The following is a 70,993-nucleotide window of genomic DNA, read 5'->3' on the forward strand; positions in this document are numbered from 1 at the left end:
CTGCTGAAGGTCCAGTCTCTCCTCCCCCAATCCCCATCTTTCATCTTATTTAGTTTAGGCAGATTTACCTTAAAAAGCTGGTTAGCCCCACAAGCTTCCTCATATTTTTTTATTATTATATTTTTAGCATGTTTTCTTGCACATCATACATGATCCAAATTCTTTGTACAGTTAACGACCTAGTATCCGGTAGGCCAAACGAAGTAAAAAAGAATAAATAGATGAGATGGGTTACCTGAAAGCGACGACGCGGAGACAAAAAAAGTGGTTGAGGTCTTAAGGAAGAAGAATGGAGGGATGTTCTGAGGTTTCTTTTTTTTTAAAAGACAAAAAATTTCAGACAGACGGACAAGTGTTTTTTGGCGTGCCTGGCCCAAAAGCTCACTTCGTTTAGGATGAAAGAAACTTTGGCAAAAGTTTGTAATGAAACATAACCAACTTTCAAATGTGTTTCCAGATATGAATGTTGCCAAATTAAATGAACGACGTGTACACTAGATTGTTAAATCCTCCCCTAGTATTTTTTTTTTTCTGCCAACGTGAACGTATGACAAATTGTCGTTTGCTGAGGTGGACAAATCTAATCAAGTGAGCGGAGCTTAACGCTCGGGCCGGGGGCAAAATGTGATTTGGATCTGTATTTCCTCATTTTTCTTCTCTTCCTCTCCCTCTCTCTCTCTACGCCCTCCTCCCTCTCCACTCTCCACTCTCCACGCCCTCCTTCCTCTCCCTCTCCAACCCTTCGTCTCCAGTTCTCCAATTCTCCGCTCACACCCCTACTGCTATGCAGTATACTAGTCAAATAAGCAGAGCAAACTTTCTGGACCGAGGGGGAGGAGAGGAGGGTTTGTGGCCCAAAATGCCATTTGGTTGGCTTCTATCTGACTATCCTCAATCTCTCCACACTCCTCAAAATTTTCCTCTCGCTCCCCTCCATCTCTCTCGCTCGTGTCTCTATTATGCTTTCATCTTCTCTCTCCAAACTCTCATCTATGCTCAAAATTTCTCTCATCTCTACAATTGATTGGTACCAGATTACTATTATTTACAATTGATCTTGATTTGTCTATTCTCTTCATTTTACACCACCGTTCGGTGATTGCTCGTACTATCCACAAGTTATCCATCGAATATAAATATATAATGATTGGTGGTTGGTCTCGAATTATTCATGCATGGTAAGTGGGTTTTTGTTTTCTTAAATAATGAGATATTGAACTTGGTTATAAACTCTATTTTCCTATTTGGGGTTGTTGGGTTTCAACTGTTTTTTTCATTGTTTTTTAACTAATTAGTATAAACACAGTATTTAGGAAGTTAAGAAGAGGTTTTAAATTAAGGAGGTATTGTCAAAAAGAGCGGAACGCTTTTCTGAGTTAGTGAAATGTTTCACAGTTTTGATTATGGTTTTGGTAATATTATGGGGTTTAGAAAGGTATAATGATATTTCCACCCGATTTTGGGGGCTATTGAAACGTGGGGTGGGAAGATCGAAGAGGGGAAAGTGATCCTTTTTATTTTGTTTTGAGGCGTTCATACTCTAGTATATTAGATGGAGGGGTGGGGATAATGTTGCTTTAAGAAAATAGGAATGGATGGTTTAAGAGGGGTGACTCTGTTATGTTAAGTGACTCATATATACAATCACTTTGAGAGGTAATATAAGTTTCTTCCGACGATGTATACCGGAGTATTGGTCAGTTCAGAATCTGACACTTGAGCATTTAGAATTAATAAGGTAACAAATGTCTATATGAAATTAATATAGGAATAAGAAACTCGGAACTACAAAGATACTTCTCCAGTAGCATTGGGAGCTACAATTTCTCAAAGGAAATTCGATGAAAAACTTCTTATGTCAAACCGAGCATGTAATTGTTTCTTAAGAAGTAATTCTTTCCCCAGTTTCTCTCTTGTTAATAATGTCTTATGTCCTTCATATTTTACCCATGTTTAATTGATGCTTTATTAAGTGATTTATGTATGTAGCCTTAATCTTATGTATTTTTTTCAAATTTAACAATTTTTTTATGGTAATGGCATATGTATATATATCAGACCACTCTCTCATATTTTGCTTATGCCTTTTTCATGTCTATGTTTTATTTAGTTGGGGCATCTTCTGAATGACATAGTAACACTCGGCCCTCCTTACTCCCCATCCCCGCAGTTATTCTAGCCCTCACTTGAATATGCCGAAATATGAAATCCTACGTATTTCACATGGGTTATTGGTTTTGGGTCTAAAAGAGAACACGTGTTGAAGCAGAAGCAAGTATTTGACAGTATAAAAAAAAAGTCAAAGTTTTGATTTTCTCCGCATCTGATGAATCAAAAACAGCAATGGCAAACTCACTTTCACTTCTTCTAATCTCACTCTGCTTTATAATCTCCGTTAATTCCAAATACATAGCTTACAACACTTCTCAAAACATCGTACCCGACAAAATCAATGTCCATTTAGTCCCTCACACTCACGATGACGTCGGATGGTTAAAAACTGTCGATCAATACTACGTTGGTTCCAACAACTCCATCCAGGTAATCTTTTTTTTTTCCTTATCCTCAACTTTCTATTTTCTTCATTAAGTTGAATATTTTTCTTGTGTTTGTAGGGAGCTTGTGTTCAGAATGTGTTGGATTCTGTGGTTCAAGCTTTGTTGGCTGATGAGAATCGCAAGTTTATTTACGTCGAGATAGTAAGCTTTGTTCGTTTAAGTGTGGTTGTAGAGAATTGAATTTACTATTAATTGGTTTGAACAATGTAGGCGTTTTTCCAAAGGTGGTGGAGAAACCAGAGTCCAGCTGTACGAGATATAGTCAAGAAGCTTGTTAGCTCTGCTCAACTTGAATTCATGTATACTAGTTTTTTGATAATTTTCGTAATAATAGAGTTTTGATTATCTATTTGTTTGTATGGTTAGGTTTTGATTGGTTGAGGGGTTTTGTAGAAATGGGGGAATGTGCATGCATGATGAAGCATCACCGCATTATATTGATATGATTGATCAGACAACTTTAGGACACCGTTTTATTAAGAAAGAGTTTGGGCAGACACCAAGGATTGGTTGGCAAATTGATCCATTTGGGCATTCTGCTGTACAAGCTTACTTGTTGGGAGCAGAGGTACATGTCATTTATAGATGGTGTAATATAATTACGATTGCACCAAGAATTAACCGCATTTCTTCATGTTTCTTGGAAAAACGACTTGCATGATTAATGAGTTTTATTATGATTTGATGTAAAAGAAATTTAGATTCTTTTGTTTCTGTAGGTTGGCTTCGACTCTCTTTTCTTTGGTCGGATCGACTACCAAGATAGAGAAAAACGCAAAAATGAAAACAGTCTTGAGGTTGTATGGCGTGGTTCTCGGACTTTTGGTTCATCTGCGCAGGTGAGCTTAGATAATTAAATTAAGAAAGGAAATTATTGGTGGCATTATGGTGGACTTCCAAACAAGTACTTATCATATACATTTTCTTCCATTATTTAGATTTTTGCTGGTGCATTTCCTGAGAATTATGAACCTCCAAGTGGTTTCTACTTTGAAGTTAATGATGCCTCTCCTGTTGTTCAGGTAAATCCTTGGATTATATGATTTGAAGTTCCGTAAGTTTTCTGTAAAAGGGTATTGTTTTGAACCCTTACTTGTTTTCTTGATTGAAGGATGACATCAATTTGTTTGATTATAATGTTGAAGAGCGCGTTAATGACTTTGTAGCAGCTGCAGTATCACAGGTAAGCATAAACGTCGATACGATTTCATGCATATTGATTTCTGCTTGGGTTCACTTCGGACTTTGTATGGCTAGGAGAGACACAAACACAACTGTCATGTTCAACATCACACAGACTTGGAGAAATGCCAAATCTTGAAAGTTAGGAGATGGGTACAATGAGGACACAACAATAAAATGATGTCCTAGATTATCAACTGATAATACACAATAAAGCAGTCATATTGTGATCAATTTTTACTGTAAAGAAAATGTAATTCAAGTTGTATAGGAATGGTTCACGTAAAAAAAAACTTAGGAAGCGTATTTAGATGTGGTATACCGTATACGCATCTCCAAGGAATGTCTGGCATGAGACGACATTAATGCAGGAGTGTCTAACTTTCTAGTTGGCCGCCCTTGCAGTTGGAATCTTAGCTGTAGTGTATTCATTATGTTTCTAATATAGAAAACGTCGCTGACAGTAATGTTCTCAGAAATTTGCAAATTGTCTATATATGTAGTGTGGTTGTGTGGTATTGGGTTAGGTACTATGGCACATTTGGTCACGTATATATGATCTTGCCAACAAAGATCGCCAATTAAAATCAGAATCATTTGGAATAATCCTTAGCAATGCTACGGTTTTTGAAGGATACAAGTGCATACTCTTAAATGTAAGCAATGGATAATCTGGAGACTCAGTCTTTTGTAGGAAGACCCTCTTGGTTGACTACATGGGGAGTACCTGATATCCCTTATATTAGATTTGCAATAGAGGGAACTGGTTTAGTCTTGTTCTCTATGGGCTTGAGTTGTAATTTTCTTATTTCTTCAAAATTGTCTTCTTTGACCTCTATATTAGCTATAGTACAATTTATGCTTACTTAGCAGAAAAAAGGAAGAGAGGATAAAAAGTGCATTACTCTTAAATTGAAAATCATGCTTTCATATCTTTTGTAATCAAGATGCCATGAGTAATACATTTGTATTGCAGGATGAATTTCAGTAAGGAACTTCTAGCTTGAGACACCTTTAAGATGTTATACTATTAGGCTCTTAGCTGGAATGACTTAATGAGTAATGGAGCAAGAGACTCTGTAATGGCATTTACTAATTTATATCTTGTGGTTTTTCACATCCCAGATGCTTGAGGCTTATTATGCAATATCTTTCCATTTTTCAGGCTACTATAACCCGCACAAATCATGTTATGTGGACCATGGGCACAGATTTTAAGTATCAATATGCGGACACCTGGTTCCGCAATATGGACAAGCTCATACACTATGTCAATATGGTAAGCATTTTTTTTTTGCAAAAATCATTTGTGAGGATGTTTGGTCTACCCGAACACTGACACGATGACCCAAGGAGTACTCATTTGTGTCTTTTTATTTAGTTTGGGCTTCAAAAATCCCTTTGCCACACTTGCCTTAAGATAAGCAACTATGGCATGCTCTGGCTACCTAAACAACTCTATTAGGGGGAGAACGTTCATGCTATCTAATTCCAAAATACTCACTCGACAAGACCCCAGTTTGGTAAAGGTTTGAATAGATCATGAATTGTCTACATAGCCAATGCTAATTACTAAGAGTAGGTATAGGTCATGGACTCCACTTCATTGTATCAAGGAAGGCTTAGGGAATTGTATTATCCACCCAATTTGGGATATGGCCAAGTGTTTAGTTGAAGGTGTTCAAAAGGCCACCATATTGTCCGTCTAATGATGGATAGAGAGGAATAGAGGACTTTTGAGCATGAAGACAAGGACATACAAATATGATGTGAAGGACATATTTGATTAAGTTCATCAGATCCTAAGTTTTTTCAATACATAGTATATTCAAATATGCTAAGTATTGAAAAAAGAAGAAGAAGATAAGAAAGTTTCCATATTTTGTATAGTGGAATTTAGGCTATACATTGTTTGATACACCTTAAATGGTAAGTTACATTACACGGATTGCTGTGTCTGTATCCGACACCGATATGAAGTGTCTGACATGGCGGGAACCTATGAAGCATGTACTCTGACACATGACACGGATGCAACTCGGCACGGACACGTGGATACGACAATTTTCAGAAATAAGGATACAGATACGCCAAGGACATGGTTAAAAAAAAATTGTAAATACATTTATATAATTGCAATAAATTTCTGAAAATAGGGATGTGAAAGAAGTTTGGGAAAATGAGAATGAGAGAGAAAGGAGATAGATTGAAGACTTACTAAGATGGGAGATGGAGACGTGCTGTTGGTGTTTGGTGATGGGGGACAGGAAGTCGGGACTCAGGAGATGAAGGATTGGAAGAGAGTGGAGACGAACAGGAGAGCTGTTTTGTGTTATAAAACACTTTGTTTTCACAAGTGAATAAAACCCTATATGGGTCCTGTTTTGTTTTAATTTTTTATCGGCACAAAAGATTAAAAAAACAAACATACGCATGTCACGGGCGTATCCCAAACGTGTCCCCAGTGGCCCAAAATAATAAAATGTATTAAATAAATCGGAGTACGGTGGAGTATCCGACATGTTTCCAAGGCGCATCCGCGCGTATCGGTGTCTGATGTGTCCAATACGGATTCTTTGCCTCTGTTGAAGTATTTGTGATTCATTGAAAATAACAAAAATTGAGGTATATCACATACAATATGTGTCCGACATGACACGTGGATATGTATCCGACACTAATTATTTTTAAAATATGGCGTATCCAGCAATACGCCCCAGCTTGGTAAAAATATAACTGAATGTGGTGTTGGGTAGCTCCATAGTCAAGATATCTGCCAATGGATTTTGGAAAAATATATTAAGTAGCAAGTTCCATCCTAAATTATAACAACTTTCTCGTGGACAAAGTGACAATTGACCTCAGGCTTTTTAATTCGCTACTGGGAGGCTATATTACTGGCAATGTGAATGGTGGTTTGTTTGTCACTGTAGAGGTTATAGGTTCTTGAGGTTTAAGCAAAATGTTTACCAAGCTAATAGGCCTTAATTCACCAATATTAGAGGTCCCCATTACTTACTGGACTAGTATACGTAGGAAGTAGAAGTTGATCCTAACATCTCATTGATCATCTGGACTTTATATTATCATTGTTGTAGTGTGAAAGTGAGCAGATTAGGACTAAATCCTTTTCTTCCTGGTTCAGCAACCCGTTCTTTCTATAATAATAAATGCTCACTTTCCTGTTTGGGATAAATGTGATTCCCAAATGTGGTACTTAGGGGGTTAGGGCAGATATTCATTTCCATTTTGTTTGTATTGTTTTTGCTTAGGTGGCAAGACTACTTTATACTGTAATTTGGTGAAATAGTTCATCTTGATCACATACATTCTCACAATTAAAATTTTCTAGTCTTATCATTCTAGAGTTTTCCATTGCCGTTAAATAGCTTTCTGATTCTTATAGGATGGGCGTGTTAATGCCCTTTATTCAACCCCATCCATTTACACTGATGTTAAATATGCAACAAAAGAATCCTGGCCTATCAAGACTGACGATTTCTTCCCGTAAGTAAATATTTTGGCATCTTGAACCAACTAACCTAGTTATATCAGCTTATCTATTATCTACAATTAAAGTATGTGAACGAAATTGTCAGATATGCAGATAAAGCAAATGCGTACTGGACAGGATACTTTTCAAGTAGGCCAGCTCTTAAACGATATGTTAGAATGATGAGTGGTTACTACTTGGTAAGATTGCTAATTGCCGGGGTTAGTCTAGTTTACAGGGAGAATTAAATCCCTTTTACCTTTTGAGGTTTACTCCACTTAGGTGTATTCATTATAATCAGGCAGCAAGGCAATTGGAATTTTTTAAAGGGAGAAGCAACTCAGGGCCCAACACAGACGTTTTAGCTGATGCATTAGCAATAGCTCAACATCATGACGCAGTTAGTGGAACAGAACAGCAACATGTGGCTAATGATTACACAAAGCGACTATCAATGGGCTATGTTGAGGTAATATATCTAGATGTACCTTCACTTTAGCTTTTGAAAGTTTTCATGATTCCCTTATGCTTCAAAACATTCACCGCCTCTCCACTATATCTCAACAGGCTGAGGAGTTAGTTGCATCTTCTCTTGGTTTCTTGGCAAAATCTACATCAGATAAAGACTACAAGAAACCAGTGACTAAGTTTGAACAGGTGAAATACTAGAACCCTTTATGGTTACTCCTAAATTTACCTCTTTTACATTTTCCAAAAAAGAGTTGAAACTATTATCTCCAAGATAAAGTTGACTGTGTTACTACACCTTGCGGCAAGGCATCATCAAAGAACTCCATTCTGTGACATAATGTCCTATTTGTTCCATTTGTCTGTCAGAACTGTGACGAATCAAGTCATTTCATTCTAATATCGTGTTTGATGCAAATGAATGTTGGTCTATAGATTAACCCTGATAAAGTGATAAGTGATATCCTGAAACCCAAAAAGGATTAGCACTCGCTTCTCCATTGTTGGCTATTAGACTATTCAACTTTATCTTCTCTCTTAATGGATTCAGGTCGGGATTGGACATCATTGATTGCTAATGAGCAATCTGTACCTATGTTACATTGACACAGATAGGTGTGTCCATATCCGACACGGATACTAAGTGTGACATGGCGAAATATAAAAAATGGAGTCATGGAGATATATCACATACAATATGTGTCTGACACGGACACGTGGATACGTATCTGACACCGATTTTTTTAAAAAAAATGGTGTGTCCATGTAACATAGGCCTGAACTTATGCCGGTCCATACCTATATGTGCAACACATGCTTAAACTCTACTTTGAAATGCAACCTTTTATTTTCAATTTTGAATTTTTTTAACAAGAAGTATATTTTAGAGGAAATTGGTTCGTCTTTTGTCATTAACTTATAATGTAAATGCGGAGATATGCATATTGTTTTGTCCTCTTAGAAGTCTAATAGCCTTTATGTTTTTAATCCTACACCAAAATAGCAATGCTTGACACTGGTGTCTATCTTTTACCTTAACTAATCTCTCTAACTATTCACATCTGTGATGAATAAATACATCTGTGACAGATGATATGATAATCTCACTTGCTCCATATATATAATAAAAGATCCTTGCAGTTGATTAAGAGTGACCACGGAGTGTAATCTGGTTTTCTTAGTTTTGGTCTTTTCCGATCTATGGTTTTTGGGTAAAACATAGTGAGATAAGAGTGACTACGGAGTTCAGTTCAGCAACAGATCTAAAAAGAAATGTTGTTATTATTTGAAGTTGTATTTTGGTGGAAAAGGTTAGAAGGTTCTTTCAACTGTGTTGGTATGGCTTGTTGGTAGTGAACTGACTACCTCGGGTAGAAGGTCACCTTCACTATCCACAACTTAACAAGTAGCTAGTAGTACTTTACTAAAAGAAGGATTATATCTCAGTTGTTTTAGGTACCATAAAGTTTATGGTGGAAATGTTATTTTGTTTAATTTTGATCTGAAAACACGGATTAATTTTGAAAAGTGTTGTCTTTTCAGTGCCCTCTTCTGAATATAAGTTACTGTCCTCCATCAGAAGGCTTTTTGTCTCGTGGGAAAAGCTTGGTAAAGTTAATACTTGGTCCATTTATATATTTTTATGTTTTTTTTCATGCCTAATTATTTGGAAAAGGCGTGTTTTTAAATGGAGAATTACACATTTCTGTTCTGAATGTTGCTGAAAAACTTTTTGTTCTTTCTCATTTTATAATAGGTTGTTGTTATCTACAACTCTCTTGGCTGGAAGAGGGAGGATGTAGTTAGAATACCTGTAAGTACTTATCTAAACCAGCACTAGTACAGTGCAGAGTTTACTTCAAAAAATTACTTTAGTTTATCAATCCTTGAATGTTTGACTGTGTACACAATACTTGTGGAGTTGTGGCATATATTAATAAAAAAAAGTTTATACTGAATAACTGATCAAAGCAAAGGAAGTCTCAGTGATAGTTTTTGTTTGATATACTCAAAGTCAGCGTCAATTTGGTAAGTGCAAGTTTGCAGCTGCAGACCCGGCAGTGCTCTGTGACACACTTGTATTCCCATTACTCTTTAAGAAAGACCACTTTTTAAGAAGTGACAGTTTGGACACCTTGTGCAGACATTAGGTGAAATGGTTTAATACGGTCCAAGGTAAAACGCTTTACAGTGGTTAGTGTATCTCTCTCTCTGACCCTTTGTATCCAAGCCAGTAGTTAAAACACGTGTGTGTATTTGTGTTGCTTCATTAGGTTTGAAATGACATTACTATTCGACGCCTGGAAGTACTTGTGTGTCGTAATAATAAAGGTTAAGTGTATCATATCATATCTTGTCTACTTTCCTTATTAGTATTATGTCATGAGTTGTAAACAGTATTATGAATACAAAGGTGAAGGGAGAATGAACATTCAAGTTCTCTCCCTCTTTCTCCATTTAATTTCTTCTTGTCTTTATTCTTTGTTACTAGTTTCAAGTTAAATCACATCATGGTATTAGAGCGGGCTATTGTGTTTGGCCCAAAGGGTCTGTTATTTACTCCACATAACCCAAATATACTTGTCCACGTATTAGGCTCAAGTAATGCCACACGTGAGGGGGCATGTTGAGATGTTTAGTCCCACATGGGATATGTTTAGCCATGCATTGGAATATATAAGTTCTTGGGCCTCTCCACTTATCACCAATTGGTTTTAAGTTGAATTGGTGATAAGTAGAGAGGCCCAGGAACTTATATATTTCAATACGTGGCTAAACATATCCCATGTGGGACTAAACATCTCAACAAATATAATATGTATAACAAAGGGATTACAGGCCCACTGTCCCGGTGAAGTGTTGAGACCACTTCATCTGGAAGGTCGAGCTTTTGGATCTGTTTTGTAGTTAATGTCGTATCAGATCGGTAAGGTTCAACAGAATGTTGGTTCCAGTTTCTAGTGTTTGGGAGAACAGTGTTGGGGTTCAGGAATTTTCTTTGAGCATATGCTTGATCTGAATGTTGTCCACAATGCTCTACCCAAGGGGAAGAGGCTAGAAGCGATCAACTCTACTCAGCTTAATGTTTTGTTGCCTGCTGAACAGTGTTTAATCTGAGTCTTTTAGTACGAAACTTTGAACTCCAAATGCATTACTGAAGTTGTTTAAAGCTCTCGTCCTTCTTCATTCTACATTGACCCCTCCTTTCATTATAAAACATCATATAAGTCCCTCTTCGCAATTTTCCATCTCATTGACATTTTTATTTAGTAAATTCGTGTATGTCAATTTTTAAACTTTTTTTTTTCTTTTCTTGGTTTGATTCATTGATTACCTTTTCTTTTACGGCCTCATAAGTACAATGTTTATGGATTCATATCTATAGAGTGTATTACTGTAGTAGGTATTATTTTATATGCTGTCTTTAGTGGTCCAATGGTTTGTAGTGTATGCCTCAATACTCAATGGACATACATGTCAAAAACATGGTTGCCACGGACTTTCCTTTCCTTTTCCCATTGAAGGCTACTGGTGCCCAAAATGAATAGTTTACTTTATTTTCCGTTATAGAATATATCTTATTGTAAACTAAGAAGGATACCTACTTCTGGATAGATTAGTAATTTTGCTCGATTAAGATTTTGAAGTTGGCTTTTAATGGGATTTTTTGTGAGTGTAGATAGGAGGTTGTACAAAACTGTAAGTTGGTCCTGATACGAGTAAATAAATAGGGTGAAGAGAAATATGTACTTCCTGTGAATCGTAAAATGGGTGTCAGCCCCTATACTATAATGTAATTTGGTTAATTGCTGTAATCTCATGGTAGTTTAGAGCAAAAGGTCATAGTGGGAATACTTCATATCACCATCAGTCAGAGGATGTGGTTTGAAAAGGATTCATACTTTGTTTTTAGTTGATGCAATACCACTTGGAAAGCCATGATTTATTTCTTTTCTGGTTTAGCCTTGTTAGAGTTCTAAAGGGACATTTACTGAAGTGATACAAGGCCGAAATTAATAAAGCCGTATCCTCTTTTTCTCTTTTCTCTCCAAACTTCCTCTCCATTAATAACAATACAATTTTGAGTTTTACTAGCTACTTACTTTCAGTTTTTTTCTCCTTCTACAATCAAACTTGCCACAGGTTATTGGTGAATTAGTTACAGTGAGGGATTCTGCAGGGAGTGAAATTGAGTCACAGCTTGTACATATATCTAATAACTCTCTTGGCATTAGAGACTACTATGTTAATGCGTATTTAGGAAAATCACCAGATGAGATTCCTAAATATTGGCTTGCATTTTTTGCATCTGTACCACCTCTTGGGTTCAGCACTTACACTGTCTCAATCGCAAAAGGAGGTAAAACCATCTATTTTCTACGTCCAGTGCTCATGTTCCTGTTGGAAAAATTGAGGAAAACATGGTTGTCATGCCAATAGCGTTGAACTACATTTCTAATGTTTTTTATTCCATCACAGGTGCTAGTTCCATTATATCAAGATTGCATACGACAGAAGGAACTAAAACGGGCACCATCCAAATTGGGCAGGGAGACATAAAACTTATTTATGCTGTCGATGAAGGAAAACTTACTCATTATATCAACAGCAGAAGCTCGGTGATATGACTAAGCTTTCTTCATATATATTTGATTTATATATACTTTTGGTTTGTCCTTTAAAATTTAATCTGTTGCATTTCTGTAGTCACGTTAAAATTAAACAAAAATAGAGTTAGTATCTCATGTTTGATTGTTTTCACTTTTGTGTCTTGTAGGTTGAAGCATCTGTAGAACAATCATACATTTACTATTCTGGATACGATAAAAGTGATAAGGATCCTCAGGTGATGAACTTTTCTAAGCTTAGTCAATGGCATTTTTTGTTTGTCTTGCGTTATGTCTCAAATAGACTGCATCAACTTTTTTCCTTTTATTTTTGAATGTTGCAATATAACTTTTAATTGGTCATGAAGGCTTCAGGAGCATACATCTTTCGTCCAAATAATACCTTTCCCATAAAATCAGGACAGGTAGGTCACCGATTCTTATGGACTATGGATTATAGTACAATGAATTTTAATTTTTTTTTTATATTTTATTTTTGAAATCTGATAAAATTGCGGTTCTTACTTAGAGTTTTGAGATGGATTCTTTGTTTTGAAAAGGGGATGCAGTGTTCATTCCAATCATGAAGAAGTGTTTTCTTGTACCAGGTTCCTCTGACGATACTGCAGGGACCAGTATTGGATGAAGTGCATCAACAAATAAATCCATGGATATCTCAGGTATTTGATCGGCACAGAAGTTCTATGTAGTCTTTCAGGCCTTCTTTGTTCCTTGTATCAGCACTTTTTCAGTTTGAAAATAAATTTATCATGCTTACAAATGAATTACATTCTATTTTGACAACAATAGAAAACAAATTAAGAACGAGCATGAATATAAAGTTTGGGAACGGGATCGAAAATATTGCTTGGTCAAGTAATGTTTTGTATCCATAAAAAGAGACTATAGATGTAAGTTGTGTTAAATCAAAATTTCTTAGCTATGTAATTCAGCTGGGGAACACTTTAATCTTTGTTCCGTGTGAGCTGTGTGGAGGTTTCAATGTTGCAGAAAGAAACATGGTGTTAGTTCTGGAAATTGTTTGAGAGAGCAAGGATGGATGACTTGGCCTGGACCTTTGAAGCTTCAGAGTGGGTGAGGATATTTTAGCCAACATCTGAATTCCTTCCTAACAAGAACGCTAGGCATGGGACCTTTATGATTTATTTGCATGTGTATGGTGCTCGTATCCCAAGGAATTCATGAATATATAGATACCTCCAAAGAGAGAAGAATACATTGATTTTATTCTCTTATGTGGTATCATTTAAAGTTCGATCTTTTACAATCCCTAATTGCCTTTTCTTCTGGCAACATCTCTTTCCTCTCGTTACCTGCAGAGCGGATACTGTGCTTTGATCCAATCTGCTTGTTGCTTAATTTCTAAAGTAATTCGAAGAAAAGGCATCATTTTCTCTTTCTCTGACTTATCTCGCAAAGACGTTTGCAATCATGTATATATCGTGTGGAACTGTGAGCATAAGTTCACATAGCATCAGGACAAGAAGTTGTTTGTATGAGGTCATTGATTGCTGGCACAAGCAGTTCTTACGTTTTAGTTTTGTAAAGAACCTGTCAACACTGTGCCATCAAGTATGACATTTGATTTGTCATCTTCTGCAACATATTAGTTTATTTCATGGTGTTCACTTGGTACTCCAATTGCAAGCGCCTAAACTTGGTTGTATCCATCATTCGCACACCTTAGTGGTAGCAAACTCTAGGTGCCACCCATCATCTTCAGTGGGGGAAGGGGTTCTTATGGGTTTTAGGGGTATAGAGCTGTAACTAGCAAAAAATGTAAAAAACAAATACTGAGTTAGGATAGAAACGTGTCATGTATTATGTAAGATTTGTCCGGATTTACGTTTTCACTTTTCTGCCCAACATATGTTTGTCTCTTGTTATTGAAATTGTGAAAGTAGCCTCTATTGGATAATCAAATAGTCCTAATGGGAAATATATATATATATATAGTTAGCACCGTATTTCCTATGAGTATTGTTGCGAGTAAGATAATACTGTAACCACGTGCAGATCACCAGAGTCTACAAGCAAAAGGAGCATGTTGAAGTAGAGTTTACTGTAAGTGTCAATATGCATCTTGGCGTGTACAGTCATTCGCTACTGAAACTGTTATATTTTGTTTTTGGTAATTTATTCTGGAGCTACCAGTTGACAGTATTCTCAAACATAGGTTGGACCTATACCTGTTGATGATGGAATTGGTAAAGAAATTGCGACACTATTTTCGACTACCATGGATACCAATAAAACATTCTATACAGACTCCAATGGACGAGATTTTATCAAAAGGGTATGTTTTGTTGTAGTGTACTTTCATCTTATATGTTTAGCAGCACTATGTTCAGAGGTTAAAAAGTAAGTGTAAATTTAAATATTAAGAAATTAGAGGAGTCACGAGTTGGGCAGTCATATCAATCTGTTTGTTGTTCTCTAATGACAATGAATACTTTTTCAAATGATGAGAACAAATAATTATATCTATTTTTTAAACTCTTTCTGTTTGATTTAATATCCATCTGTTAATAGTTTGTCAAAAAGCATTGTGATTGCAGATTCGTGATTATAGAACAGACTGGGACTTGCAAGTGAAACAACCCATTGCCGGAAATTACTACCCAGTATGTTTCTTTTAATCATTGACACTATTCTAAATCTTTTTATATTTTACGTGCAAACATGCAAACTGACTTGCATCCAATGGTATTTGTCTGCCCTCCTGCTACTTCTCTTCCACGACATTTTCCACTCAAGTGGTGGTCCACTGTATATAGTCATTCAAATCCCAATCCAGTCGTGTACTCTCTTTCAGTTGCTAACCCAGATTTTGATTTCAGATTAATCTTGGAATGTACATTGAAGATAATAGGACAGAGCTATCAGTTATGGTAGACAGGTCAATGGGTGGATCCAGCATAGTGGATGGGCAAGTAGAGCTAATGCTCCACAGGTTTGGTTCTTTCATTCATTCAAGCCCAAGCTTTTCTTTATTCTATTAACAGTAGAGAATTCAAAATGTGAAATTTCTACAAGCTAAATATAGGGACACTGATGATTCGATGTTAGTTGCTAACTTGAACATATTTTTGTTTCCTACTCGACTCTCATGTAGGAGGTTGCTTTACGATGATGGTAAAGGTGTTGCAGAGCCATTGAATGAAACAGTCTGTGCCCTTGACAAATGTACAGGCCTAACAGTAAGCACATCCTACTCAGCTGTTCCCCAGAAACTGACGAGTTGCATACATATGCATGGCGAAAAACTTTTTTTTTGTATTGGTAACACAGCGAAAATTTTCTTGATAAGTGGATATAATAATTAGTGTTTGCCGCTAAATTGGATAGTTGTTAGCGGTGAGATTGGGAACAGTTCAGCTTTGATATCATTACACATTGAAATGAGAAATTAACTACATTATCCGTGGGAATAGCCTGTAGATTTATAAATAGCCTTTGGCACCAAGCCACTAACAATATGTTTGTTCCTAAGTTACATTGACACAGATAGGTGTGTCCGTTTCTGAGATGGATATGAAGAGTTGGACATGTCGAATTTTCAAAAATTGAAATCACATACAATATGATTATTTTCGAAACTGACACGTGGATACGTATCCGACACAGATTATTTTCAATATGGTGTGTCCATGTAACTTACTTTGTTCAGACATCTTTCCTCTCTCAATTTCTACATATTCCAAGTTGCACATCCCCTAATGTTAATTTTGAATTCTCACTTCTCAAGTGTCCTAGACTTCTCGTTCTTGTCACTCTATAAAAGCTCAACTTGAATTGATTAATTGCTAGGCATATTTTTATACAATTACTGACATCTCGTTGTTTGACCAATTAGTTTAGGTATTGCAGATCCTTTATCAAATTTATTATGATTAATGTCAAATTGCCTTAATGTTTTTTACCTTAGCGGTCTCTTGACTTGTGAGGTTTTACAGAATCCACTTCTTATTGGTTTAGTATCATTAATTCAGATCCAAGGAAATATCTATCTCCGCATCGATACTGTAGGAGAAGGTGCCAAGTGGCGTCGTTCATTTGGCCAGGAGATATACTCTCCATTTCTTTTAGCCTTCACTGAACAGGTTAGAGAAAAAGTTCTTGTAGTTGAATTGTGTCTAGTATTACAGTGATTTTAGATGATCGGTTTTCACTTGCAGGAGGAAGATAGCTGGCTAAATTCTCATGTACCCACATTTTCTTGGCTGGCTCCATCCTATAGTTTACCTGATAATGTTGCGTTAATAAGTCTCCAGGTAAGGCATAAGTGTCTTGCTTATCCCCGAGTCTTTTAAAAAAAGAAAGAGAATTCATTAATTAGGACTTGAACCACTAAAACTGTCAACATTGTAGCTCAAAACGGTGCTCTCCCTACTTGAGTCGGAACTTCAAAAGTGTTATCAAAAGTTCTACTCTTCTCATCCTAAAGGAGCAGTTGTGAAGTTTGTATTACAAATGAAAATAGAAGTCATTTTTCTTTAAGAGGAACCACATCAAGTGTCTAGCTTGCAACACCACGTTTCATGCTGAGCAGAAATTTTCATTTCTGTGCTTCTCCATGACATTTTTTTTTGGTTGGTAAAAGATGATATATTGATGTATCCATTATAAGAATAATATAAGTATATCAATTACGTTAAAGATTGGCCAGAAACTAGTCTCCATGAACCATGCATCCCAGCTTGAGACAACCATAGCCTTGCCAAACCTAATACAATATTACCATGCTATTATAAATCATACAAACTGAAAAGGAACCAAAAAAGGCGAAAAAACAAAGGCAAAAGCAAAAAAAAAAGCGGTATCGCTACCAGGCCATTACCGCAGTACCCCAGTCCACCACCAAGACGAAGGAGGCACACTAACTGTCTGTCTATCGTTCCACATCAATCATCTTTAGACTCACCCTCCTCAAAGTCAACAAACTAATAGACCATGATGGAGTTTCGTGAAATTCTTTTGGTGTTATCCTTTTCTTTCTAATACAATTTCTTATTTTGCAGGAACTTGAAGATGGAAAAGTGCTCCTTCGGTTGGCACACCTGTATGAGGTCCTAAACTTCTCACCTTGGATACTAGAAACTGTGACATCCTTTTTATGCAGTGCCTACTTAAAATGTCAAAACAGTTTTCCTTTACTTAGTGTTTATAATGGTAACTGGGATGGAGCTGTTCTTTCAGTGTCCTGAGTCTGACGTGTTATATATGCAAGTCAGACCCAAGAAGTAAGAAGTAGTTCCATCTCAAATGGAATTTTTTTTGGCACTTTACTTGAACTCAAATGTTAGGAGTTTTGCAATTTGACGTTGTTTTCTTTTTCTTGCCCTTTTCTTCCATGAAAAGAAAGCAAAAATGAAATAAAATAAAAGAAAATAGTTCGGTCTTCTGGATTATATTCCTGTTTGTAACTCATGAAGTTTACACAACTTTTGAACTTATATAGTTATTTATATCTGTTTCCATATATCTTTACTACTTTAAAAAAATCCGGGCTGACCTACAGTACTATAATATTTTTTTATTCTGTGATTTGTGACTCTTGGTCACACTTTTTAGGACGGTTTTACCCATGTTATTTCCCTATATTTGCGATCTTACCCTTGCTGTCTTAATCATTTAGCTTGGGCATGAAAACAACATGTGCGTCTGCGCATGCATCATGCTAGTAGGATAAATAGTTGCAGCTTTATTTACTTGGCTCTGAATATTGAAATAGTGGTTTTCGATAAAGGTTTAAAAGTAAAAGAAACAGGGATTTCTAATTATGAAAATATCTGTCCAACCTAAGCTTTAAGATCCAAAATCTTTTGGTGAGCTGCTAATTCCAGTTCGACGTTGAAACCATTAAATGCTTATCAGTTTACATCCTAATGCTCCATGTACAAATAAAAGCCTGTCGTCTTGATATGTTCTTTGTTGTGACTTGTGGCAACTGATCTTCTGCAAGGTGGGAGAGGATAAAGACCTTTCAACGATGGCAGCTGTTGAACTGAAAAAACTCTTCCCGAAGAAAGAGGTATACATAAAAAATTCTGAAGTAAATAATGTGGTCCTCTGCTATTTGAAATACTAAACTAACATGTGTATCATCTAACACCTGGTCATGTTCTTCTTGCGTTAACTTTTCCTCTCCAGATCAGCAAAGTAACAGAGATGAGTCTGTCTGCTAATCAAGAAAGAGCTGAAATGGAAAAAAAACGACTGGTTTGGAATACAGGAAGTGCACCTGAGGAAGAACCCACGGTGTTAAGAGGAGGGCATATTGATCCGAGAAAGCTTTTAGTAGAGCTGGGCCCTATGGAAATTCGCACATTTGTTATTGATTTCATTCCCAACATCCTCGAAATGGTCCAGTCTCAAAAATGAAAAGCTTCATGGCTTGTTCTCAAAGTTGAGATGGTACATCATTTTCTTAGTTTTATACTTTTATATCTTTAAGCTTGTTTGGTCTTTAGTTAATTCTTTTTTAAGGCAAATGATTTTATCTATATTTGTTTTGTTATTGTTCAATGGATAAAGAAGTGGAGAGAAACATTTTTATGTTGTTTTATTGACATATGAGAATGATAACAACAAAAAGATATAGACGGTGGCACGGTGCTCTGTTATGACCTGTTATGGTTAGGATGTCAGGTTATTATAAGAGTCCTATCTGGCGCTTTTACTGAGCCCACATGAAGATGAGTATTAGCCGTTGTCTTCTCATCTCATCGAGCTGTTCTCACCAAAAATCTGGTCTTTTCAAACGTATAAGCATATAGATTTGTTCTTTATTTTCCGTTATGTACACGGCCTAGAATTCCTGTTTAAAATCTTCTTTAGATAACGAGTGTATGCCGAGGATTTTTCGTTGTGTTTATTTTTTCTTTAGATAACAAATTCCTGTTTCAAGTACACCTCGATTCCCATACATCCCCCACCCCACCTATTGTACTTTAATATCTATTTATCTTTATGTGGTTATTTTTTTCTCGTAAATTATCATTGTTACTGTCCATTTGTATGTATTATGTTTAGTTATCTCATGAATATATACTATTACTATTTATACAACTATTTGCTTTATTAGGTTACAGGCTGTTTGTTTTTCAGTCAGATGCTGATACTTGACCACCATAGATGCAGACAATTGATGGAAGAAGGCAACCTGTGTAACAAGAAGATAGATTGGAGAAGAAGAAAACTGCAAAATCTGGCCGCGGTTGTATTGCTAGGTTTGAATTGATTTGCAAATGTTGCTGCACATGTTTATTAGATGTATACTTGCCATAATCAGCCTGTGGAAATCCATGTATCTCATTTTCATGTCTCAGCGCCATTAGGTTCTAGCCTTAGGTTTTGCAAATTTGCAGTTTCCACTGTTGCTTTACCAGCTAGACTTCCATTTCTCCTCTCTTGTTTCCATAACTGCAAGTATAATGTGCAAGTCTCCCTTATCTTTCCACATTCTACTCAAGTATTTTGCGTTTTCATTCATATTTCTCCATATTTTTCTCTGTTATTGGAATTGTCAGCCACCAGAAAAAAGCCACCAGCTTCATATCTAGTTAATGCAGTTGCACCCAAGGACGGAGGCAGGAGTACAACACTGATATTTTCAAAAATTATCATACTAATAACACGTAGACACTATATAAGATCGTTTCAATTGAGGGTGCTGCGCATGTAGTTGGTTGCAACTATCATTTTCAATAATCTGTATATCTCCTTATTTAGGTTTTACCTTTCACGGGTCTTTTTGCTCCTCGCACTGAACCACTACCAGGTCAATTGCTCAAACAGTTCACCTAATCAGCCTGTAGAGTCACATAGCTTCATGTGATATTTCTTTAGAAATGAACATTGGTCTTTACTTCTTAGAGGCTGTCTCTCTGTGCATAGCGTACTTCGGTGGACAGATTATAGAGCTTGCTTGCCCTCACCCTACCGGGACTAGTATTTAGGATGACACTGAACATGTTATTCAGCAGATAGATGGCACAATGTGCATCCAATCCAATGGGATAAGCAGCGCAACTCTTTAGTTTAACCAACTGTAACACCAATCCCTGGGCGTCTATGCCTAGTTTGCCTACTGGGATATACACATGCCCAGTTTAGAGTTTAGATTGGTGGTAGGTGTGTTCTACGGTTCTACCTACTTCTGTGACAAATGTTAACCTTGTGATATTTTACTTGTCTTCCGCATTAATTGTTCTCTATAGATATAGAGGATCTTGCCATCACAATTTCCAGAAGTAGTGTTTCACACTTCAATGCATAGCACACTATAGTAGTGAACATGGCCACAGCCACATTTCACTTTGCTATGTTTCCTTGGTTTGCCATGGGTCATATCGCCCCCCCTATCTCCATCTTTCCAACAAATTGGCTGAAAGAGGCCACAGAGTGAACTTCCTTATGCCAAGTAAAACAAGAAACAGATTCAGCCATCTCAATCACCACCCCCACTAACATACAGTTCTTCCCACTTACCATTCCCCAAGTTGGTCATCTACCTGATGGTGTTGAGCTTATGTCTGAGCTATCTCCAGACAAAGTACTTCTCCTTGGTTTAGCATTTGATCTAACCAAGGACCAAGTAAGCATTGCTTTACAAGATCTCAAGCCTGATTGCATTTTCTTTGATTTTGCATATTGGTTTTCATCTGTGGCACACTCACTAGGTATCAAATCCATTTATTTTTCTACTGCTAGTGCTGCATCATGAGCTTTTGTATACGGTACATCAAAGGAACTTGGCAATGGACAACACTTTAGTGCCGAACTTGACCTGATAAAACCACCACCTACATCATGCATGGAGCAACTACCCTTTGAGACAAGAAATGATTCTTTCTTTTATTCCAGGGAACTTCACTTCTTAATGGACTTTCTTTCTTTGATAGATCACTTTTATTCAGAGGTTGTAGTGAGATTGAAAGTCCCTTTTGTGATTACTTAAGGAAACTGTACCATAAGTAGGTCTTGCTAGTGGGACCAATTCTGCCTGAGCCAGTGAGCCTTCAAGTAATCCTTTGTAGGAAAGGTGGGTGAAGTGGTTAAGTGGGTTTAAGAAGGGCTCAGTTGTGTATTGTTCTTTCGGAAGTGAATGCGTTTTGGAAAAGTATCAATTCCAAGAGCTTGTTTTGGGGTTAGAGCTAACTGGTTTGCCATTCCTGGTGAGATTGAAAACTCCTATTGGGGCTAAGACACTTGAAGAAGCTTTGCCTGAGGGGTTTGAAGAAAGGGTCAAAGGAAGAGGACTAGTTCATGGTGGTTGGGTTCAACAACAATTCTTCTTAAGTCATCCTTCAGTGGGGTGTTTTATTAGCCACTGTGGGTTTAATTGGGTCCCTGTGGGAATCTTTGGTGAGTCCTTGTCAGATTGTGTTGGTGCCCTGTTGGGGTTAATACCAATGCCAATTGATTCCCCACTACATAGATAATTTGTATTTGAACTCAATTCAACTCCAATCAACAATCTAAATAATCTCTACAACTCAAACTAACATGCCCAACTTATTAAACAACTATTAACAATAGATAATAATGTAAAGCAGTAAAAACAAACCACAACACAAAGATATACCGTGGTTCGGCCAATGGTGGCTACTTCCACAAAAGCTAGTCCTTTATAAAGTGGGAAGGAAGATTACAATCACTCCTTGCCGTCTCTCACCTTACTAGATCACGCCTCTCTCTTTACAGGGTTGCATCTCTGTAAAGGTTATCTTTCAATCTTGATAGCTTTCAAGATTGGGTTTCTCTCTTTGTTCTTGTGTATTTTCGTGTCTCTTCTGAGTGATAGGTTTTGCCAAAACCCCCAACCCTTATTGCAAACTTGCGGTCCACAAAAATAGAATTCTTCGGTGGTCAGGCATGGAGGCGCCAGGCGCTTTGGGCAAAACTAAGTTGAGTCAGAAGTCATACCGGGCGGTACCGGAGGTCGACCAAGGGTACGAGCGCTGGCCGCACTTTGGGCAAGCCTATTCTCGAGCGGGTTGCTTTCGGGGCTTATGCTACGCAAAGCATAACACCTTTTCTCCTAATGTGAGGGATAGCTCGACAATCTCCCCTCCCAAACAAATGAGGGGGATACCTCCATGCAATTTCCAAATCAACAGGGAGGAATCGCTACCATTCCGTGCAGTAGCACAAAGAAATATCAAACTTACCTTTCGGTAAGACTTTGGTCATCATATCCGACCCGCTCTTGTCGGTATAGATCTTTTCGATACACAAATGCTTGTCTTCGAAAGTACTTCTCTAATCCAATGATAACGCGACGTGTATGTACTTGGATCTAGAATGAAAACTTCAGATTCTTGCTCAAATGGATGGCGCCTCGACCGCCACTTAACTACAAACTACGCTTTGCTTTAGCCCTAGTTCGTCGAAGAACCTCTTCATCCATAGCAACTCTTTGCAACACTTTCGATTGGCTGTAATATACTCGGCTTCGTAGTGGAGAGAGGGCAATACACTTTTGCAACTTTGATTGCCAAGAAACCGCCCCCCAAAAGTAACCCGGATAACCTGAGGTGGACTTCATCGAAGTCAACATCACCGCCATGTAATAAAGATCGGTGTAGCCTTCAAGTAAGGGCTTACTTCCACCAAAGCACAAACACGATTTGGAAGTGCCTTTGAGATATCTCAATATCCACTTAACACCTTCCTAATGCTCCTTCCCCGGATTTGACAGAAAACAGCTTACAAAACCAATGGTGAAAGCAATATCTGGTCGTGTACACACCATTGTGTATATCAAACTGCCCACTGCGGATGCATAAGAAATCTTTTCCATCTAACTCTGCTCATGCTCACCCTTTGGACACATATCTTTGGTCATGCGGAACTGGCCACCAAACGGACAACTGACTGGCTTCGCTTAATCCATGTTGAATCTCTTCACCACCTTCTCAATGTAGCTTTCTTGAGAAAGCCACAATTTCCCACTCTTTCTATCACGAGTGATCCGCATCCCAAGTATCTGTTTTGTTTGACCCAAATCCTTCATCTCAAAGGACTTACTCAAGTCTTTCTTCAGCTTGGATATCTTGTTGATGTTTGGGCCAACTATCAGCATATCATCCAAATACAACAAGAGCACAATGAAATCCTCATTTGGAAATCTCTGAACAAACACACAATGATCGAAAGCAGACTTCTTGTATCCTTGTTTCGCCATAAAGGAATCAAACTTTATGTACTACTGTCTCGGTGCTTGCTTCAACCCATACAAGCTCTTTATCAGCTTGCATACTAGGTGCTCCTTGCCTTTGACCTTAAACCCCTTTGGCTGGTCCATGTAGACATCTTCTTCAAGGTCTCCATGAAGAAAAGTTGTCTCAACATCTAGCTGCTCAACCTCTAGGTTCATACTTGCGGTCATACCCAATACCACCCGGATAGAAGTCATCTTTACTACAAGAGAGAAAATCTCATCAAAGTCAATCCCTTTCCTTTGACTGAATCCCTTCACCACAAGGCGAGCTTTGTGCCTTGGGTGAGGATTGTTCTCCTCATGCTTGACTTTGTATATCCACTTATTCTTGAGAATTGTTCGTCCTTGCGGTTTCTCAACTAACTCATAAGTGTGATTCTTATGCAAATAATCCATCTCATCATGTATGGCCTTCAACCACTTTTCTTTGTTTGTACCTTCAAGTGCCTCTTGATAGTATATAGGTTCTCCACCATCCGATAGTAGAACATATGTATGTGGTGGATACATGGTTGAAGCTAGTCTCTCTCTGTTTGACGACCTTCTTGCCCTATCTGCTGGTGCCTCAGGAGGATGCACTTCTACTTGCTCTGGTGGTGGTTCATGCACTTCATCTGCATCGTCTATACCAATAGGTTCTATACTTCTATCCCATCATGAGCAATAGGATTCTCATCATGAGCTTCAAACTCATGGTTCTCTGCATTCTCAATGCCTTCTGCACGTTTCACAGTAGGAACCTCTGGTTCTGAATCAACAAGATCATTGGTGAAAGCCTGTAGCTTCTCACCTTCCTCAAAGTATGCTATGGTTTGGTCTTCCAGGAACACAACATCTCGACTTCGGATTACCTTCTTGTTAATCGGATCATAGAGTTTGTAACCAAACTTTTCATCTCCATAACCCAGAAAAATCCACTGCTTGGCTTTGTCATCAAACTTGGATCTCTCATCCTTCAGAATATGCACAAATGTCATGCACCCAAATACCCTCAAGTATCCATAATCAACATCTCTGCCTGACCATACTATCTCTGGATAATCACTATTCAAAAACTTTGACGACGATAAGTTGATCACATGCACGGCTGTACGCATTACTTCTACCCAGTAGGTTCTAGGTAGCTTAGAGTGAGATAGCATGCAACTCATCCTCTCTACAATGGTACGGTTCATTCTCTCTGCTATTCCATTCTGTTACGGTGTCTTGGGAACGGTCTGCTCATAACGAATCTCATGACTCTGGCAATACTCTTCAAATGACCCAATGTACTCACTCCCATTATCTGAGCGAATACACTTCAACAACTTCCCAGTCTCTTTTTCCACCATGTTGTGGAATTTCTCAAACACGTCAAGTACTTCATCCTTGGTCTTCAGACTATAAGCCCATATCTTTCTTGACACATCATCAATGAAGGTCACGAAGTATGAAGCTCCCCCATGGGACTTCACTTTTATAGGACCACATAAGTCTGTGTGCACTAGTTCAAGGACATTGTCCTTTCTGTGAGACGGGAATCTTTGGAAAGACACCCTGTGTTGCTTTCCTACCAAACAGTGAGTACATGTATTTAAATGTGTACCTTTGATGTTTGGCAAGGCCTTTTGCTTAGCAAGAACTTCCATCCCTTTTATGCCCATATGACCGCGGTCCGCGTGCCACGGTTGAGGAGGAAGCTTCTTCTTCTTCGCATTCACTTCTCGCTTTTACAAAAACTAGCCTCGTGTTTTGTAAAGAGAGCAAGGTTTCTTCCCTCCGGCCGCTACAATGGAATCTCTCTCTCTCGCTTTCATACCCCGCTACCAAACGAGTTTACAAAGCCATCGCCATCTAACTTCCCAAAATTTAAATTAGGCTTACGGAATGTCGGGGACATGTCTTACATCCTTGAAGTGTCAAGGTGTAGGCGACATTGGTTTCTCTATGAACATCTCCAATGCCTATAATCTTGAGGGCGCCATCATACCCATCTTCACTTCACCATATTCACCACAGCTGTAGATAGTGAAGAATTCCTTGTGCGGTGTGACGTGATAGGATACTCCTGTATCTATCACCCACTCTATATCCTGACATGAGGTACTAAGACAACACACACCACAATCTGACACAATTCCCACTAGGTCGTCGACTAGTGCGGTAGTGTCTCTGCTTGTGTTTCCGTTCCTCTGCACCATGTCTTCATGTACAGTTATTCTTCTCATCCCTCTTCAGTGTTCTGCACTCATATCCGGAAGTGGCCCTTGGTAGCACAATAGTAACATTGCCTCTCTGCCTTAGGAGTTCTAGCTTCACCCCTAGATTTACTTCTGTCATCACCTCTAGAACGAGATGGTTTTCTGTATCTACCTCTCCCCCGTTTCTTTGTGACAAAGATCTCTGAGCGAGAAGAGCTACCTTTTGAACTCCTTCTAGTCTCCTCATTCAACAAAGACGCGGTAGCCATCTCCATGGTAACGATTTCATCCTTGGCTACTCCATGTAGAGAGACTGCTAATGTCTCCCAACTTTTGGGTAGAGAGCCTAATAGAAACAAAGCCTCAACTTCGTCTCCCAAATCAATCTTCATCAAATGCATTTGATTGATGGTATTCTGTAATTCGTTAAGATGCTCAGACATTGAAAAACCTTCTTGGTAATTCGTGTTGGCAAACTTCTTAATGACCAGCACTTTGTTTCCGCCCGACTTCCTCTCATAAAGGTCTTCGAGTTTCTTCCACAAGCCAAAAGTTGTAGTCTATTAGGATACATGGTGAAAGACACTGTCGTCAATCCACTGTCGAATGTACCCAATTACTTTTCTGTCAAGCTTGCTCCACTCAGCCACAGCAACCGCTTCCGGTTTTTCTCCTCCATTCTCAATGGGTTGTGCCAAGTCCTTGCAATAAAGCAAGTCTTCCATTTTGGCTTTCCAAATGGTGTAGTTCTTTCTATTTAGACTCATCATGCGAGTGTTCATGGAATGATCCATTTCTACAAGTTATTTAAACTCAAATCTTCTCTAAGGAATTTTGTCAAACACCTTCTGACCAAGATTTGGATAACATCCTAGGCTAATCTAACCAAGGCTCTGATACCACTTATTGGGGTTAATACCAATACCAATTGATTCCCCACTACACAGATAACTTGTATTTGAACTCAATTCAACTCCAATCAACAATTTAAATAATCCCTACAACCCAAACTAACATGCCCAACTCGCTAAACAACTATTAACAACAGATAATAATATAAAGCAGTAAAAATAAACTACAACACAAAGATATACCGTGGTTCGGCCAATGGTGCCTACTTCCACAAGAGCTAGTCCTTTATAAAGTGGGAAGGAAGATTACAATCACTCCTTGCAGTCTCTCACCTTACTAGATCACTCCTCTCTCTTTACATGGTTGTATATCTGTAAAGGTTATCTCTCAATCTTGATAGCTTTCAAGATTGGGTTTCTCTCTTTGTTCTTGTGTATTTTTGTGTCTCTTCTGAGTGATAGGTTTTGCCAAAAACCCCAACCCTTATTGCAAACTCGCGGTTCACAAAAATAGAATTCTCCTCGGAAATAGGCATGGCGCTGGATCGGCAAGACCAAGTCGAGCGCCACTTCACTGGCGGTACTGGAGGTCGACCAAGGCATGAGCACGGGTCGCGCCTTGGGCAACCCTATTCTAAGCGCGGGTCGCGCTCAGGCTTATGCACGCAAGCATAACACCTTTTATCCTCATGTGAGGGATAGCTCCAACATGCCCCACTATGGTGATCAGTTTGAAAACACAAAGTTTATGACTAAAGAAGTAAAGAGTTAAAGGTTGCTATGGAGGTAGAAAGGAGGAAAGAATATGGGTGATTTACAAGGGAGAGTGTATGCAAAGCAGTGAAGTTGGTGCTGGATGAAGGAAGCGAGGTCGGTAGAGAAATCAAGGAAGTGAGGTCGGAAGGAGGAAGTGGAAGGATTTCTTGTTAACTGAAGGCCTCGAGTCAACTTATGTTGACAACCTCATTATCAAGTTGCAACAAATTCTTAGGTGAGTTGAGTTCAATCAACTTAAGTAATTAGTCTGCTTAATAAATAGACTGAGATTTAATGAGTGTTCATTTTGATGTCTGAATCAAGTATGTGAGGGAGTAGTATTCACATCCAATGAATACCACACACGTGTCCAAAGAAAACGTAACTACCAATCGACCTCGTACTTTCCTCTACAAAGCTCGCTTCATAGTGACTCAACTCAGGCAGGCGATCTATGTGACTCGCTTCCAAATCGACGTCACCACCAGCCAACCTCAGGTACTCGTTCCACGAGCTCGCTTCAAAGTGACTCGAACCAGGTGACGACCTTGTCCGTAGTTTACTCTCCCAATACTCACACTAGGGGGGAATTTGGCCCTCGACGACTTAACCCTACCCCGACCGAATCTCGACCTTAAGCCCTATAAAGCCCTCACAACTAAAGCCCTCACAGAGTTTAAAGGCGGGACCGACCGACCACTAATGCCTTCTAGAGGCGGGGGCTAGGGCTAAGGTTCTAAAACATAGGCCCGAATCCTATTTCAAAATTATTAGCCCGACCCTAACCAAGCCCTAACCGGCCCTATTTCACACTTTCACTATAAATACACATACCATAATTGTCCAACTCTTTGTTAAATATTTTCAATTAAAATAACATTGTCCTTTGTAATTTATCACTTATACCCAAGGATACTTCCAATAACTTGTCTTATATAACAAAAACTTGTCAACTTAGCAGCCATAAAGAACAATGAGCACTAGCTTAATAAAAAATAAGACTTTATTCCTTTGATCATCAAGTCAAAGTCCATAACTTATTATTCTCAATTTTTTTTCCCACTTACTTCTTATAAATCATATTTTTATTCACATCCAAGCCAAGTCTAGAACTAAAGGTTTATTTTCACACCATTAAAGTGAAATACAAAGCAGACATTTGTAACATAGAAACCAAAAAACAACCTTTGTCAGAAAAATGGTATTTGTAATCTCAAACATTTCTCCATCACTTGTTCAAAATCCAATATTTTCATTTCCACATACAAAACTTGAATCACTTTTAATTTAGAAGAAATGTAATATTATATTTGTTTGAATTTATTATGGAAACAATTTATGATATTGGAAATAGTTTAACAACTTCCCTAGCCCTTAACCAAAGCTATTTTGTTTCTTCTTTATATCTATTACTTCTTCCTTTAAAACAATAATATAATTATTTGTCTATGTATTTCAATGTTAAATGTAATTTTAGTGAGGTTTGAGTATAAGGAAGAACAAATTCCGAACTCTCGATGTACTTCAGTTCATTAGATTGTGGATGTGCATTTTAAATTGTTGGACTTATCCAGGATTATTACTAGATTGGTGGGACTTTGAGTTTGTAGATCATTATACATTTTTGTAATATAAATGAGTTTTAAAACTGATGTAGTAAAAAGAATAAAATATATAGGCCCGGCCCTAAAGCCTTTAAAGAGGGCTTAGGATAGGGTCAGGGCTTGAGATTTAGACTTGTGACCGGGCCCGACCCGACCCTATGCTGACTTTAGAGTTGGGCCAACTCGGCCATAATATATAAAGGGCTTTAAATGTTTAGGGCCGGGCTAGCCCAACCCGGCCCATTGCCCACCCCTAACTCACACCACCCAGTTCCACAACGGCTCGTAATGTACGTCATTACTACTAACTTCATGACCACAACTTCTGTCACACCCCGAATTTCGACAGAATTCGGAAAAACATTATTTGTTCCCGACTCTTCGATCTTCGAGGTGTGACGCACTCTCAACTTCCAAAAACCCATAAACAGTTTAAATATGCGGATAATTAAAAACCAATAAAAATTTTAACTTAAACAAAAGTCTTCTTCATTACAAATTTACAAATGAAAATACAAATAATTTTGTCTCGACTGAAACTCTATATCACCTCAAGGGAAAACAAAACAAATCCTGAGATGCAACGCTAACGCAAACCACAAGCAGCAACCACTTTTCTTCAACACTAAACCTGTCAAAACTTATCAACTATGTTCATTGAATGAACACACCCGATAAGCAAACATGCAAATCGGGTTAGCATTATAAACAATGCTGGTGTGAGTAGCCCTAAAATACAACATATAATATACATATATATACACAATCCATACGGCAGTTAGTTCCTCCATCGAGGCACCTTAACTTCCAACAACTAATACAACAACCTTAAGAATAATAATTAAGGCAGGTAGTTCCTCCACTGAGGCGCCTTAACTTTCAACGACTAATATAACATACTCAAGTACAATAATTAAGGCAGGTAGTTCCTCCACTGAGGCGCCTTAACTTCCCACTAACCACACAACAAACTATACGCATCATAAATAAGGCATGTAGTTCCTCCATCGAGGCGCCTTAGGTTCTAACTAAACAAATAACCAACCAAACGTATTACCATAATTAGATTATTTCAAGCTTTCTTTATGCGGTCCCTAAAATCACGTCAGATCTATGTCTTACCTAGTTTCCCGGCTAACATAATCGCTACCCAACGCCAACATGTACATCCACATGCCTCCCCACATAATGAACCACTCCGTGCGTAACCACCACGGAAATGGATGCCGCGACACCGTAAATCCTCACACGGAAGCAATTATGTAAGTAATGCCACTATTCGGCATAAAATATCGCGTCATCGCTCTATTTTGCGAACGGAATAATCAAGCCACTATTCGGGCTACGCCGGAGGGCCATTCAAATTTTAACCGAACGCCGTAAAGGTCAGCCAAGGCCATTCAGATTAACTGAAACGCCAGAAGGGCCAATCACATGAGTTGTGGTAGCTAGGTTCTAGAATTTTCGTTACGTAATTTATTCAAGGGTCATACATTAATGACTCATAATAACTCCATCAGATCACGCGTCGTGTCAATTGCCTTATTGCACTAAGCCACAATATATAGAAATATCTCAATATATCTCATAACTATTTTCATACTTTCACGTGCCAATATATTATTGCACTACACCACACTCCCGTGGGCAAATATTTACCAATACTATGCTACCTCATAGTAGCATCTCACATATATAATAATGGAGTGTTTATACATTTATGTCTCCAAAACTATTCCATTTAATATATATCCCAACATATATATGCTTTACACACTACTCACGTCAAATCTTAATTAGATAATGACAACTAAATTTATATCAGTTTCCACAGCATTTCCACATTTAATTTGTCCATACAATTTACAACATAAAATGTAGCCCAATTATATAGTCTACAATCTACAATCAAAGCCCAATATATATATGCTTTACACACTACTCACGTCAAATCTCAATTAGATAATGACCAACCAAGTTATATAATATCGACAATATTTTATTACTATATTTGTCCATACAAATCAAATAGGTGAAAAACTGGAAAAGTCAACATTTCATAGTCAACGGTCAAAGGTCAAAGTCAACATGTCATGGTCAAAGTCAAACTATTCTGGTCAAAGTCAAACTGTCGTTTTCGTGTTCGACAAGTCCAAGGTCATAGCCATGGTTCATGGCTAAAGTCAATGGTGCATGGCTCACGGGCTCATGATTATGGCAATGGTTCGGACCCAACTGGCCAAGCCCAAACCTTAGAACCCGGAAGCCTAAAAGTTGGAAGACCCATATAGATCTATTTTAAGTCCAATGAACTGGCCCAAGTAATATTAGAAACGGCCCAAGAACTGAATCTAAACCGGCCCAAAGGAACTAATTAGCTTTTGGCCCAAACCAAACCTTGAAATTTCGGCCCAACTAACAAAATAGAACTAAAGCCCAAACAAAAATTAAAACATTTCGGCCCAAGGCCCAAACCGACATCTACTGTTCATCTTCTTCACCACCAGAAATCCGGCCACCACTCCTCCACACAACCACCCAATCAAACCAACCGAAGTGAAGAGGTGTAAACCCCCACCACTTTAACAAACACAAAACTCTAATTCATTCCATCCAAACATCCCCAAAACTGATCTATAAATCATTTCACCACCATTAATGGTTCTTCCACCTCCACTCGGCAGCCCCACGCTTAATCAAACACACCCCCCTTAAATCCATTATCACTCAACCAACCAAAATCAACCCAAAAACAACCAAAACAGGTTTATATTGGTTTATCGGAGGATGGGCGTGTCAGCCATTAACACGCGTTTACCGAAGCTTCGACAAAGATCGACCACCACTCTCCTAATAACGGTTGGGTTTTCATCCCCAACCAAACCCAACACTATACCACACTAACCAACTCGATTCCGACATCATTCACCACAAATAAAATTCATAAAGTCAAAGGTGCAAATCAAAAGGTCCTGACAAGATTTTGAGCGATCTTTTCGCCAACAAGTTCAAATAACAAAAACGCATTCACCGTATCACAAACCGACCGGATAAAGAGACTATTTCTCTCGTTCCTTTAGCGCCACCATCACCGAACTCTTTCGAAGTTCCAAATAAATCCTAAGGGGTCGTTTGTTTTTCCGAGCCTATGAATGCTTTGAATCTTTGAATGGCTCATCCTCCTAATGCTAAATGCTGATTGTTGAATTTTGAAAAACATGTTTGTTTTCTGTTAGAATAACCTGGCTCTGAAGGCTGAATATAAATCATTCGGACAATTTTACTCATACTATCTATTTTAAACACTAACTTGATTTCTTGTTAAACAAAATATATATTATATTTGAGGAGAAGAGATGGATTATCGAAAAAAATAAATGATAAATAAATTTATTTAAAATATGCTTTCACAAATATATTTTAACGGTTTATTTTCATATTTTGTTTATTTTCAGAATATATATATATATGTAATTCTATTTTTAACAAAGTGGATATCATTCACCCAAAAAAAATGAAAAAACCTGTGACGCCAACATCAAATTTTGAAGAACCTATTTTAAAACCATAAAAGTCAAGGTAAGAAAGTAGATGGGTTCTTAAGATTGGGTTCTTAAGAAAGGGCAAGAAGGGACTTTTTTGTTTCAAGTATTAGAATTCAAAGATTCGAATAAATTTTGGTCTTTAATCTTTGAATGCTAAAAGTACCACTTAATGCTTAAACTACTTAAAAAAAACAAACAAGTTTTGAGCCTCTGAATACTTAAAACTTAAGTTTAAGAGGCTCTGAATGCTGAATTCAAAAAAAACAAACAACCCCTAAGACTATAACCGGTTTTTTTTTTCCAAAATCTAAACATACGGACAGATCTAAAAATTATAAAAACTGGTCGGAAACACTCGACAGTAAAATACGTAAATACTAAGCAGATGCAAAACATAGTTTTAGTAGTGGTGAGAGATAAACTCTACTCACAGTCTTAATGACTCCACGATTTTCTCCGAACCGAGCCGGCGCAAGGCCCACCTCTCCAAAGAAACTAGCTTCTCTCTCTGCCTCCATTTTCATTATTTTTATTATTTTTAAAACCCTATTCTCTAGAAAAATGTGTTTATATACTTGGGTCCGAAACCCAAGCCCAAAATAGACTCGGGCCCAAAAACCAAGCCCACATGTCCCGAGTCCAATCCAACCAATTTTTTTTTAAAATAAATTATTTAATTAATTAATAAATAAATAAAAACGTATTTTAAAAATACGGGCGTTACAACTTCAGTCACACACCTCATTAAACCTCCATAACTCGTCATCATGACTCGCAAATGACCTGAAGACCTGAACCTAACTTGACGCGGGAGAAGAGGAAGCGCGAGTATCTTGCCTATATAAAGAGGATGAGGAACTACGTCTGACCTGATTCAAGTCTCCGTCCAGAGAGAGAGATATCTTGATACGTAAACAATTCGTCCACACGGACTCGGTCAATTCCAATCTACAAACATTTTCTCCCCATAAACTGCCTACATTTGTAAGGTTAACAAATCATAACCTTTACAAAGTAGTACTGGAAGGACTTCGAAACACATCGTGTATTCATCCTTTGATCTCCTTTTTCATCAGAAGAAGATGAACTATAACTTTTTCTTTCAATTGATCATTGCCTATTTGGATCGAATCCAATTTAGTAATGAGGTCCGAGTCTAAAAGAAGCAGTAGAGAGCTAGAGATATATAGATCCATGCATAAAGATTTCTAATCTCTTCCGTGGTACTATCTGATGACATTGCAATAGATATCAATAGACAATAGAATATCAAATTCCATGTATAACTTTATTAATTTTTTATATACACCATAAACCAATCATATATTACATTGCTTTAGAGATGTAAATAAATTGACCAACTGAGACGAATAGGCCCAGTGTGATCTCAAAGAATGAACAATAAAACTTGAGCAAACACAAATAATTAGCAGATACATATTTGAGCATTTGAGCTCATATTTGAGCATTTGAGCATTTGAGCTCATATTGTTCGGACAAAGAATTTCAAAGCTCTAAAATGCATCTCAGGGATTTCCCTTCAATGAGGAGTTGAAATGCTTCGTTTATCTTTGAGAATGGAAGCTCATGAGTGATGAACTCATCTAAATTCACAGCCTGAAACCACCAAATTAAATTTAAGAAAATTGTTAGATATCACTATATCAATATGAAAAATCCTTTATTAGAGCTTGTAATTAATAAATTATTAGAATGGAGTGAATATAGGAGTAATTCACTCACTCCACGGATGCATTCTTCAGAAAACTGAGGCAACTGGGTCTTCCCTTTGAAGTCCCCAAAGACAGTTCCCGTGATCCTCCTACCATCGAAAAACTCCATTGGATGTAATGGCATCATTCTTAGCGTTGGATGAATTCCCAAAATAATTGTCATTCCCCATCCCTGTTACAGTACAGAGAATTCAGTTATATAACAGTACGCTAAATACTAATACTTGGGTCCGACATATTCAAAATCAATTGAAATAAAATAATGAAAACATTATATTTGTCACTTAAGAAATGAAATACTTGAAAACTGTGAATTATATAATATGTCGGCAATACATACATATAAATTGTCTGTCATTCAATATTGTTTTTCACGTTTGATTTTTCTAAAGTGGTCCTAGAAAACCATACTCAAATTATAATCACAATGATCCAAATGGTGACAAGGATGGAAATAGCACCAAGTATTCTTACATCATGAGTTGACAAGAAAGCCTCACGAAGAACGTCCAAGTTCCCAGCACACTCAAAACTGTAGTCTACTCCCCCATCAGTCAATTCCCTTATTTCCTGCACAAAATACATCAGTACGTAAGACCAAGTATTGACGAAAGTTTGGAAATATTTAAGCATTAAGGGTATCGACAATGGAATCTGGCATGTCTCAGCGAATTTTGGATTATAGAGAGCATTTCAAGAGTGCTAAAGCAATTTGATACATCAAAATCTCCTTACCTCGTGTACAGGTCTCTTCAGATCTTTTGGGTTGATAAAGTGTGTCATGCCCATGGTTTGACCTATTTTTAAAGTTCATTTGTTAAAACGATGTGTGATAAATGAGAAATGATAGTTAACTAAACAAAATGAGCAATAAGTAATGACTGAACATCACGTAGCTGATAAATACCTTTGATGAATTTGTCTTTGTTGATGTCAATGCCTATGATGCGAGAAGCTCCTCTCGCTCGTGCACCTGAAGCAGCCTGCATTATATGGATGAATCAAATTAATGTTCGTTAACAGAACCAAAAATAAAATAAAATAAATAGAGTAATGTTGAGACTGAAATCCTTGATTTATAACAAATAAAATTTTGCTTTGCTCAGTGCCAATTGGTTTTGACTTTAGATTCCATAAAGCAATAGAAATGAAAGAGAAAACTATTAGGTTGTGCTTTACCGCAAGTCCTAGAACACCAAGACCAAATATTGCCACAGTTGACCCAGATTGAACGTTTGCAGTGTTCCACGCGGCTCCAACTCCTACAGTGACAGCCATTAAAATTAAGTATTGGAATATTAGGGGAATGTAACACATAGATCAGGGTACTTGATCAATTATTATATATCTTTAGCGATTGAAGTGCGCTCATCTTGGCACAGATGTTAGTATCATTTGTTATACCTGTAGAAATGCCACAGCTAAGAAGGCTCATCTTCTTTAGGGAAGCTTTTGGGTCTATCTTCACAAATCACAACACATGCAGAGTCTAGAACAGTGAATTCACTGAACGTAGATGTGTTGAGGAAATGGTAGATAGGTTGCCCATCTCGAGTTGAAAATCTTGTTTTGCCATCTACAACCATGACGCTTTTCATCGGGTTAACTCGAAACTTGGCACAGAGATTAGTCTTCTCTGACTTGCAATACCCACAATCCCCACACTCCCCATTGAATATTGGAATCACATGGTCACCTTCTTTTATGTCTAAGACTCCTTCCCCAACACTTTCAACAATCCTACACAAGTACATTTACATGGTAACGATCAACAACACATGTTTTCGATGATTATTATTAGAAGCTAATTATTAAGAGGCAAGCAATCAAACTAGTATTCGAGGCATACCCAGCAGCTTCATGGCCTAGAATTCGAGGAAATGCACGTTGACTTTCATTCTGTATGTCGTTGCAGAAGATGGACAATTGTAAATTAGAACATTATCGTGGTATATATATGTTGAATGAGAGTGGAAATTTGTGTTCATATGAAGGGAATTGAAATTCTTTCTTACCTCTCCTTTCCAAGCACCAAGATCAGTGTGACAGATTGAAGTGTAAAGAATCTTGATTCTAACCTCCATTTTTTGTGGAGGATCAACATCCACTTTGTAGGGGAGTGATATTCTCTATCCAGCACGCGCTTAGCATGGTGGAACTAATGCACCGACCTATGATATCAGGTCGCATCCACGAGCCAACATCGTGCCACAAGACAGATCGCAACATCACGCTTGAATCGCACTGTGCAAAGGACACGGACTCCTATCCATAAGCAATCATGACTGAAGGAGTACTTGCACTAATCCTGACTGACAGTCACTGATCACGGCCGCAAGCTACTTGCTCAGACTGTCACTCCTCATCATCACAGCAGACCTATGTAGATATTTCTCACGTGCTCCCATGATCCACACCCCACGTTGGTGACATCCTCTACACGTGGAGGGTGAGGATACACTCCGAATCTCTATAAATACCACTCCTATGAACTACGCCAGACCTGATTCTACTCTGACCCCCAGAACCAGAGTAAGATACGTAGGCAGTTCGCTCCAAAAGCCGAACTCGGTCTCACCCATCCATCCATATCAGTCCCCCAGAGACTGTGTGTAAGGGAATATCACATCACACCTTTACATTGGCGCCGTCTGTGGTCTCGATTACTTGAGAAACCAAACCACTTTCACACTAATCGGAACAAAACCAAATCAAAAGATTCTCAAGCCCACGGCATGGTAAGCCTCGAAGCTCAATTCAACACTTTGGCGGCCAGCCTAGGAACAATGAATCGAACAGTTGCCCAACTCGGGCAAGAAAACGCCACATTACGCGCACAAGTAGATACACAAAGCCCACTAGTCGGGCATCAGCAGACGCACGCGCCATCAACGCGTCGGTCAACGATCACCGAGCTAAACCAAAGGCTCGACAAGAATGCGGTCAAGAAAGATTCTACCCAGATAGTGCAGAAAATGTTGAAAACCTATCGTGCATCTCCATTTGCTGCTGAAGTGCTTCACAAAGTCTCCCCTCGAGACTTTGTCCAACCACGGTTCCCACTATATGACGGTCGCACATGCCCAGGCCAACATATAGCACGATATGCTCAAAGCCTTGCACTATACAAAGGCCCCCCGAGTTCGACCATCTACGATGCGGGCTCTTTCCAAAGAAGGGAAGGACCCACTCGACCGGTTTTTCTCCTCGAACCGCATCCATAAGAAGTTTCAATGTGCCTTACCGACCGTCGTTCACGAGCCAAGACGCACCCGCAACAGAAATGCGCAAGAAGGGTGATCTCAATTCACTCTTCCAGCTCACTCTGGCAGGAGGAAACCTTCAGCCCTTCTTAAGCCGGGTTCAAAACGTAACTCTTGGACATGGAAAGTGGCCTCAAGGAATCATTTGCCGCAGTGGCTTTCACAACCGCCTGCCGCACCCGTAACACCGACCTAACCAGGTCGCTCTTGAAAGACCAACCCGAAACGTTGGCCGAGCTGTACGCTCGAGTGGATAAATACATCAAGCTGCAAGAAGCTTTGCTAAAGCTTCGCGAAAGAAGAAGAAGCGGCCAGCCAGAGGGCGGTTTACGAAGTAGCATCATCCTCTAGGAAGCGACCCCGACAACAAGGGCAACCATCCAGACCCAAACCAAGAAATGATCGGGAATTCGCCGTGCTCACTAGATCTCCTAGTTACATACTAGAAAAGATCAGATCTTCCTTTGAAGAGGATTCTGCACAAAGAAAACAAGACTACAAGGATGGCATTATGGGCGAAGAGTCGGGCGAACACCACATCGACTTCGTCCGTATCCGCCCGATATCACGGTCGGGCCGTGTTCCTAGCTGATTTTTCGATTTCCCAAATCGGCGACCCTAATTGGGAGGCCGAAGCGAGAGGTCGCGCAAAGAAAGCGCAGGCACCACCTGATCACGGTCTCTCTACGTCGATGGTTCCAGCAACCCTGGAGGCAGTGGTATGGGAATCGTTTTAGTCTCCCCCGAGGGAGCTATGGTAGAGAAGGCAGTTCGTATAGACTTCGCAACGCCCAACAATGAAGCGATCACGAAGCACTAATAATGGGAATCTTGGCTGCGGCGATCCAAATTCGAGTAACGGAGATCCAAATCTTTAGTGACTTCATAATCGGTCGTTCGCCAAAGTTGCAAAAGAGTACACTACCAAATGAAAGGTAACCTCTCCAAATACCTTCAAGTTGTTAACAATTTGCTTCCGTCATTTAGCGGTGCGATACGACGATACACCATTTTTTGCGTGGCGAGAACCGTCCACGCCAGATAGCTTGGCGTGCTTAGCCACTCGGACACATCGAATCCGGTCCCTCGACAACTACTCATCGAAGTGGTCGATCGACCCGATACCAAAGCGAACCCACGCCCCGCACAATTAGCGACTGTTCCCCACTCTCGAAGATCGACGAGCCAATCATGGATGCAGCCTATTATACAACATCGATCGGCACACTCCGAGGGAGCGCACCAAAGCCAAGAAGGTTCCACACCAAACAACGTAGCTATTGTATGGTGAATGATTATTATTTCGCCAAATCGGGGGGGACCTCATCGAGGTGGTGTATCGCCGAGCAAGGCCGGCTAATTTTTTGCTGAAATTCCGCGAAGGAGAATCGGCAACCATCTTTGGAGTCGCTCACACTCGCCCAAAGCGATCTCCTGTGGCCGCCTCGCCTCAGATCGATGCTAAAGCGTCGTCCTCAAATGTGTCAAATGCCAAACATTTGGTCACAACATCATACAACCACTTCATGAATCCGATTAACATCGCGAGTCCTTGGCGTTCCACATGTGGGGCATGGACATTATGGGACCATTCATCCCTCGAGGAAGCACCGGCTTCCGTACGTCCTAACGCCACCGCACTACTTCACTAAGTGGGTTGAAGCAATTCCGTTAGCACACGTCAAAGAATCACATGTCGAAATTTCATTTGGACTCATATCATCACCGGTTTGGCCTACCACATACACCGGTGATGGATAATGGCTCCCGTTCAAGGGCAAAAGCAATCAAAGAGTTTACGCCAAATGGAAGATCGTTCATGCATTCTCTACACCCACGATGCGCTCAAAGCAATGGACAAGCGAGGAGGCCGCAAATAAGGCCATTCCGGAGAATTTGAAAAGAAAATTGAAAAGAACAAAAGCCGGTGGCCCAATCACCGGAGAACATACTCTGGGCTCATCGCCTTACAAACTTCGCTCGAAGCACCGCGAAGTCACCATTCTCCCCTATGCTATGCACGAAGCCGTCCATACCCACCGAAATGACAATCACGACAACCCGATCTGAACTTGTCGAAACAGGCCTTAATGACTTCGGTTCTAGCTCGAGATCGACCTCCTCGAGGCGACTAGCGACGACCTAGCGACCGTCCGAGTGGCAGCCTACCAACAGGTCCTCAAGAGATCTTACAACAAACGAGTACTTCCACGATCTTTTCAACCGGGGGATCTCGTATTGAAGAAAACTCAAGACGAGGCTAAGCTAGCACCAACATGGGAAGGCCCTTACATCGTGGAACGCGTCGTTGGCAACGGCGCGTATTGGATTAAAACCCAAGAAGGAAGGATGCTGCCACGACCATGGAACACATACTTGCTAAAGCAATTTTACCAATAGGTATAGTACGCATTGTAATTCCTGTTCCCAGGCACAACAAAGTTCAAATGAAAGAAACTCAAGATGGTATCATAAATGGCGGACCTACTCACATCTCCAAACCACACCTCCCACAGAGCAAGCTCCATACCTAAACACGCCGCCATACGCGCGGGGGCCTTCGGGGAGCTTACAGGCTCAACACCTCTCGAAGTCTCGCTAAGTTGAGGACCTATACTTCTAGGATCAACTAAGCGAACGCGCCTCGAGGCGAGCGTAACGCCCCGCCCTAAACACGCCAAATCATCGCCGCGGGGCGCTCTCGAGGGCTTACAGGCTCAACGCCTCTCCGAAGTCTCGCTAAGTTGAGAACCTATACTTCTAGGATCAACTAAGGTGAACGCTCGAGGAGAGCGTAACGCCCCGGGGGGGCTAAACACGCTCATATACGGCGGGGCGCCTCGAGGAGCTTACAGGCTCAACGCCTCTCCGAGTCTCGCTAAGTTGAGGACCTATACTTCTAGGATCAACTAAGCGAGAACGCTCTCAGGAGCAGAACGCCCTCAGGGGCTAAACACGCGCTCATACGCGCAGGACGCTCTCAGGAGCTTACAGGCTCAACGCCTCTCCGAATCTCGCTAAGTTGGGGGCATACACTTTTCGATTCAACTAAGCGAGAACGCCTCCGGGAGGCGAGCGTAACGGGGGGGCTAAACACGCTCTCATATCGCGCAGGACGCTCTCAGGGAGCTTACAGGCTCAACGCCTCTCCGAATCTCGCTAAGTTGGGGGCATACACTTTTCGATTCAACTAAGCGAACGCGCTCGAGGGCGAACCCTCGAGGGGGCTAAACACGCTCATCTGCCGGGGCGCCTCGGGGAGCTTACAGGCTCAACGCCTCTCCGAGTCTCGCTAAGTTGGGGGCATACACTTTTCGAATCAACTAAGCGAGAACGCTCTGGGGAGCATTACACCCTCAGCGACTAAAACAAACTCTCATCCGAGCAGGACGATCTAGAGAGCTTACAGGCTCATAGCCTCTTTCATCCTCACTAGACAAGGACCGATACTCTTAGGGTTAACTAACGAAGAGCACTCTCATTGAGCACCATAACCCATTTAGCCGCGGGGCAAAGCCCCTTCGTCCCTAAAAGATCAAACACTTACATAGCGTGTTCATATGCATTATCATAACAGCATAACATGTAACAAGATTACATTTGAAACCGCAGTTCATACCGCGGGATCAAAGCCATGAACAAAGCGGACCAAAACATATATCAAAGATTAATCAAAGCGTTCACCAAAAGAAGCACACATATCGGACCCAAAGAAATCATCTCGAAGAGCACCGACCTGCTTTGGGTCTACCCAAGAAATCCAGGTCGGTTACCGAAGTTACAAATACCAAAGGAACGAATCGCCACTTTCGTGGAAACCCGGTTCTCAAATCGATAGAAGCCGGTTTGGCAAGCCAAAAAACGCGCAGCTCTAATGTTTAACCCTCATAGGGGCAAAAAACGCCGTGGTCGGATCAAACAAAACAAAAACATATCCTCACCAAGAAGCGGAATCAGCATCACGGGCGACCACATGTTTATCCTCGAGAAGCAGTCTTTGGTTGAGGAACATGTCCGGCTTTCATGAGAACAACGCTGCATACCGGCCTCTTGAGCACCATCCGCCTTCTTCAAATTGACAATATTTCTCGTCCGGCTTGGCGTACTCACTACTGTGCGGTGGTATACGCTGCGTTACGAGCCTTTTACGAAAGCAACCTCGGCATTGCCCGGCGTGCTTTCGGTCACCTCCGTGATCTCCATTTGCGGATCAACAACGAGGCGCGACAAGTTTTCATTTTCATCGACAACGGCCGCGACATTTGGCCGACATAGCTTCCAGCCTTCTCTTGTCAGCTACCCGAAAGCAGCTCGCGGAGACATCCCAAAAGCGACTTCGGGCATCAACATCGATGGCGAGGCGTTGCCTGGCGTTCTTCAACTTATCATAACCAAAGCAAGAAAAATGCGTGCCGCGAACGAACAATAAAAATCAATCGAAAAAGCGACCGAGAAATTAACAAACAAATACTTTCACCAAACAACTTCGCCATGTCCATGGTCCCCGGGGCGTATCCATATCTTCGCCCTCAACCTCCGGCTTTGTCCCCGTCCGGCCGATACCCCTCGAAGATCGGTCGCTATAGGCGCAGAGTGGAAGCCGCAATCGAACGCTTTTTCAGACGCTTCTTCCCGACCTCCGGCGTAGAAGAACTTCGCTCCCCACCCCCCAGGGCGCGAACTCCCACTAGCGAAGTTGCCCCCGCCCCAAGTCGTCCATTCGTTCGGCTCGAGGGACGCCAGTCCTCCGATGGGGCGACCGATCACCTCACCTCGATTGGAGCCCACGACCACCCGGGCCGTTTAGCTTTTGGACCCGATGCCACCACCTTCCTCTTGCCACGGTCATCGTGCACATCGCGGATGGAACTCCATTTCCTCCATCGGTAGAGGAGAGCTTCTCGTGACCGCCTTCTCCCCACACCAAAGCGTAGCAACGAGCCATAAGAAAAGCTAAAGCAAAAGAACAAAACAAAGGCAATAAGGGAGAGATAACACCTCTACAATCATGATCGGAAGAATGAAAGAACAACCATACGAGAAGATGACCAACAAAAAAGCAAAGCGCGTTCAGCCGGCGAAGGCGGCCCGGCAACGAAAGTCCAAATGCCATCGCTCTCCCGAGCGGGTTCTATTTATGCAAAAGAAACGTCTCTTCCCCGAGGCAGCTCATTAAGGCATCGAGGCGTAACGCCAATCCAACTGGCAACCATCATTTCATATTTCGCAAACCGTTCATATCCGGACACGTGCCAAGCACGCACTGTAATGGAAGTGACCATTGCTCACAGGACGCTCTAGTCGTACCAATACTGAGTAACTAGAGGACGCTAACACCGTCTACACGCAAAACAGTTCAAGACTGACACAAGTCGACCAACCCAAGGGGCATACAAATCAAACAGACATACAGTACGCAAGGAAGAAAAACAACGGATAACAACATAGCGTTAATATAAAACAGTTAGCAAACTGAAGACCACAGTCCAGCCTCAGGTCGCCAGATAAGCCGAGCTGCTGGGTCTACCCAGGAAATCCAGCCCAACTAAAACATCAGTATCATAAAGACAGACAAAGAAAAAGACGAACTGCCCAGGTAACCCCGGGAAAACAGCTCTATTGTTTTAGGCCAGAGGCCGCTTACAAACACAAAAACCAGACATTCAACTTTCAAACTACATCATCAAAGCCTTCAACCAGAGGGACGTCCAGCACTTGGGAACAGCTCGGATCACCAGGAGACGCCACTGCTGCTTCAGTTAACGTCCCACCCAGACCGCCAACGACGGGAGGTTGATCCCCAACCACCTCACCAGCAGCAGTAAGAACGACCGCAGGACCAGCACTACCGACCTCGAGTGAATCGACCTGTCGGTCTATTGCCGGTCCATCTACCGGCACCCTCGGGCGGTCGCCCCGTATCTCGCCTCGGTTCTTCTATTTCAAAGACGGATAGCAAGATAGGCCTCCTCGCCTCCATCGCGAAGTAGCTTTACAACGGGCAGCGTGGCGTATTAGCGGCGCGGCAGCTTTTTTCTTCGGATCGTCGACCTCATGCCTCGGCCCGGCCGCTTCGTTCACGGCCGGCGTCCTATCCAGAGACAACAGAACCCGGTTGTTGCCTTGAGTATCCGGCTCCACCTTCTCCGATTGAGCTATCGCCGAGATCGGAGACTTCGAGCCTCAAGGACTCAACCTCCGACTTCTCCATCTCGGCAAAACAAAGGCAAATTTGTCTTCAATTTCGGTACCGGCAATCACCGCAATCAGCTTCGCACATAGTACCACAAACATACGATGAGCAACAGTGTACAGTAAGTAATAGTAAAAACAGTTACAACACGACCACTTACCAGACAAATCGCCTTATCCACCCCTCTCAGATTCGACTCCAGCTCCTTGGCATCAAGGTCCTTCCTATCACCATCAAGCGTCATCCCCTCCAGCAAGCAAGCAGCTATGGGTGCGGACTTGTAGCTGCAGTCCGACCTCTTCACATAGCGCTTCTTCCCAGTTGTCTCGTCAATGTACATCAGGTTGCGCTCCAGCTCGTCCTTTCCATCTTCGGCGGGCCCCTTACCGGCGTCTCTTGCCAACCTTCCCTTCATCTTTCATCTTGCGAGGCATCTCCAAACAACACGGGTCGAGCGACCTCGGGACAACCTCCGGGCGTCCTCAACGAACGCGCTGAAGTCGGGCATCGGCCTCGACCTCGGGTTCTGAGCTGCCCCCCCACCCATTCACCTCGACCACCACATGCGTAGGGGCCACCCTCGCGATCTTAGCGGTCGGTACTCCGGACGCGTCGGAGGGCGTCCTCCACGCCGAACGGAGCATCCTCCCGACCCATCCCGACCCGGACCGGAGGCCCCAAAGACCCAGGTGGGTCGCTTCACCCCAAGATCTGGCCGGTTTCTATCCTCTCGGTCACCGATCATCTCCCACGCTTCTCCATAACGTGCTTTGGGCGGCTCCCTACCACGAGCCCTACTTTTCTGAGCTTCCCTTCTCTTCCGAACGACAGGCCCTCCACGCTCCTTAAAGAATTCGGCGACCTCTGGCAACTTCGCAATTTTCTCGTCCCGAGTCAACCTAGCGAAGCTCTCGATTCTGCTCGGTTCGTCTCCTGTGCAGGACGGTTATCTGTACAAAAGACGACATAACAAATATTAGATCAATACAGGATCAATCGTTATCAGCATAAAACCTAAGAAAACGTACTGGTACCCACCAGTGAAATCACACGTTTTCTTGTCAACACTGAACCCACTCGCACAGTAGTTACCCACTAACAGGAACGGTCTTTTATCCCAAGACTCGTTACTCACTCCATCCAGCGGGTGATGAGTAGCTCGGGTTTGCAAGCTAAAGTTAAATGCCCTAGATCGCTTCAAGGTGAAGTGCTCAATAATATCAGCGACTTCGATCCGATATTCACCGCTGGCGTTCAACAGGTCGAACACCTTCAACAACCGCCACGTGTTACCAACGAACTGCACAGGCGCTTTGCCACAGTGGTTCAAAAATTGACAAACCAACTTCGAAAATGGTATCGTCATATGCGCCCTCAGCTGCCCCTCGCAGACGATCACCCCGTGGCGCGGTGGGACGTACCTATCGCTAAACACCAGTACGCCTCGATCAGGCTCGTGGATCTCCAGACCGTCTACAGTTATACCATATCTTTTCCTCAGATATGGAAACGCCCTCAAAGCGTGTTTATCCACAGCCCTAGTTGGCAGCTCGCTCGAAGACGACCTCTCACCGCGTCCTGAAGTGCCAACGTCAGCAACCACAGAAGCAGATCGAGCATCGCCTTCCTCACTCATAGCCTCATCCCCATCACCCTCACCCCGCATACCAACTGATTCATCTGTCTCCTCCTCATCCTCCCAACCAAGGGAAACTTCACGGATCTCGTTCGAACGAGTGTCATCGGAATCCGACATCTTTCTCCTCTAAACTTATCAAATCTAGCTACTAGTATCTAACAGAGTACCCTAACAATTCTAGCACAGAAGCTTAGCACCAAACAAGGGAAACGGGTTCAAAAATGGCAGAACACTAACCTGAAGATTGATGCGCTAATGAAGTTCTCTCTACCAAACGAAGCAGCAAAATGAAGTCTCGGTCACGCAAGTAGGATTTTTGAACAACCGCCCCTCCAGTTTCCAAGGCATTATGATTACACCCTAGCCCTAGCCATCCACGACTTCCAAGTAACTGTCTTGTCTTTTCGCATCCCGAAAAAACGGGGCGCAACGTTTTCTTCTCTGCAGAATCGCCAGATCATCACGTCTTTGCACGCGCAGCGTCACACGATCATACTAACTAAGCGCCGCGTTAACACCACCGTTCTACACCGAACGTGGCGGCTTCCCAAATATCACATAATGCACAGAGACACCACCGTTCTCTCGGTCGTTACCACAACCTACCGAGAGGGGTCATGTAGGGAGTGATATTCTCTATCCAAGACGCTTTAGCATGGTGGAACTAATGCACCGACCTATGATATCGGTCGTATCCACGAGCCAACATCGTGCCACAAGACGGTCGCAACATCACGCTGAACTGCACGGTGATGACACGGACTCCCTATCCATAAGCAATCATGGTCAAGGAGTACTTGCACTAATCGGTGACGATCGATCGATCCGCGACGCAAGCTACTTGCTCGGTATCACTCCTCATCATCATCACAGCCAGACCTATGTAGATATTTCTCCGTGCTCCCATGATCCACACCCCACGTTGGTGACATCCTCTACACGCGTGGAGGGTGAGGATACACTCGAATCTCTATAAATACCACTCCTATGAACTACGCCCGGACGATTCTACTCGACCCCGGAACGAGTAAGATCGTGAGGCGCTTAAACCAAAAGCCGAACTCGGTCTCACCCATCCATCCATATCAGTCCCCCAGAGACTGTGTGTAAGGGAATATCACATCACACCTTTACACACTTCTTCTACCATCTTTAGGGGCCCATACAACAGCAGCTACATGTACACCATAGACAAAAAACGTGAACAAGTTTATATTTCATAAAATGTAGGTAGCGATGAATTGTTGATCTTGAAAATGAACATGCATGATATGAAGCTCATGGTTGTGCCAGAGAAATCAAATAAGATTAAGTTTGGATTACTCCAAAAATATAATTACCTTTACAGGTCTCACCTTTCCTCTTGTTTCATTGGATTGATCAATGTTACTCAAGCTAACCATCTTTTTGTTAGAATAGTTGTATGAAAACTGCAACTAGAGTAGAACAGAAGGAACAATAGACGAACAGTGAACAACCAAGGCGCGGATGAGACTGTCTCGCCCCTTCCAGTGGTGCAGATATAATGATTTAGCAGGCTGACTTGCACTCGAACAGGCTGCTCTCTTGAACGGCAGTATAACTCTCTCTCTAGCGGCTAAAAGTAAGAAGAGAAGAAAAAGGGCAACAACAGTAGCTTGGGTTTAGAAGTGCGAGATGTGTTTCTGTCTTGAATACCTCTTATGAACGCAAAGTCCTTGTTTATATAGAGATAAGTTTCTCTATTTCCAAAACAAATAAAGACTCCTATCAAAGACCATTAATACTGAGTAGTTGAGGATGTTCCCAGTGACCCAAGTCAGCCCCCTTTTTTTCTCTTATACTGACACATCAGATTTTATATAAAAAAATGAATTCTACGCCCTATTTCAATTGTTCGTAGCCCAAAATAGTTAAAAACCTATCTCTATACTTTCAAACTCTCTCTCTTATTCTTCTTCCAAAATAATTGAACTCTCAAAAAATAAAAATAAAAACATCTCTTCAAACTCTCTCAAGATGACGCAAATACCATGAAATATTCAATAGCACTGTTTCTTCTAAAGCAAAACTCTTTTAGCATCAATTTCCTTCAAATTTTTGTTTAATAAAAATTCTCTCTGTTTCGTTTCATTATAGGAGTTATAAGAATGGATTCGAATGGCATGATTTATCAGAAAACAATTACATCTACCCAGTTCATGGACAAGAATATGTTCTCAAAGGTTCAGAGCTAATGCAAGCTCAAGAACAGACAATAATTTCTTCTGAGAAGCTACCACAAATACAAAGATCAAGTGATGAAGAAGAATGCGACTTTCAAGTAGTTACTCGACGAAGAAATCAGTCTTGGAGTGTCGTTGATCTTCATCAATATAAAGTCTATAAAGCGAGAATCATCTACGGGTGAATATGTCGGTAAAAGCGACTCATCTTCATCTTCAAGTCCAGAAACACTAGAAACATTAATTCAAACTCTCTCAAGATGACGCCTTTCTCGAGAATATCCTCCTCTGAAGTGTTCTTAATGACTTTGAAGCATGCTTTTTAGGAACTGCAAGTCCAACGGCGAGCACTTTTGAAGTATGAAAGCATTATTGAAGGTGAAAAAAGTTGAAGACTTTGAAGCATGCATTTTAGGAACTGCAAGTCCAACAGCGAGCACTTTTGAAGAAGCTTCCTTTTACTACTCTTGGCGAAAGTATGAAAGCATTATTGAAGGTGAAAAAAGTTCCTGTGCCTTATAACTGGTATTGCCCTGATTCATTGATGCGCACTTATATTCCTGTGCCTTTCTCTCTGACTTCAAAGCAGAGGTACATGACAATCATTTAATGGGAGTATCTATTGTTGAAATTGGGAATTGGGAATTGGGTGCCCCCCCACCACATATTTTCATTTATAGCTTATTTGTACTGTGGATGGCATAGTTCAACAATGGGAATATTCTGCGTAGATTGATTTTGATCTTTGCTTTACTCCATAGAATTGGATGACTGCTCTTGGTCTGACACCAGGCTTAGGCGAATTTGGACAGTTTTTTGCCAAGGCATTTAAGAGACAAGGTCACAATGTACTTGGGACATCTAGATCAGACTACTCAGAATATTGCCAAGAGCACGGCATTGAATTTTATCGGTGAGTACAATATGGAGTTTTTTTTTTGAGTTCTATCATTTGGTCTAAGCGCCGTTATCATCATTTCCTCCTGTAACACACACTTAAAATTCTTCTGTTTTTGTATCTGCAAACATGTGAATGGTTTGTGTGAGGCACAACCAGATGTCATATTAATTTGTAGTTCTATTTTGTCGACTGAGGATGTTGTTCGCAAAATTCCGTTTCACAAGCCGAAACCAAACACCATACTGGCTGATGTGTTATCTGTCAAAGAATATGCAAGAAACCTCCTTTTGGATGTTGTCCCAGAAGGCTTTGGTATCCTCCTCTGTACACATCCAATGTTAATAAATTCAGTGGAAAAAATAGCTGGGAGGGACTGCGGTTTGTCTACGACAAAGTACGAATATCTGAGAATAGCATACAAGAACGAAAGTGCGAGCAATTTTTGAGTATTTTCCAAGATGAGGTTAGTATTTAGCTGTAGATCTAAATAGTGTATTTTTGTGGAGAAAGTATAGATCAATGAATGTTTAATAGTAAATAGATGTAGACACCTTCCAAAGAGCATTATGACAATCTTTAAGTAAAGTTATTTATCTTAACCTTTTTACGGGAATCATCTAGATATATGAGTTGTAAATGCTTTGAGCGAGGTTGATAAATTAAAGAGTTGAGTTTTGTTACTATTTGTCTCCATGTGAAAATAGGTGCACTGTTTTTTTTAAAGTGGTGGTTTTCGGTATGCCTTAATTTGTAGGTTTTAAACGCCTAAGTTTAGCCTATGTTTGCTTATACTTTACTTGGTGATGAATGGATTACAGATTATCAGTATATAAATTATTGACTTCAGTTGGGTAAGTGTAAAAAATTTTGTTTCAAACTCTTCCTACAATATCTAAGTTTCACATTGCTCAAAGTTAATGAGACATTTTAAATATTAAGTCTTGGTTTATGTTTTCGTAAGTTTCACATTACCTTGACAATTGATTATGTGTGATTTTGATATTTATATGGTTTATGATGGTGGTTGGTACATATTAACATTTGTTGATAATTTTGGTAATGCGGTAATCGCGGTACGCTTAATTACAAAAACCGACCGGTAATTTTTTTTCCCCATTATTTACTAATTAAGCTTATGGATTGGCAATACAACAATCATGTGTTTTGGTGTATGCCACCACAAGCTTCGCCCTTCACCAGTTTCACCACATTACACGTAAGACTCTTTGATAGTTGAACAAAATCATGTACAAGGCAACCACATTTATATAGAACTAGCTTCACTAAAATTTCCTTGACAAGATCAAGGAGTTGCAACATTTTCCATGGCAAGAGGAGCAATTTCCTCGCCCTCAATACCCAGTTAAGCTGCCGAAACCTCCAAACTCAACAGTGTCTCCTCCCACACCTTGGCGGGTCCCCGAGCCAAAATAATATCTATTAGTATCCCGTGCAAGAATAAGAAAAGGAAAATGTGATACATGGTTTTTCTTGAGTTTCAAGTATGTACAGAGAATTGCAAACATATCTATTCACCAACCTTCCATGAAAAGTCTTGAGCCATGCAATTTTAGATCATCTTAGTCATTGCGAGAGTACCGTGAACCTGCAAGGACCCTTTGGACAAGAGGTGGTAATGGCGGTCACATCCTCTGGATCTACTGCTTCACACTTTTTAAGGGGAAAAACAAAAGTTAGGTTTAGCTTAATTCCAGATAGCATAAATAACAAGTAGATGGATTTGTAACGCTCAAGCTAAGAAACAATCTACTTACTTTGACATTGAAGCCGCCCATCTGGAATCCAATAGATCTTCTATCACAGTGTCAACAAGTCCACCAGTTGACGCAACAAGACATGGCTGCACCAGAGTACCAATTATATTTAAGCTCATTTTCCACAATATAGAAAACAATTTTCTTCAATATTCCATTATTGAGAAACGTCATGCAGTTTACTGTTTTACGATCTATGAGAAGAGAGGGTGGCAAAAATAAAAAGAATGCATGAGGCCTGATACAAAATCTCAGGTTGTTCTTTTGACATTAAAGAATTATCTGTGATTGTCGAGCCAAATATGAGAACGGGATAATTACTCACAGGCCTCCGCCCGATCTGAAGATAGGTCCGATAGATATGGTGATAGGAAGCGTAGTAATGGCCGCCCACCAAATCAACCAAGAAACCAATTATGATCATCACCGGGTTCTCGCCCAAGGAGATGATGAAACTATGCACCACAACGTAACTACGGTTCAAGGGAAAACTTTGGTCCGATCCGTGTCCAAACCAAACCAAGAGTAGGAAGGAACTGTGGGTACAACAAAACCGGCCCACCACAAAGAAAAGTTTGCTCCAAGTCCAGCCACACCGGAGATGGAAGGAACTATGTGGCACAAATGAATTATCCACCGCAACAAAACTTCAATTCAACTTCAGCTTTGACCGGGAGATGGAAGGGGCACTGGGTACAATCGAACTCCGTACCACAAAGCTACATACCTCAGCAGAACTATGGTCCGGTCGGTCGGACAACGGACCGGAGGAAGAGAGACTTATCGGCAGAGCCCGAGAATCAATGCCTTCAGATCGGAGGACTTCCCACAAAGCGGAAAAGGAGATAATATACCTCCGAGAATAGGGATCTCGAGGGCGATAGTAGGAACTTTGGTCCCGCTGGAGGCTACAAGCCGGCAAGGAGGAGCTGCCTCTAGCTATAGTCGAGTTATCCGGGGGGCGGACAAAGGACAAAGATTCTCGCAGATGGAGCGAGGAAAGGAAAGGAATATAAGTTGAAGCCCATCGGAGATCACGGTGGTCTATTATTGATGTTTGGTGGGATTTTAAACTTATGCTAGGAAAACTGGGATGATTTCTTCTCGCAAAGACCTTCTTAAGGTTTTACTAAAGCCCACTGTCTTTGGTTTCTATGGATGTTTACTAATGAGCATGAAAAATATTGGGTTTTATTAGTTTCTCATTTTGGTGATCATAGCTATCATATGGATGTTTTCAAATGATATGATATTTTCAAAGGTACTATGTAGACGTAACCGCCACAAAGGAGACCATATGATGGACCCAATGGAACCAGTGATGAGGCGAAGAGGATTGCTGCAGCTGCTCTATCAGCAGTTAAAGATGCCGGCTTTAGCGCTCTGCTGCCGTTGCTACCATGGGAAGAGGAAAGATAGAAGTAAGCAATATTTGTCAATTTCTTATTTGCTATAAATTTCTGATGTATATATGAATTTCTAAGGATTCATCGTGATTTTGTTAAGTGTGAGGTTTTGGGGCAGAGTTTTATGCTTCATCGATTAGGGGCGTGCATAAGCCGCTTACGTTTAATTATATTATGAATCAAGATTTAGGGAAGAAGCTAAAGGTGGTGATGGGATTGTTTGATAAGTCACGGAAGAGATCATGAGGGAACATGAAGAGAAGAGATGTCATGATAAAAGAGGAGGGGATCCATGGATGTTTTACTAGAAATTTACAGAGATGAGAATTCTGAGGTCAAATTGACTAGAAACGACGACATCAAGTCTTTCATCCTTGCGAGTGATCTTTTGTGTTTCCATTTCACCAAGTAGTGGGTGAAATGCAGAAAAAGACACTACCGCCAAGCCGTCTTTGCCAGATGTCGTCTTTGTCGTATACATACCGAGTCCCCGACCAATGGCTAAAAGCAAATCGCTTAATTTTTTTTTTTTAAGATGAGACCATTACATGGCTATAGTGAGTTTTTCTATATTCTGCAGACCAATACTAGAAAATAAATCGACCCGAGATAGCCCGTTAAACCTTGAAGTTTATTGGCACCTTCACGAAAAACAGAATCAAATGGATGAGACATGAAAGACAAACACTAGGACTAGCATCATTCATAACTTAGCGTTTTGTTGAATTGCCACCCTATTTTGTTCTCGTTTTTCACTATTACGACTTGAACATCCTTACATTCGAATCTAATTGGCTATTAGTCAATTACTATATCCTTTTTCGGAGCTTTTAAGTAGGTGTACGACTTCGACTTCTACTTCAATCCAATGGGCATTGGCGTAACTTATAAATCATCCAAACAAATTCAAGAAACTTTGAGAGGAAATTGATGTAGTCGTCGGGAAAAGTAGGCTTCTTCAAGAATATTATGTAACTGCTCTCCCTTACTTGCAAGCGGTTGTAAAAGAATCGCTAAGGTTACACCCTCCAAACCCTTTATAATCCGGACAAAGGTGATGAGGGACTGCAACATTAAAGGCTTCAACATAATGAAGGGTACTAGGACAATTATTAATGTGTTTGCTGTTATAACCGTGCCTATGAGCCAATTTCTTGATAACAAAATGTCCAAATCCTTGGACCCAAAGAACTACAAAGTGGAAATGGATCCTAGAAGCTCTGTCTCCTTCGACAGCCACTATTATCAAGCTCTTACACAAAAATAGGCCCTCTTTCGGTCGACAGACTTCTTACCAAAGATTGGTTTGGCGGAAAGCTAGCTAGACAGACTCTGAAATGGCAATGCATTCATGGTACAGTTTGCCAAATCCATGTTGAAGATGGGAGCAATAGAAGTACTCACTGGAAATGTAGGGGAAATAAGGAAGAAATGTCGCGTAGTAAACCCTTAAGTTATTGAAAAAAAAATCAGATAAACCTGAATGTATGTATTTCTTTGTGCAACCAAAAAGTGTAGAATGTAATATGTCGTGCTTGACCTACACATTTATACCATAAAGGTTCTCAAATGAAAGTTTCGGGCATAAACAGAAGGAGATAAAAGGACAGGGTTTTCATTAACTAGGGTGATTATGCACCTATATATTTACTATGTTGTTAAATTATGAATCTTGGGAGGAGTTTTAATGGCTAAAGCATACAACTTCATCTGTCTCATAGTTGTGATTATGATCCCACAGAAAGACGTATTGTATTAGTACATAAAAAGTAATTTGAAAATGAAAAATAGACGAGTAGTCGACTACAAGTGTCTGCACATTGTTTTATTTTGAGCAAAAACACGGGGAGGGTACCGGAGAAATCATACACTCTATCCCATTAGAAATAAAATCTGGACTTAAATAACACCCAGTTCAATCTTCTCGCCATTCGACAAAAAAGCAACCGCACCAATTGTGTCCTTCTCAGTAGTACTTGGAATATCCAAGTCCATCCGAGCGCAACATCTATACAACTTCACCATCTACTATATAATTTCTATTTAACTGATTGTTGGGTATCCGGGGAATTGTGGTACACGCTTTTGTGGAGTCTCATTCCATCAATATTGACGCGTTTCTCTCGGGGTCCTAAACCGTACTGCGGACATCCGCTTCAAAACCTAAACAAACATGAACAGAGCTATTATATAGGATCTAGGAATAGGATCCTGTTTTTATCTTGATGAAACTAGGAATTTGATTTTGTTTCACACTCTTTATTCAAATAAGTAAATAACCTAATAAATTACTACAACTCAAATGTCCAAGGATAAATTTAAGAAGTCTTATACAATTAAAACTCTAAAGCTAACTTCGGTTCTTACACAATTACAAATCCTATACAATTAAAAGTTTAAAGTTAACACAACACTAACAAAAGCTGTAAGTAAATTGTTTTTCTTCCGCTCAAGATCCTCTTGATTAATCACATATCTTACGGTAAACAAATTGCTGCCCAAGTAGTAAACTCCCCAACGCCCTTTAGCACCTCCAAGAGTTTTAACACCCCAAGCGGTTTCAATCAATAAAAATAATTCCCCAAACACCTGCAACTTAATCATAGCACTGATTATATCCTAAGGCTTCCAATATAATATGTATACTAACACCATAAAATCAGCAAGAAGGGCACCGAAGCCAACCCAAACTTAAAACAAATCAAAGGCCAAAAATCGGCAAAGCAACACAACAAGCAATCACTCTCTCGGTAACAAAGTAATCTCCATGGGTCAGTACCAAGAACTCTCAATGTATCAGTCTGCTCCAAAACCTACATTGTTCCCAACTCCGATGCAAATGCACTTCCTATACGCCCCAAAGGAGTGTTGTCCAAGAAGACAATTTCTAAATCATTATTAGCTGCAGTGAATAAGAGCAGCAACTATAAGAAAAGTTAAAGCTTTAGCCAAAGAGAGGAAGAGTTGTTCAGGTTTACCTTATGGATGACGAAAAAATATATACCTCCAGAATTGCTCGGTACAATAGACGATGTATTCTTGCACTGAAAAAGAATAATGGTACGAAGTGTTAATTTTTATTTTACACACTTGATAAATATTCTAACAAAATAATATATTGAAGGGTCTAACCTTATGCGAATATATTGAAGGTTCTAACCTTATGCGTCATAGAAGAATTATGATGTCTGCAAATACAAAGAGCAACCATAGAGAAAAAGTGTTAAAAGAGCATAGAAGAAAACATCCACAGCTAATGGAATATCAAAGTCACACTGGTATGTAACTTGAGAAATAAAAAAAATACCGTTTTATACTCTCATTTGATTTTAAGATATTGTATAGATGTAAGTAACTGATATCTATATTTTTCTTTATGCCTTTATTACAGAGGAATTGATACACACACAGGAATTAAATGAGCAACAGAGCAATCATTTAAGCAATAGTACTGGTATGAACTTACTGATTTTATAATGACACAACAATTTTAATATCCTTTCCACAAGAAATGGCTAAAGTTGACCCTTTTTTGGTATAATTCTCAAACAGTCAATGTTGAATCTACAAAGGAACAGACTGCTAAAATAGCTCGGCTTAATCGAAGTCGTTTGTTGGCTTTAAAGAAACGTAATCGTTTGTTGGCATCCAAGGAACACAACTTGCGTTCAAATAAAGGTAAAATTGTATTTTATATTTGATTGAGGATTAATTATAGTTTTTGAAATTTCATATTTTTTATTACACAGGCCAAATAGGTACTTTGAATCTTACAGATGCTATGCGTCGTATAATGACTTCAATATCTCAAATCACAAATATCAGTGAAAGGAATAAACATTTGCAAAAGCAAAAAAAAATTCATCGTGATCTAAGCAAGTATACTAACAGTGATGGTATGTATTTTATTCAAAATGTTTGCCAAATTCACAACTACTTTTTATATTTTAGGAGTTCATGACTTTGGACCACCAACTGAAGAGTGTATGTATTGTGGAGCAATTCTTTGGAAAGAAGAAAGAAACAACAAAGGAAAATCATCTGTTCCAACATTCTCTATATGTTGTGGAGAAGGAAAAGTTCAACTTCCACTATTTGAGGTTGCCCCTGAGTTTCTTAATAAACTCTTAGACTTGAAAGGAGGAATAAGATCTACTAAATTTAGAAGATATATACGGACATACAACTCCATGTTTCAATTTACTTCTGCAGGAGGGAAGATAGATAAGACTATCAATGATGGAGGAGGTCCTTTCGTTTTCAGAATAAGTGGGCAAAATCATCATAAAATTGGGTCTCTTCTTCCATTCGAAAATAAGCCTCCTCAATTTGCCCAGTTATATGTATACGATACTCAAAATGAATTGAAGAATAGGATGCAAATATTCAATGAATATAATGAACTTCCTGATCCTGCAATTGTTGATGGATTGATCAAAACGTTTGATCAACACAATAAAGTTATACAGTCTTTTAGGATGGCTAGAGACAGATTTAAAGAAGATCAAATGATTGATGTCCGCCTAAGACTTATTAATTCTCGACAGAGTGATGGAAGACAATACAATCCGCTTGGCCGGCAATGAAGTTGCAACTTTAATTGAAGGGGATGGATTTAATGTTAATGATTTTAGGGACATAATTGTTGAAACTAGAGGAGGTTTGGAGAGAATAAATGAATTGCATCCTAAATTCATGGCTTTGCAATATCCTTTAATGTTTCCCTGTGGTGAAGATGGCTATAGACCTGGGATTCCTTATAGAAGATTTCCTAATAGTGAGGAAAATGAAAGAGTTTTTAATATAGATGATCATAAAAGAGATACGGTTAGTATGAGACAATATTGGGCTTTTAGACTGCAAAGAAGGACACTAGAAAGTCGCCTACTCTGGATAGGTGGACGTTTACGTCAAACAGTCATTGTTGATGGTTATACATGTATAGAAGATCAAAGAATGTGTTGGTATCGGACACACCAAGAAGAAATTAGGGCTGATTTATACAAAGAATGTGATGGATGCAAATGGTCGCAGTATATAAGTAATATTATTTAATTTTTAAATTTTATTTCCATTAGCTTATAATTTGTTTTAATCTATCAATAACCCGTTTTAAAATAAAACGCAGTGATACTACAAAGAAGATCAATTGGTAAATGTTTGATCCTTCCATCAACATTTACAGGAGGCCCTAGATACATGATACTGAGACCTACCAAGATGCTATTGCCATCCATGTAGATGGGCGAGGACCACGATCTTTTATTACTGTGACTTGCAATCCAAATTGGAATGAAATTCTTAGTTATCTACAAAAAGACCCTGGACTATTGCCTAATGATGTTCCTGATATTGTGTGTCGAGTATTCAAAATGAAGTTGGAGTGCATTATGAAAAGATTGCATTATGAAAATCATTTCAGCAGAGTCATTGCAGGTTATAATCACATACCTTTTTTTTTTATAGAATAGATAATGTCCAGTAAGACTATAAATTGACGTAGAGGAAAAACCTACAAAATGTGAAACAATAGTTAATAATTTATTCATAAATATGGAATTCATGTTTGCTATTAACTGTAAAATGTAAATTTATGTGTTTTAACATCCTATATTTAGACAGGGGAGAACACACATACTAACTGTTATTATTTTGAAGTTCGAGCACCAATTAAGCTATGTGTTTTTTTATGGAAAACAGTGCATTGTGGCTAAGATAATATATAGTCAAAGTTGTTAGAAACCAGATACATAATGAAGAGGAGATGGGAGGAAAAAAGAAGAAAGCTACCTTCACCAGTGAAAAAACACACTAACTGTTATTATTTTGAAGTCCGAGCACCAAATTTTAGAAGTAAGAAGTCCGAGCACCCACTCACGGGCATAGTTGGTAAATGCTACAAGACATTTACGTTAGACCTTCGAGATACTCAAGAATAACTCCCCAATGAAATGAAAACTGTCCTCATAGAACTCACCACAAAAGCGAACTAGCATCCATCTAACAGAAAACTACCCATTTTTTGTTGTGTCCAGTGTCATTTACTTAGTTAATGTACTTTAGTACCCTTTTTAAATTCAATTTGTTAAGATTGATGCTTACGGTTTGTCTCATTTTTCTCGAGTGATCCATCTATTTCACTTCTTAATAGGAAGATATATTTCTTACTTATTGATAAGATCATATACCTTTATAATTATTTAAAGACTGCTACTAAATAAATTTTTCTTTGTTGTGTACAGTATTGTATGTTATTGAATTTCAAAAATATCCATCAACACATTTTCATTCACATTTGAGTTCAATGGATGTAAACAATGTATTAGATTTTGGCGATGAATACAATCTCATCACAGAAATATTTTTGCCCTTTGATAACATAGATTTTGACTTCTCCTTCATCATGCTAGAAAGAGATTTATATATCTACTCATTTCAGCACTACTTTTGCTTTACTTGATTATAAAGATTGATTTACTAACTGATATTTGTGGATACTGTCGGAAGATAAATAAATTTTTCTTTTTTGTGTGCAGTATTGTATGTTATTGAATTTCAAAAACGAGGACTGCCACATGCTCACATTTTATTGTTTTTACATCCGGAAGATAAAGCTAAAAGTGCTTCGGATATAGACAAGATGATATCAGCTGAATTGCCAGACAAAGCCAGTGAACCTCTACTGTATGATATTGTAGTCCAAACAATGATTCACGGTCCGTGTGGTGAGAAGAAAAGGGGTTCTCCATGTATGGACACTAAGAAGAAGAAATGTACAAGGAAATTTCCAAAGGATTTTTGCAGTGAAATGACATTTGATGAGAAAGGTTTTGCAGTTTATCGGCGAGATAATAAAAAAATCTGCAGTGGTGGGCCGTCAAAATCCGGTTGAAATTGACAATCAGTGGGTTGTTCCTTACAACCCTGAACTTACCAAAGAATTTCAGTGTCACATCAATGTTGAACATTGTAACCGCTCATGGATGATTAAGTACTTATTCAAGTACATTTCAAAAGGGCAAGATCGAGCTACAGGTATTGTTGAAGAAAATAATGTCTATGACCAAGATAACCAAAAGCGGGTCGTACATCAAGTTGATGAGATTAAGCACTATCTAGACTTCAGATATGTATCTGCATCAGAAGCAAGTTGGAGGATTTATGAATTTGACATCCAGTACAGAGATCCTTCTGTTGAAAGAATGAGTTTCCATCTTGAAAATCAGCAGAATATTGTTTTTCGTGCAAATGGGGATCTAGCTGAAATTGTTGCAAGTGAAAAAAGACAAAAAACTATGTTCATTGAGTGGATGCATATTAATGAAAAAGACCCGAGTGGAAGACATCTTACATATGTTGACTTCCCTTTACAATTTGTGTGGGACAGAAATGCAAAGGTTTCAATACATTACAATTTCCAAAGAAAAATTTATATTTGAAATTACATATAAAATTTATATTTATTCATAACATACATATTTTTTAATTTTTTCAGGAATGGAAAAGAAGAAGCCAAGGATTGAAGATTGGAAGAATATTCTATGCTCAGCCAACACAAGGGGAAAGATATTATATGCGTATGCTTCTAAACATTGTAAAGGGAGCTAGAAATTTTGAAGAAATCAGAACTGTTAATGGTACTCTCTATGATGATTACAAGTCAGCTTGCCGTGCGCTTGGTCTTTTACAAGATGACAATGAATGGCATCTTGCCATTAAAGAAGCAGCTGAATGGTCTTCCAGTCCGTCATTACGCCAGTTATTTGTAACACTCTTAGTGTTTTGTGAGTTATCCAATCCTATTGATATGTGGAACTGCCATTGGGAGTTACTATCTGATGATATCTTAAGGGCTAATCCAAATTTATCTGAATCGGAACTGGAAAGGAAAACACTTCTTGAAGTTGAAATTCTAATGAACGAGAATGGGTGGAGTCTAAAAGATTATAAGTTTGATATCCCAGAAGCAGATGAAGCTTAGAACAGAATGATACAAGAGGAACTAAATTATAATTGCAATTTACTTTCCTCACAGTACTTACAGCTTCATGGTGGATTGAATGTCAAACAAAAAACTGTTTTTGATGCTGTCATTAGCGCTGTTGAAAGTAATGTTGGAAGTCTCTTCTTTGTATATGGAAGTGGAGGAACAGGAAAAACTTATCTATGGAATACAATAATTGCAAAGTTAAGGCCTGAAGAAAAATAGTTCTACCAGCAGAGCATCATCGGGCATAGCATCTCTTTTATTACCAGGTGGTCGAACTGCCCACTCGAGGTTCAAAATTCCCATTCGATCAGATGAATCTACAACTTGCAATGTTACACTAAAGATGCACTTGGCAAAACTCATTCAGAAAACAGATTTGGTCATATGGGATGAAAGCACCAATGAGTAAGAAAAAAATGACTTTGAGTCCGTTGACAAGACATTTAGAGACATAATGTCCGTGATTGATAAAAGCTTGAAAGATAAACCATTTGGCGGAAAACAGTTGTTTTGGGAGGTGACTTCAAAGCGCATTACTTCCAGTTATAGAAAAGGGCTCAAGAGAAGCTATTGTATCGGCCTTCGATAAATAGATCCTACTTATGGCGCTTCTTCAAGGTTTTTCGTCTTTCCATAAACATGCGTTTGAGTAGAATAGATTCTACATCACCAAGTACCCAATCCGATGTAGAATTTAACAATTGGATATTAGCTATTGGTGAAGGAAAACTGCCCGATCAATCATTATTATCGCGAAGGGAAGAACCATCATGGATTGAAATACACGAAGATCTAATTATTATTCGCTCGAAAGAGATGGGATAGAAGAGATTGTAAATCTTGTTTATACGAAACTTTCAAGGAACTACAAAGATGTAGAATACTTGAGAAGTCGATGCATTCGACACCTACGAATGCTTCGCAGATGAGTTAAACAAATACGTTCTCTCATTAATTCCGTGAAATACATGAATACTTGAGTCTTGCACACATTAAGTCGCATCGATAAAATCGCAGATCAAGACATTTTGTATCCTACTGAGTTCCTTAACACTCTTCAAATATCGGGATTGCAAATCATCAAATTCAACTAAAAGAGGGAGCTCCTATCATGCTTATTAGAAACATAAACCGAGTAAGGGACTTTGCAATGGTACTTTCGGATGAAAGTGACAAAAATAACAGATTATGTCCTAAAAATCAAATCATTACTTTGAGTAATGGCGTGGAGATGAACACACCATTCCTCGGATTGTGATGAAGTCGAAAAATAAAAATTGGCCTTTTCTCTTAACGCGAAGCGGTTCAATAAAGCTTTGTTATTGTATGACAATAAACAAAAGCCAAGGCCAAACTCTAAGCAGTGTTGGAGTATATCTCAAAAATTCAGTATTCTCGCATGGGCAGTTATATGTTGCAGTGTCACGTGTCACTTCACGCTCTGGCTTGAAGATTTTATTAAACGACAGAGAAGACAAATTGCATCAGCATACCAAAAATATTGTCTTCCAAGAAGTCTTCAACAATCTTCCTTGACATTCTCTACTCATCACTGTCATTGTAAGTTTTTTTTTATTTACCTTTCTCTATTATGTTGTTAGTAGGGAGGTGCAGGTGCTTAAGCACTTTGTCCACTTCACCCCTCGGCGCTTAAAAACAAACTTGGTTAGAGTGAACATATCTCATATATCCTTAAATTCTAGATCATGGTTAGTTATAATAGTGTCCTTTTTATTACTCCTGTCTCATTTTCAATTATCTGCTTTATTTAAATTTTTGTATCGAGTCATTTTGAATGTTCCTATGACACATTTCTTTAACATACTTTTACACCTCTGTTGGTAAACTAATATTATTTCATCTTTATCGAACAATATTCTTTCTTCTAATATATATATTCACTTCCAAGTAAAAATTAGGCCAATCAGGTGTTTGTATTGACTTTATTTCCTATCTCCCTACAGTAAAACAAGAAGGTGGAAGCATTAAATCAACTACAATAACTACCACAGCTGAAACTCAAGTAGCAACTCCAAAAGAAGAAACCACTACTTATAATGCAGGAGATGGAGAAGGAATTGCTGCTGTTGTTAGTTGCGGTGGTGGAGAAAGTAGGAGAAGATATAGCGGAGTAAGACAAATCCCCTGGGAAAAATTGGTAGTAGAAATAACAACACCTACAGAGTTCTGATATAACTAGAGACTATATTCAGTATTCCCAGTTTCAGCAACCGATTCGAAATATCATATGAGATAAGATAAGAAAGTGTCATGATTATACCTCTTTCGGTGGGAGGAATGTTTTCATAGGAGTGGCACTTTCTGTGTTGCTATCTGTTCTTCTGTTTTGGTTTTGTTGCCTTCGTAGACTATTAGCTTCTAGCTAATTGATGTATCTGTTTGCATCATATCAATAGATTAGAAAAAATTGGATATTATCAATTTATTAAGTTTTATTGGTCGAAAAGATATATATCATTTATGTTTTATTTTCTCCTCATTATGTTGACAATTGCTAAACTCCATATCCTACTTACAGCAACTACCCAAAAGTCCAGAACATACAAGAAGCATACCTCATTCAACTTACAGACCACACTCACCCCAAAATACGATAGCCCTTCTACTTACAGTTCATATAAAAAGTACTTGCTGTCACACCAGAAATACGCTTTTACAGTTTGACCACATTGTACTTACAGTCGCCATATAACAAGAACAAGATGCTTGCAGCATTTTCCTCACGCTTGCACCACAAATAGGATCAACGCAAGAATGAGGAACCCATTAACGTGTCAACAAAAAGGCTAGAGTCGTCTGATTGTATCTTACATCTTCCTCCTGTCACCACTGTGGTGAGTCCAAATATATTCCGCTAAACCATAAGTGGAACACTATATACGCCCATTTGTCAAACCAGATGTAATTAATCACGCTGCCAGGCAAAATTACTATCATTTTTTGTGGCATTTCTTAACGCCCAGGAACTGTTCTTTGCCAACCATGTTCCTTCAGGAACACCCCTACCTCTTCTGAGGACTTGATTTGGTGCGTGTCCTATCATATTAGACTCAGGAGTTTGATCTCTCCATAACACTATATGCTCCTTGCCTCTCACTGGGACATTCTTTGTCTTCGGCAACAATTGAACCCGGAAAAGGCTCGCATCTGCCTTAATCATAAATCCTGTTCCATTGATGAGCCAATATCTTTTGCATGTGCCAAAGGCAGGTTAACTCGCCTACAAGAATCAGAATTTCGATTCCATGATGATTGGATATCATCCATCTCTCCACCTCTACCCCACTTTCCTATTTCAAATGAGGAGCTATATGATGTTGTAGGTCTCATATTGTTTGCTGCTCCATTTCCTCTGCCATATCCACTTGCCGCAGGAGAACCATGTAAAGACTGAATCCTCCTACGCAAGTCGGGAGTTCTGTTCCATTGTGATTCCAGAGTCTTTCCTATACCTCTCCCCCACTTACCAATTTCCAATACATTATTCGCTGCTCCAATTCCTCTATGAGAGCTGTGAGTAGAGTGAATTGCTTCTATATTTCCTCTTCCCCTGCCTCTCCAACCAACACCTGTATCTTTCTTGATTTTGCAAACTGCTGATAGCAGCTAAAGAAGTCCCGAAAACCCTATACTGCCTTGGTGTCAGGCTGACGGTGGAATGTTACAAAAACTCAAATATTCATAGGAAACTTACTAAATACAATCGTATTAAAAATCTTTACTGGCTATCTCTATGCTCACTTCTCTGACAACATTCTTGCTACTTGAGTAGTTGTCAACTCAACTGCGTTAAGATAGGATTGCGTTCCACCTGGTGACTGATGAAGTCAACTATGCTCCAATGACTTACAATCCCACATGACTTGATGCATAAGCAGGACATATACCTTCACATAAGCACTTCCAAAGTTTATGGAAAAGTGATTAAGTTATTCATTTTGCTTCTTTATGGTAGTCCCTTTTTAATGTCCACATTTATTTTTTAGTTCCCACTTTTGATTTTCGTTTAAATTATTCTAGTATATTGTATGACTTTTCAGTCTTTAATCACCATAGGACCAATTTCATTTACAAAATCTTCTCTATTCACATACTCTACTCTAAAGAAAATTTCATTTTTTTGGGATTTAGTAATATGTAATTTATTTTAATCAATTTCTTTAAGTTGGCCCACTTTAAATTCATTCTTAAAGATATATGTCTGCATAAATATTAAGCATCAATATGACTATCACAAGTACAAATGCTATAGAAATATAAAGTTTATCTCAACTCACATAACTTTCTATGAATACATACCTTTGTGTACGCTATATCCTACTTTTTCACATCAGTGTTAAGAAACAACCTTATTGTATACCATCTCTTAAACACTGAATACCAGAGCATGGACCAGATAAAGAGAGTGAAACTCCACCTCCATCGCCTCAGTTAACTTAACTACTTGAGCACCTTCATAATTTCCACCAAGTTAATTTTTATTTTTTTGTCGTAAATATCCAAGTGCATTATCTCAAAGTTTTAACATTGTTCACTTTAGAGATTACTTCCTGTATCTTATTAACCACTCAGAGTCAACTTAATGTCATACATAATATGTGTCTGTGTGAGTGTGTGTGTAACAATCTTATTCATTGATTTTGACAAAGGAGATCTTAATTTGAGCTGTAGCATTGGTTTTCACCCTACAGGCAACAAGTTCCAGTAATTAAGGTGATTACATACCCGACAATGATGATCAAATCCATCAACACATTTGTCACAACTTCTGCAATGTTTGCTGAACTTGCGCACCTACAAAAATAACGAAGTTACTACCATGTATAAATTATATCAATATGGTGTCTACAACCCATCACCTACAATCTCCAAAATTGACCAACTCTTACGATAAGTTTATAAAGATCAAACACACTGATCAATGGTAAGTATCCTGACCAAATTAGCTTTTGACTCATTTTCAAAGGTCCCCAACTAAGGCAATGAAAGGATTCAAGAAAACGAGTCACGTGACCCACTCAACTTATAGTCGTGAAGGTAAATTAGTTTTTCTCATATCCCTATGCCCCTTCCCCATGTATAAGCTCAAACCTGAAGACCTTCAAGAACAGCTCCTAAACTCTTGCCGATTGGAGCATCGCCATGGCCAAAACATTTACTCTGAAGTTGTTTTAATCATGAAGAAACATGGTTAAAATGTTATGAGCCACAGATTGTTTTGTTAACCGTATTTAGTAAATAATCTCCACAGAAATAAGAAGTACAAAAGATAGCAAACAAGGTTATCATGGGAAACGGATCTCAAGATCACCTATCCCCTAGCTTTTGAACCTATTATCCCTCACAGGCTAACATTATTAGAAACTTAGATATATAAGGAAGCGATCACGGAGCATCACATTGTGTGTGTTTCGGTATTGAGGAGGTTGAACTTTAATAAACTTAAGGCAGAAAAACTGAAAGATGCTTTGCACAATTATTTTTTCTCTTATTTTTTTTATCCATAAAAAGAATTGAATTGATATATGTCTAAAAACAGTGCATCAACACCTAAAGAATTAGTAACTAGGACCGGACCAGACCGCATACGCACACTCTTATACGGAAGAAAAAGACCCCCACCCACAAAAACCGAAGCGGCAAAGGAACAACAAGCAAAAAGATAAATAGCTTCAAACATTTTCGTATTTTTTAGGAATTGATACATAGTAATAATAACAAAAAGCACTGTTACATTGGAGCTGCAACAACAGCAGCAGCTGTGAAACCAACTACAATTCTCACCGTCCACTGCACAACAGTATCCAAGTGCATTATCTCAACATTTTAACAATCTATCTATAGTCGAGTATATATTCCACTCACCCAGTGAAGATAATTTCAGATCAATCCAAAACAAAATCATAATAAAGATGGCAAAGGTAGAGAAGATGAAATTGGGTTCTCAAGGCCTTGAGGTTTCTAGACAAGATCTAGGATGCATGGGGATGTCGGCAGCTTACGGTCCTCCAAAGCCCGAATCCGACATGATAGATTTAATTCACCATGCCATCGATACAGGCATTACTTTCCTCGACACATCCGACGTGTACGGTCCATTCACAAATGAAATCCTACTAGGCAAAGCTCTCAAAGACATTCGCAACAAAGTGGAGTTAGCTACAAAGTTTGGTGCCGATTTGGCCAAATTCGGCGATGGGAAAATGAGCATACGTGGAGATCCTGCTTTTGTTAGAGATTCTGATTTTGACTACATTAGGTCTCCCTATCAATTCCAACATACCTCCTGCATTAGACTCCCTCAAGAAGGTCCTGTTTAAGCTCCATCAAGCCACGAAAGTACCACACTCCCTCATAAACAGGTAAAGGTGTTTTCTACAATTAACTGTAACAAGCTTTCTAAAGATCCCCTAACCCAACAAAATTCCATGCCAAAATTTCCAGGTGATCAGAATTAACTTAACGATATTCCTATTACATTCGACCGGCTATAGTGCCATATAATTTCCAATTTATATCAGAATAGACCGGTAATAAGCCTTCATAAGTCCTTTTAAATAAAAACCACAGGACAAGTAGTACGGTGATCATTCTCCAACACCAAGAATGGCGATTAAGTATGATCTCGCTGAAAAACTGGAGCTTACCGAACAATCATGCTTTCCTTACAGACAACGTTATCATATCCATCATACAAACAACATTACCATATACATGGGGATTGTTTTACCATATACTTTTTTTTTCGCTCAATTGCGCTTCTTCATCTTACTTATTTGTTTCTACACGTGCTTGGAATTGGAAGTGTGTATTTTGTAGATAGAATGTTACAAGCATGGGATCGCATGTATAAGATAAATTTTGTTCCTGTTTGAAATGAGTCATTGGGTATGTAGTAGTATTGTTGGTAAAGAAGAAATGACGTTAATATGTGTTCTGTTGTATTCAGTATTGATGAACATTCTCTCGGCGGGGGCCATCCGTCCTATAGTGAAATTTCTTAGGAGCTGCTAAAAATCATAAAAAACAACTGAAAAATTCTTCTAATATGCCCAAAACACAGCTCGCATGCAACCCGTACCATCCTTGCAGAGGCATGTCCTATACTCTGCAGGGTGAAGCCAACACTCAAAAACTCCATTAGTATATTCACATAAATCACCCCTCCTGCACGCTCCCTTCCGGAACTCTGACAAGGAACACAACTGTAGTGAAACTTCCTTGGGTATCTTCTTCTAGCATTTGGTCATGAGAATATGCCCTTGAACAAGGTCTTCAAGAAAAACTTAATACAAATTTATCATTCTTTACAGAAGAATTACGCCTATCAGTTTTCAAAGGTCACACAAAAGTATGCTGTAGAGTTTTATCTGAAGTCATCTGATTTTGATCAGGGTTATCCAATTGGGTACAAGTCTGATGGATGTTAAGCAAAAGAATGTTAAAGAATGTGGCTTCTGCGGTAAGTCCTTCGCTACTTTCCAAGCCGTGGGTGGTCATGTATCTAGCCATAATAACAAGAGAAAGAAGGATTGCTTTCGAGACATTCAATTACCAAAATTTTTGCAATAGGTAATGGATCACCAGCCAAAAGACACGAGTGGGCAAATCAAAGGGTGAGGGCAGTCCACCGATTAATGCGATGTGCAACAAGTCATTCGATCTGAGTCAAGCTCTAGGTGGACACAAAACATGTCACGGGGTTTCCCCAAGATCGGTCAAAAGTCCCACCACTACTAACTTCGGTGGTGAGGTCGCGTAGTTGAACATAGTCGACAAAGAAGTGTTTTGACCTCAACGAGCTTCCTGATATTAATGAAGACGGAGGAGTTCATATTGAGTCAGGTCCTCTGCTACCTCTTTTTGCATAAGCATTCCAGTACAAGTTCAGCTGCACGGCACTGAAACTTTGGCAAAAGGCAGTACGACCAGAAGACTTTTTATTGGATTCTTTAGGTATGTTTACTAATTTATTAAATCTGAAATTGTTTTGCATAAGCATTCCAGCACCAGTTCAGCTGCACGGCACTGAAACTATGGCAAAAGGCAATACGACATAACATACATGCCTGGGGTCGTAATTGTTATGTTGAACTCCAAAGGCGTTAGCATGACACTATTATAAGGTGCTTTCTTCATTCACAAGTAATGCAGATTATACTCTTTTCTCTTACAAAGATGAACCACCTTTTGTACATCGACCCATGTCCTAATTACAATTCAAATCTATCATTAAAAAGAGACCTAACATAAATACAATTCCAAATTTAAGACTTACTTAAACAAACAAACTACTATTACCAAAAAAGATACCTTACTAAGTTGGATTCCTAAGATTACATCGACATGTCCTAATTACAACTCAAATCTAACGAAGTTATCATTAACAAAAGACCTAACATAAATACAATTCCAAATTCAATAGAAGTTTACCAGTAATAGAATTTCTTTAAAAAAAACTACTAATAAGACGATATATAACACATCAAGAAAACCTGAAAATTTTCCATCGACCTTTTCTCTTTTCCAAAATCAATTTTAAAGGTATTTCATTTGTTTTTAAAAATTTAATTATTTTCTTATTTTATGTTCTTTACTCTAATTTTTATGAAATTGGTTACAGGTTAAGATTATGACAACTGAATATCATTCATTGAAAATGATCACCAAAGCAGATATTCCATGGAAAATTCAAGTTAGAGTTACCAGAAAGTGGAATGACCTATTCTTCAATGATCTTGCACTTAAAAGCAACGACATTTTACTAATGGACGAACAGGTTTTATTTAAATATTTATTTAACACATATATATTATTATAAATTGTTCATCATATATTATTATAAATTGTTCACTTATATATTATTCATTGTACAGGGTCATGAAATTCAAGCTACATATTCATTAAAATTAACAAAGAAGTTTGAAAAATTCATTCAAGATGACAATGTCCTAATCGTCGAAAACTTCAAAGTGAAAGAGTCGTCAGAAAAATTCCGTACTGCAACACATGAGTTCAAGATTGAATTTGATGATAAAACAATACTGAAATTAGCAAGCAATCAGGACGTTGAAATTCCAAAGGACCTTTTCTTCTTCACATCCTTCACAAATATTCATTCAAAAAAAAAATAACATTGTTCTGATAGGTAATACATTCATTAGAAATTTTTATGCTTACTAACATATGGTGTACATGTATACTTAATAATCTTTTACATGCAAATGATGTGATAGGTGTGCTTATAAAAGTCAAGGAAATTGAAACGCGTCGGTTACGGATCTGGCAAAGAAAGACAAAGACGAGACATTATACTTTGCTTGAGATACAAGGTATGTAAGAAACATGTTACAAAATTTATATATTTAAATAAGTCAATAATAGTATCCTACTTTTTAACTGCAGCAAATCTACCATGAGAATAACTTTATGGGGTAACACCATGGACCAAATTCCAGCTGATTTCATTAGATCACCCCATAAAAATTATGTATTAATTGTTACATCAACTTCATTCCAAAATTTTAGAGGTACATATCTCTTACTCACCCAAATTCAAATAATTATATAAATATTGTTAATAAATAAAAATACTACTGTATGATTACAGGTGATTATCTCCAATCAACATTTGCTACAAAGGTGTATATAAATAAGAATATTCCTGAAGCTGCATCTTATTTGGAAAGGTAATATAAAACTACTTTTCAGTCAATTATTAATTTATGTCTGTTCCTCCATTTCAACATATATTTTTATTTAAAAAAAATATATATAGAGCGCAGCAGATCAAAGCAGATGCACTCGAAAACGAACAAGACACCAACAAACAACAAGTAAGCAACACAACAGAAGAATACCGAAGTTTAGCTGACATATTATTTCAAGAAAATGAGGTAACAACTAATGTTTATTAGTCTGATTTGCTATTAAATTTCAAAATATACATCTTTATTATCTAAGTTTATCTTAAATTTATTGTTCTATAACAGGGTAAATCATACATGTGCAATTCAAAGGTTTCGAAAGTTTTCAATAATGAAAGAATGCCATGTTACTATAAAAGTTGCCCAAGTTGTAAAAATAAGCTTGAAAAAATCAATTCAAGATATTGGTGCAAAAAGTGCAAAAACCATTCAGAATCTAAGCTCAGGTATCAATAATGACAATTTTTACAAATATATCATATAACGGATATGCAATCTTACATGGTTTTCTTTAATATGGAATGTACAGATACAAGTTAAACTTTGAAATCTCCGATGGCGTAAATTATGCAAGCACAATAGCATTTGGGAAGACCTAAAATAATGATCAAGCATACTGAAAAAGAAATTGCTGCCATCGAAGATAAGGTAAAATGGCAAATGAGAAATCTACTATTTTTACAATTATATATTGTTGACTTTCAAATTTGCAACAGGACAATGGAAACGAATTGGTCAATCAGATTTTACAGAATATAGTTGGAAAAGAATATTGCTTTCGCATTAAAGAATCTGCAAATAACAGTAACTATAGTAGAAAAACGTACAATATTTTGTACGTCTCTACCATGAACACCAATGAAGAAGTAAGTATACTTAAAGTTAAAGTGATATTTCAATTTTATAAATTTACATACTACTACTTCCAAACAAATTTTCAGGTATTGCAGCAGACTATACAATCAACAGCAAAGGAATCACAAATGGAAGAGTTTATACAAAATGTACAATTAAAAATACATATATATGTAATTCTATATATTTGAAATTCAATTCATAATATCAAATTCTAATAATTTTGTTTCTTAATACCAGGAACTAAGTATAGAGAAATGTGTTACAGCTATATCAACACCAAGTGATCTAACAGAACAGGTATATCTCTTACTTCACAATAATAAATACACATTAAAAAGCATTTTTGTAATACTAAGGAACTGCTACTATTCATCTATACAGGAAGATACATCCAAAATCAAAAAGAATCGCAGCAACACCAATCTTTCAAATGAATCTCCAAAACCAAAAAGCTTGCAAAAAGTTTACATTTCAAGGTAACTTTTCAATTTCCCATCATTAAAAAAAAAAAAATTATTGGTGATGTACATTGTTTATAGATGATACTAGATACTAATGTTAATTCCTTTTTCAATACAGACAATGACTCAAGCATGATGCATTGGTTCTTAAACTTCGGCTGTGGAAATTACCCAGTTCTTAATAAATGGAAACTGTCATTTTTAATATTAAAATTGCAAAGTCTACTTTCATTGTTTTCAATAGTTGGTCGGTTAACATTTTATCTATATAATTAAAAAGTCAATGGTCTTTCATCTTAGCATAAAAATGAAACCACTAGAATGAGTGTCTGGAATTGCTGTGGCAGGAG

General features: G+C 39.0%; 2 protein-coding genes, 1 long non-coding RNA gene and 2 pseudogenes across 13 annotated transcripts; 4 read left to right on the forward strand and 1 right to left on the reverse strand.

The window, feature by feature from the left end:
• Positions 1-2,080: 2,080 nt before the first annotated feature.
• Positions 2,081-19,791, forward strand: LOC147496357 (alpha-mannosidase At3g26720-like). 10 transcript variants are annotated; one of them, XR_015194695.1, is made up of 30 exons: positions 2,081-2,541; positions 2,616-2,699; positions 2,769-2,857; positions 2,952-3,126; positions 3,278-3,397; positions 3,497-3,580; positions 3,670-3,741; positions 4,906-5,019; positions 7,147-7,247; positions 7,340-7,433; positions 7,535-7,702; positions 7,801-7,890; positions 9,244-9,309; positions 9,458-9,514; positions 11,845-12,061; positions 12,181-12,320; positions 12,479-12,547; positions 12,677-12,733; positions 12,917-12,988; positions 14,346-14,393; positions 14,506-14,625; positions 14,888-14,953; positions 15,170-15,282; positions 15,445-15,529; positions 16,322-16,432; positions 16,519-16,603; positions 17,351-17,398; positions 18,295-18,363; positions 18,483-18,746; positions 19,417-19,791. XR_015194695.1 is itself a non-coding variant. In XM_086559362.1 (30 exons), exons 1-29 carry the CDS (start codon positions 2,344-2,346, stop codon positions 18,711-18,713), a joined length of 3,054 nt encoding a protein of 1,017 aa, XP_086415488.1. In that variant the 5' UTR covers positions 2,081-2,343; the 3' UTR covers positions 18,714-18,746; positions 19,417-19,791. The 10 variants fall into 10 exon arrangements, 5 of the variants coding, with proteins under 5 accessions (XP_086415488.1, XP_086415491.1, XP_086415490.1 ...); XR_015194698.1 differs by having other exon boundaries at positions 19,424-19,791; XR_015194697.1 differs by having other exon boundaries at positions 19,440-19,791.
• A 596-nt stretch (positions 19,792-20,387) lies between these two features.
• Positions 20,388-27,704, forward strand: LOC147496358 (cyanidin 3-O-galactoside 2''-O-xylosyltransferase FGGT1-like; annotated as a pseudogene).
• A 5,995-nt stretch (positions 27,705-33,699) lies between these two features.
• Positions 33,700-36,035, reverse strand: LOC147496359 (alcohol dehydrogenase-like 3; annotated as a pseudogene). Its single transcript, XR_015196575.1, has 7 exons — positions 35,630-36,035; positions 35,405-35,487; positions 35,133-35,208; positions 34,961-35,022; positions 34,700-34,795; positions 34,236-34,397; positions 33,700-34,109 (listed from the first exon to the last, which is right to left on the reverse strand). The product of XR_015196575.1 is annotated as an alcohol dehydrogenase-like 3 (transcript).
• Positions 36,036-47,125: 11,090 nt separating this feature from the next.
• On the forward strand, positions 47,126-49,110 carry LOC147496360 (uncharacterized). The gene is made up of 2 exons (XR_015196576.1): positions 47,126-48,115; positions 48,286-49,110. It is a non-coding gene; the product is annotated as an uncharacterized LOC147496360 (long non-coding RNA).
• Positions 49,111-55,520: 6,410 nt separating this feature from the next.
• Positions 55,521-59,587, forward strand: LOC147496361 (uncharacterized). The gene is made up of 4 exons (XM_086562559.1): positions 55,521-56,047; positions 56,154-56,433; positions 58,443-59,003; positions 59,102-59,587. The coding sequence occupies exons 1-4, from the start codon at positions 55,521-55,523 to the stop codon at positions 59,585-59,587; spliced, it is 1,854 nt and encodes a 617-aa protein (XP_086418685.1).
• Positions 59,588-70,993: the final 11,406 nt, after the last annotated feature.

The sequence above is a fragment of the Coptis chinensis genome, chromosome 5 (genome assembly GCF_015680905.1).
Source record: "Coptis chinensis isolate HL-2020 chromosome 5, ASM1568090v1, whole genome shotgun sequence".
Lineage (NCBI taxonomy): Eukaryota > Viridiplantae > Streptophyta > Magnoliopsida > Ranunculales > Ranunculaceae > Coptis > Coptis chinensis.

What these genes read in the sequence shown, in the direction of transcription:
- LOC147496357 (XM_086559362.1), top strand. Translation starts at nt 2,344, where the DNA reads ATGGCAAACTCACTTTCACTTCTTCTAATCTCACTCTGCTTTATAATC. An exon ending in CAGTGACTAAGTTTGAACAG is followed by an intron (nt 7,891 to 9,243) that starts GTGAAATACTAG and finishes TTGTCTTTTCAG; the next exon opens with TGCCCTCTTCTGAATATAAG. An exon ending in AACTCTTCCCGAAGAAAGAG is followed by an intron (nt 18,364 to 18,482) that starts GTATACATAAAA and finishes TTTCCTCTCCAG; the next exon opens with ATCAGCAAAGTAACAGAGAT.
- LOC147496361 (XM_086562559.1), top strand. Translation starts at nt 55,521, where the DNA reads ATGTTTGCCAAATTCACAACTACTTTTTATATTTTAGGAGTTCATGAC. An exon ending in GTTGATGGATTGATCAAAAC is followed by an intron (nt 56,048 to 56,153) that starts GTTTGATCAACA and finishes AATTCTCGACAG; the next exon opens with AGTGATGGAAGACAATACAA. An exon ending in TGTGGGACAGAAATGCAAAG is followed by an intron (nt 59,004 to 59,101) that starts GTTTCAATACAT and finishes TAATTTTTTCAG; the next exon opens with GAATGGAAAAGAAGAAGCCA.